Here is a 70,211-nt window from a genome sequence, read left to right as displayed (position 1 = left end):
AGGAGCACTGGCTTAGCAATGGAGGTTATTTCGATTAAGATTTCAGCCAGTCTTTTCAAAGCTGGGTGCCTAAATATAGGCACTTAAATAAGGGTCCCGATATGCAAAGGTGCAGACCACAGCCACAACTTCTATCGACTTCAGGAGCATGTATGGGTGACCAGCACCTCCTGAAAATCAGGGGACTTTTATTTAGGTGCCTAACTTTGGAACTTTGTGTTTGAACATTTTACCTGAATTCTCTACTGCCTGATAAAGGAGAAAAATTTGTTAAATTGCATGTAGGTAATACACAGCATGTCTCCTGGGGATTAATTCTTTAACTGCAGATCAGGCTATCTCTTGATCTCTTTATCTATCTTCAGGGTTTATACTGCCACCTAGCCCTGTAATATCTGAGCATCTTTCATGTAAAATCAAGAGCAAAAGCAGTCTCTAGTGCAGTCTCTAATGGCTCTTCTCTATACCACAATGAAAGTCTGAATGGGAAATTTTTATTGCTGCTTGGGTTTATCATTTTTTGCTTTACCTCTTCCCCGATGTGTAGTGGGATTAGTTAGGTCTGTAGTTTTTTTTCCTTGTCTAAATATTTTGCTCTGGTGAGAACTGATTCTATTCTTGTCATGTCTTTCTGTTTAAATGACAAACACAAAGCTTAAAAAAACCCCAAACAGACAAAAAAAATCCCCTCACCCGCCCTCTGAGTAAGGTGATATGTCCACAAAGTGCTGGAGAAGCGGAAAGGGAGAAGGCAAAGAGACAATGGAGAGCCTGAGGGTTGTCTACACCGCATTTTGGAGCCTGCGGAAGCAAGTGTCCCAGCCTGGGCTGAGAGATTCAGGCTAGCAGGGCTCATGCAAGTGCTCTAGAATTAGCTGTGTAGACAGCGCTTTGAAATCATGACTTAGGCACTGAAGTCCATCCCCATCCCTAGGCTTCAGAGCCTGAGCCGCAACTTCAAAGCACTATCTACACCAGAGGCGGTGTTACGAATTACACCTGGTAGGACACGCACACCAATGCTGCGAATTACACCTGATAGGACACGCACACCAATGCTGCGAATTACACCTGATAGGACACGCACAGTTTGAATCTAGGCTGAGGCACAGAAACAAAGTCCACAACTGCAGAGTTCCCAAAAGACACTAAGTTTATTACGCTCAAGCGTGGTGCCCCCCTGCTAGCCAGGGCGGGACCCTGAATACAGATTATACAAAGATTATATACTTTTTAGCAAAGCATGTTGCCCTTGTGCATCGGAAACTTTAGCCAATAAACAAACCCTTGTCTTATCTACCACCTATCCCTGCTTGGTGCATTCCTCGTGCTATACCAGTATGTTAATTACACAGCATGGTCCTAAAGCCATGCATCAGTAACTTTTATTATCAGAATGGGAGGCCTCACATCAAGGCCAAAAGACAGGAAGTTAAAGACTGACAAAAACCAGATACTGGGAGTCAAGGCAGGCTGGAGACAAAGAGGAGGATTTTCATAGGGATTCAGTATCTAAGGATCACTCCTCTTGGTGTACGACGTGCTGGCATTTAAACAATGGTGGGCCCCAAACCAAAATGGAATCACATGTGCTAACTTTTCCTTAACAGTGGGCAGACTATGGCCCGCAGGCCATGTCCAGCCTGCGGGACCATCCTGCCTGGCCCTTGAGCTCCCAGCTGGGGAGGCTAGCCTCTGGCCCCTCCCCCGCTGTTTCCCCTCCCCTGCATCCTCAGCTCGCTGCGCTGCCCATGCTCTGGCCTGCTGCTCCTGCTCTGAGCAGCATGGTAAGGGGGTGGGGAGCGGGGGGGTTGGATAAGGGTCAGGGGGTCCCCGGGGGCCTGTCAGGGGGCAGGGGGGTGGATAGGGTTCGGGGCAGTCGGGACAGGGAGCGGGGGCGGGGGTTGGATAGGGGGTGGGGTCCCGGGGGGGTGGTTAGCGGTGGGGGGTCCTGGGAGGGGGTGGTCAAGGGACAAGGAGCAGCGGGGGTTGGATGGGTCAGAGGTTCTGGGGTGATGGTGGTCAGGGGACGGGGAACAGGGAGGGTTGGATAGGCGTGGGAGTCCCAGGGGGCAGGGGGGTGGATAGGGGACAGGGAATGGGGGTGTGTGGATGGGGGTGGGGTCCTGGGGGGGCAGTTAGGGGTGGGGAGTCCCGTGAGGGGGCGGTCAGGGGACAAGGAACAGGGGTGGGGTTGGATGTGTTGCGGGTTCTGAGGGGGGCAGTCAGGGGGCGGGAAGTGGGAGGGGGTGGATAGGGGGCGGGGGCCAGGCTGTTTGGGGAGGCACAGCCATCCCTACCTGGCCCTCCATACAATTTCGCAACCCTGATGTGGCCCTCGGGCCAAAATGTTTGGCCACCCCTGGTCTACACAGCTATTTTTATTTGCTGCAGGCTCCAAAATGCTGTGTACACGTACCCTGGGCTTGTCTACACTTGAAACACTACAGCGGCACAGCTGCTCTGCTGTAGCACTTCAGCATAGATATCACCTGTGCCGATGGGAGAGGTTCTCCTGTCGCTGTAGCTAATCCACCTCCCTGAGAGATGGTAGCTAGGTTCACAGAAGAATTCTTCCCAATCTAGTGCTGTCTACATGGGGCCCTAAGTCAGCTTCACTATGCCAGTCAGGGATGTGGATTTTTCATACCCCTGAGCAACATAGCAGGGTTGATCTAATTTTCTGCTGTAAGCCAGCCCCCAGTGTTTGCAGGGCTGACACCCTCTTTTGTAAACAAAGCCCATTTGCTGGGGGCTCCTTGTGGGACAATTAACGTGGTCATTGACAGTCAATTTTCAGCCGAGCCACACCCTAATAATCCTTTTCTTTCCTGTCAGATAAAAGGAAACTGAAGATGAAGCCCGCTGCCACCTATGAGCTGCTGGTGGATGGAGTTGGGCAGTGGGATTTTACTGGAGATTTTGTTCCTTGTGAGCTGTTGCTCACAGGAGATACTGCATTCCCGGTGTTGGTAAGCCCTGAGAAGCAGGTTCTGATCGCTGTTTCTCACTATGGGAAGGGCCGGATGGTGGTCGTTTCTCACGAAGAAATCCTGAAGAATCCCAACTTTTCCCGGTTCCTTAGGAACGCTGTGGACTGGCTCCGACCCTCCCCAGAGGTGCAGGTTGGAGTCCAAAGGAGCCTGGATCCCCTCTCTCAGCTGCTCCTAAGGTCCAGCACTAAAGTGCAGCCTGGCGTGGCGCTCAGTGCCTCTCTCAGGGTGTACTGTACAGATGCCTATGACGATGCTCGGGCAGAGGAGCTGGTCCAGTTTGTAAAGGGAGGTGGGGGCCTGCTCATCGGAGGTCAGGCCTGGTACTGGGCTAGTCAACACGGTGTGGAGAAGGTGCTGTTCGAATTCCCTGGGAACCGAGTGACTAGTGTGGCCGGTGTGTACTTCACTGGCAATACAGTGCAGCCAGGGATCTTCAAAGTCTCGGGAAAGATCCCAAAGATCCCCTTGATCGTCCCGTGAGTAACTTTCCCATTATTGGCTTTGCCCCAATAAAGTACAGCTGAGAGAGATTTACATAAATTCCCGGGAAAGGGGAGAAACACCCCATTTTCAGATATCCGACGGAGGGGGGGGTTTCAGATCATTATCCCAGCAGGGAATGGGGGGGGTCCTTTAGTTAATCAAACCCTAAATTAAAAAGAGGTGTCCTGGCTAGTCATTTGGCACTGGCTTAAGCTATGGAATCCGAAATGTCTGCTTCCCACCCAAGAGAGAATATCAGCAGGGCCATGAGGGTGTGAGCGGGTCATGTCTGTGGGCACTGAGCACTGACTGCCTGGTAGGCTCCAGGGAGCCTATTGCACACAGGATGTGGAGAGCAGTAATAGCCAGTCTTGGACCTTGCTCTTTTCTCAGCTGTGTACTCCAGGGTTGTGTGACATTGCAGGCACCTCAGGCAGAACAGAGAGTGGGGCCCGTAGGGTGTCCAGATAGCAAGTATGTAAAATGGGACATGGGTTGGGGGTAATAGGCACCTATATAAGACAAAGCCCCAAATGTCAGGATTGTCCCTATAAAATGGGGACATCTGGTTACCCTAGGGCTGAGCCATTCATCATGCCCTAAGCTGTTTGAGGAGGAACACAGTGCATCCCTCAGCTTCGGGATGCCCCTGCTGCTGCCACAGCTCTCTTGCCAACAACAGGCAACTAGCTGTTCCCCTGCCCAGCTCTCAGGGGCAGCTTGTCCCCCTGGATCCCACCTGAGCCAGGCCTTCTCAGCCCTCAGGACATTTCTTCCTTTCTTCAGTCCCCTAGGGATTATGGAGCTCTCTACTGGCTGAGTACTGAACTGAGTAACCCAGCGTCCTTCGCTGGTTAGCCTCTTTCCCTGCTGCTCAGCCAAGGTGAGGGGAGGGTACTGAGTAGCAAGCCAGCAGGTTCATTGAAATACTGTATTATTTAAAAAAGAGTTGCAAGAATTAATGGATTTAATCTGCAGCAAGGGGATTTCAGTTAGATAGTAGGAAACAACTTTCCAACTCTAAGGATAGTTAAGCTCTGGAATAGGCTTCCAAGGGAGGTTGTGGAATCCCCATCACTGGAAGTTTTTAAGAACAGGCTGGACAAACGCCTGTCAGGGATGGTCTAGGTCAGTGACACTCAGACTGCAGCTGGCGAGCCTCAAGTGGCTCTTTAATGTGTCTCCTGAGGTTCTTTGCAGCACATGATATTACAACTCTGTGATTTAATTATTAACTAGTCTAAGTTATTAACCAGTCAGGATGCTTTTACAATGTTTTCAACCAATTAAGTTATAAACTTGTATGAAGTTATTAACGTCTTTGCTTGAGAATAATATTCATATACAAATATTTCCCCATCATACTGTTTACATATGAATAGTCCTATAATAAGTGATACAATGAATTCACGCTACTGTGGCTGTTTTGGGTAATGTTGATCACTAATTTGGCTCCTGAACCACTGAGGTCTAAGTATCACTGGTCTAGATGGTCCTGCCTTTAGATGACCCCTGGAGGTCCCTTCCAGCCCTTCATTTCTATGCTTCTATATTTAAAAAAGTCTAATTAATGAATGTGCTTTAGAAAACACACCGAGTATTCCTTATGTTACTTGGATAACGCACCATGCTTTCAGAGTCTCAATCGCCTCTCACTGAAGTCAGCGGGAAGTCTCCTATTGGCTCTGGCAGGAGTTGGATGGAGCCTTTATGTGTTGTGATGATACATGAAATGCAGCCGTCTTGTGGGTGGAGCCCGGCAGACTGCATCAGGCCAAGAACAATCGGTGTAAAACTTTGGGCTCACACCAGAAACCAGACAAGCTCGCAGCTGGCCCCAGAATCCAGGCCATGCCCAGCCATCTTCTTCCTGCCCCCACTCCCAAGCTGTGCCTGGCCCAGTTCAGAATCTGGGCTTCTGACTTGCACAAAGTGCAATGGGGTCTTTAATGACCACAACTGTTGCTTTGCTTTCACTATGTGGCCACTTCATTTCATGTAGTTAAATCCACAGCTGTTGTAAGAAAATTTTCCCCACAGATTTTTGTCGCCCCAGTCCCTTCCCCTTCCCTAGCACTGTTAATGAAACTCCATTTCTCTCTTCCAGCTGCATGGCTGGTTTTGTTGCTCTTTAGATGCTGGGTTTGTTTTCCTACAAAGGTAAAGAGAATCTTTGCTGTAGGATGCAGAAAGGTACTCAGGACACAACTACAAATTAATGTAATTAAGTTACTTATTACAAGTTGCTGATTGATTGTCATGTTCTCACCTGCAGGGCACTGGAGGTGAGATTTTCCTCTCAGGAAAGTTATATGGAGATGATTGTGCTTTGGGAATTTTTACTTAGGGGGGAATTCACCCTATTTTGAGAGTTTAAGTGGGGCTTAAAAGGTGCATTCACCTTGTTCTGGCCCTCGGCATAGGAATAAATTTCACCCATAGCAAATAAAACTGAGCTTTAAGGCCACCAACATGCCACAGGGATTGGTGTCCTGTGTGGCAAAGAAGCTGGGAGAAGAAATCAAATGAGGAGCCCAGGGTTTTTAATTCCTGCCCTATGGACACATGGGTGTTATTTATTCTCACACTCTATCAAGTGGTTGGTTTTTTCGTTTGGGTGGAAAATCCAGACGTTCCAAATAGCAGCAGATTCATCACAAGTGACAAAGGGAAAATGAAGTTTGGTAAAATGATACAGCAAAGGGGGAAATAAAACGAAAGCACTCGACACGGCTTTAACAGCAAGAGCCATGCAGGGGCAGCAGAGGGTAAAATGAGAAGTATGAGTGAAGCGAAATAGGAGCATTGGGAAGCAGAGGTTAATGGATAGGAAAAGGGTGGCTACGCTTTACAGAGATCAGAGACTTGTTTCAGATTGAGTCACTGAGATTCTATATATACACACACAGACAGAGGCAGTCCTCTCTTCTGAGCAGTAGCAGTGGGATAGTTAAGGAAAAGGCACTGGCAAATCTTTCAGGCTTGACTAGAGAATGCATTTCTGAGGTGGCTTAGGCATGCTAGGCCTCATGGTTTTGCCAATGCCAGGGGTTCAAAAATCATGAATCAGGCCAGTGGAGATTGGCTTAGAAATCAGAGTTAAAACAACCCAAAACACAGACTAAAGGTTGGGTTCTTTTTCTTTGGTCTCCTGGGTTCGGAGCCTCTAGATCACAGCTGGGACACATTTTCAAGCTCAACTCTGCAGGCTACAAATGGACTCTTTAAAAATGAAGGCTGAGACTGCAGCAACTGGGGAGTTCAGAAAAACTCCACCTGGCACCAGAATCCCTATAACATTGTGAGGGGCAGCACCATAGAGCGTGGGCAGGGGAGGAGATGGGCTAGGGGTGGCCTGTTGGGTGCCCCTAGCATCCCTCATGATTCTGTGATTGTATAAAGGATGTCGGGATTGGGCCTAAACAGGGGTGCCTCTTGATTTTGCAGGCACGGGGCTAATCTCAGCCAGGATGTAGAGCTTCTCCTCAATGGTGTGTCGGAACTGGATATAGTGACGGGTGGGGTGCCCTCCCCCCTGCTGGTGCATGGGGTGCTGGCCTTCCCACTCGGCCTGGACAGCTCCCACTGCTGCTTCCTTGCTGCAGCGCGCTATGGCCGGGGCCGGGTGGTGGTGGCATCTCATGAGGGCCAGCTGTGTGCCCCGAAGCTGGTAGGGTTCCTGCTCAATGCTGTACGCTGGCTGGATGCTGGGAGGCAGGGGCTGGTTGGGGTTGCTGCCCACCTGAAGGGGCTGTGTTCCTTGCTGGCCCTGGAGGGCCGGAAGTATCGGGTATCATCGCTGGCGAGCGACATGAGCGTCTACTGCTGCCCTTCTCACAGCGACCAAGAGGCGGAGAAGATCCAGGCCTTTGTGGCGGAGGGGGGAGGGCTGCTGATTGGGGGGCAGGCCTGGTACTGGGCCTCCCAGAATCAAGGCCAAGCTGCCGTTGCCGGATACCCTGGCAACAAAATCCTCAACCGCTTTGGGATCAGCATCCTGGGCATGAACCTCAAAGCAGATACATACCCAGCGCTGCTCCCGGGGGAGCTTCTCCATCACTACCACTTCCGTCAGGCACTCTCCCTCTTCCAGAGGCACGTGGAAAAGAAGGAGGCACTCGGAGCCCCCCTGGCAGACTGGCTGCATAGGCTAGGGCAGGACTGTTCTGCCTTCCTGAGGATCCCAGCTGAAGACTGTCCGGCGTTCTCCTCACTCCACCGCATCCTGCTCAAAGTGCTGCGCAGAGGCGGGATCCCGCAGGTCAGCAAGAAGAACCCAATCAAGAGCAACTCCAAGGAGGCAGCCCTGCTGTGCCTGGCAACACAGCTGTCCCAGACCATGATGGACTGTGGTGTCCTGGTTCAGAAACCCACCGATGGGGTCTGCCTGCTCCCATCCAGCTGCCCTATCACCCTGGAAATCGATGGCACTAATACAGGTGAGAGGAGCAGTCTTTCCACCTGCCCCGTGTAGAATTACATGGAAAACGTGTCACACACACACACTCCTGTTGAGATTGCACTGTCACACCAAAACTCATACTTCCCCATGTGCCAATAACACATATAACACAGGCTGTTTCCGCCAATCAGATGGGTTGGTGTCAAGCTTGTACATTTGCTTGTGATTATGGGGCACTGTGTGTGTGCGCTGGGAGTGGTTCCATGTTAGAAGTGACAGTGTTGTGGAGTTGCAGTCTGTGAGTGTATGATGTAAGGGGTGTGAGTGGTGGCTTAGTTGGTGATAGACTTTTTTTGGGCTGGATGTGGAGTCTTTATTCACACTGTTGCACACTTACTCACACACGTAGTCCAATGACCTTCAGTCGAGGAGGGGCTCGACAACCTGGCACTAAGTAATTGTGCTGAAGTACACTTGATCAACCTTAACTCCAAGTTAAGGGAGGGTTTCTGCGTGGGCAGTATAAAGAGCTCTGAACTCAGCTGCTTATCACAGCTTTACAGTCTCTGCTGGGCAGCTGATGTTTGCGACTCCCTAGGGTGGCTGTCTAGAAACAAGTCTTACTATAGTGAAATGTCAGGGTACTCATGCTTTAGTTAGGGCTAGGGGGAAAAAGCCCCTTATGCTAAAATTTCTCACGCTTTCAGTCAAGCAGCACACTGTCAGCAAGTCTGGTAACACACAGGCCAATTCTGAGAGTTCTGAGCAAGAAAAACATCAGATTATTTCTTCGCACTCTGGCAACTCAAAACTGCATTACTTTAAGCATGGAAATGGGCAGGGGCCAGGAGTGCTGAGTAAGGCCTCAGTCCTCAAGGTATTTAGGTGCCTAACTCCCATTATTTTCACTGGGAATTAGGTGCCTGCATGCCTTTGAAGACCTGAGCCTAAGTGCTGTGTATTCAGACCTATCTTCTGTGGTTCCCTACAGGTGGAACAGCATGGATGAGTACAGGACTTTACCTACCTGATGGGAACACAGCAGTGTTAACGTTTCCTTGCATGGCGACCAGTGCTGGTCTGCAGGTAATTTCTGTTAACCCGGCTGGCTTTTATACATGGATACATTTGTGAGGTACCCATATCAGCGAGATGAGTTGAAACTGTTCTCAAGGATCAGTCTGTATTATGCCTAGGCCTGCTCCTTTCTCATTCCTTATCCTCTGCTGTCACCTTGTGGCTGTTTCCTGCCATTAAGTTTTTAAAAATTCCTCACAATTTCCTCTGCCCTCTCTTGACTGTTCTTTGCCTCCCCATTTTGCTTTGTTGGTTGGATTATTTCACAGCTCTCACTGCTCCCCAAGGTGATGTGCTCGCCAAGCTATCTCTGCTTCATTGTAGTAGTGGAGGGAAGCAAGCGAAGGTGGGGAGGGGACCAGGCAGCCACTGACACTGCAGCAGGACCTTGTGCAATAATAAGCTGCAGACACCCCTGTGTTACCTTACAGGACTCAGATGCTGGTGCAATGAGCCCTGGAGACTGGATTTCTCCCTAACTAGGGATGCCAGAGACAACAGCTGAGTCAGCATCTCACCCACATGTATTTTCTCCAGTTTGCTTCCTCTTTGCTCTCAAGGGACACCTCTAAGGGTACGGGGGAGTTCAGCCACTGTGGCCCTGTCAATCCATGGCCCCTGTGCTGAGACTGCTAATGAGGGAGGCATTCCAGCCCAGGTCCTCAAAGGTGCCAAACTCCCAGTGAAATAAGTCAAGCCACCTAAATACCTTTGAGGACCTTAATGCTAGGGCTGTAGATGGCTTTGTGAGGGGTACAGCTTCCCTGTTATGAGCTACACTGAGCTTTATGAACTCTTGTTTCACATGCAGCAGTCAGACAGCAATTGCGACAGGGCTGGATTGCAATCAGTGCCCCGCAGCTGTGTGTGCTCTACTGCAGACAGGCCCTAAGGCAGAGGGGGTGGGGTTGCAATCTGGAGCCTGGAGCGCTTGACCCTGCTCTTCCCCGCCCTTATGTTCCCCAGGTGCAGATCGGGTGTCACTCTGATGACCTCACCGCTGCAAAGGAGCTGAAACGGGCCCCCATGGTGATACGCAAGTGCCAGGTCAGCTGCCAGAGGCAGTCAGTCTCCTGCCTTTGGGGCGGCCTCATTTACATCCTTGTGCCAAGGGGAAGCCAGCTGGGCAAAGTGCCCATCACTGTCGAAGGGACAGTCAAGGTTCCCTACTTCAGACTGGGTAGGTGTTCATCCCTTGGGGCCTTTCCCCTCTCAATGTGGTGCGTGTGGGCATCCAAACCAAAATGTGCAGCATTAAATATAACCAGAGTCCAAATGGTTAAAATCAGAATTGGCAGAAAAATGACAAACTGGGACTGTTTTCTTTCTTTGTTGTTTTTTAAACCATCTTTTTTGCTGAAAACTGTTAACTTTTTATTGCCCTTTTGAAAGATTTCCACCAGCCCTTTTCTCAATCTTCCCCTTTTCCTCTGCTGCCCGTGTGTGGCCATTTCCTGTCACTACGATAGAAATTGACAACCGCCCCTTTGATGTGCTTGCTGCATTTCCCATCAGTCTTCTCTTTATTGGTTTATGAAATTTCTTTTTCCTTCATCAGTCCAAACAAAACCAGTGTGTTGCTATTTGATGCCTGCTGATCTCATTCGGTGGAGGAGAAGTCACTTAGAGAAATGTGGACAGCAACTCAGGTGTCCCCTGTGAACCATCCTGTATTGATTTGGTTTTGCTTTGTTTTTTTGGGGGGAGGAATGAAGTGGATTTGGGGCCCACTTTTCACAAGCCATGGACTTGATTTTCCCATAACGTACTTAAATAGCATAACTAAGTTTGGATGTATGGGGGGGACTCATCTCGTATCTTTACATAATAACTAGACAGGAGGCTCAGCAGTGAAATGAGGAAGGATCTAGTGCTTAAGGCAATGGGCTGAGAAATTGGCGAATTGAGTACTGTCCTTGGCTCTGCCATAGCCTTACTGTGTGGCCATGGGCAAGTCACTTAATCTCTGTGCCTCAGTTCCCCAGGTGGACACTACTGGGGACAGTGAGAGTTCCTAGGAATGCTGTGAGGATTAACTTATTAATGCCCATCCAGCACTTAAAAAATATGAAGTGCTCTATAAATGCCAAGTACTATTATTCCTGAGAGGAATTCATGATGAAGTCACATATTTTCAGCCAACACTCAGAGAGTGTAACTGAGAGACTGGGGTACATTTAATGTGTTTTCCATGTTGCTACAGGAGAGACCTGTAAATGCCAGTGGCTGGCCAGCATCCGGCACTACCCTGCTCCCTGGGCCGAACTAGCTACTGAGAACATTATCCTGACTGTGCCTGCTGATAGCATCCGCCATATAGAGAACCCAGAGCCTCTTCTGACCCTCTGGGACCAGATCATGCTGGCTATAGCTGAGTTGGCAGCGGCACCAGCGAAGTTCCCAAGGCCAGAGAGGATTGTAACAGACGTCCAGATCTCAGCTGGTGGGTGTATGGCCGCATGGTCCTAGCAGGGTTTCCAAAAGAAGGGCTTTAGGCAGCAACTTTAATTCATTCAAGGCGTTTTTGTTAAACTGAAACTTCAGACAAATGCAATGAGTCAAATAAACATGCAACCCGCATAGAGCTGAATGTTTTTAGTCCCTCATGGTGCTTCTCTGTGTCCTTAAGGGTGTCCATAGAATCATAGAAGATTAGGGTTGGAAGAGACCTCAGGAGGTCATCTAGTCCCACCCCCTGCTCAAAGCAGGACCAACCCCAACTAAATCATCCCAGCCAGGGCTTTGTCAAGCTGGGCCTTAAAAACCTCTAAGGATGGAGATTCCACCACCTCCCTAGGTAACCCATTCCAGTGCTTCACCACCCTCCTAGTGAAAAAGTTTTTCCTAATATCCAACCTAAACCTTCCCCACTGTAACTTGAGACCATTGCTCCTTCTTCTGTCATCTGCCACCACTGAGAACAGCCGAGTTCCATCCTCTTTGGAACCCCCCTTCAGGCAGTTGAAGGCTGCTATCAAATCCCCCCTCACTCTTCTCTTCTGCAGACTAAATAAGCCCAGTTCCCTCAGCCTCTCCTCATAAATCATGTACCCCAGCCCTCTAATCATTTTCATTGCCCTCTGCTGGACTCTTTCCAATTTGTCCACATCCTTTCTGTAGTGGGGGCCCCAAAACTGGATACAGTACTCCAGGTGTGGCCTCACCAGTGCTGAATAGAGGGGAATAATCACTTCCCTCAATCTGCTGGCAATGCTCCTACTAATGCAGCCCAATATGCCGTTAGCCTTCTTGGCAACAAGGGCACACTGCCGATGCCTGTCCAGCTTCTTGTCCACTGTAATCCCCAGGTCCTTTTCTGCAGAACTGCTGCTTAGCCAGTCGGTCCCCAGCCTGTAGCAGTGCATGGGATTCTTCCGTTTTCAGTGCAGGACTCTGCACTTGTCCTTGTTGAACCTCATCAGATTTCTTTTAGCCCAATCCTCCAATTTGTTTAGGTCACTCTGAATCCCATCCCTACCCTCCAGCGTATCTACCACTCCCCCCAGTTTAGTGTCATCCACGAACTTGCTGAGGGTGCAATCCATCCCATCGTACAGATAATTAATTAAGATGTTGAACAAAACTGGCCCTAGGACCGACCCCTGGGGCTCTCCGCTTGATACTGGCTGCCAACTAGACATAGAGCCATTGATCACTACCTGTTCAGCCCGACGATCTAGCCAGCTTTCTATCCACCTTATAGTCCTTTCATCCAATTCATACTTCTTTAACTTGCTGGCAAGAATACTCTGGGAGACTGTATCAAAAGCTTTGCTAAAGTCAAGATATATCACATCCACCACTTTCCCCATATCCACAGAGCCAGTTGTCTCATTATAGAAAGCAATTAGGTTGGTCAGGCATGACTTGCCCTTGTTGAATCCATGTTGACTATTCCTGATCACCTTCCTCTCCTCTAAGTGCTTCAAAATGGATTCCTTGAGGACATGCTCCATGATTTTTCCGGGGACTGAGGTGAGGCTGACCGGTCTGTAGTTCCCCAGATTCTCCTTCTTCTCTTTTTTAAAGATGGGCCCTACATTAGCCTTTTTCCAATCATCTGGGACCTCTCCCAATCGTCAGGAGTTTTCATAGATAATGGCCAATGGCTCTGCAATCACATCAGCCAACTCTCTCAGCACCCTTGGCCCCATGGACTTATGCATGTCTGGCTTTTCTAAATAGCCTTAACCTGTTCTTTCACCACTGAGGGCTGCTCACCTCCTCCCAATACTGTGCTGCCCAGTGCAGCAGTCTGGGAGCTGACCTTGTCTTTGAAGACCGAGGCAAAAAAAGCATTGAGTACATCAGCTTTTTCCACATCATCTGTCACTAGGTTGCCTCCCCCATTCAGTAAGGGTCCCACACTTTCTCTGACCTTCTTCTTGTTGCTAACATACCCATAGAAACCCTTCTTGTTACCCTTCACATCCCTTGCTATCTGCAACTCCAGTTGTGCTTTGGCCTTCCTGATTACAACCTCCATCTGTCTCAGCAACAGAATTGTTGATTAAATTTCAGCGATAGGGCTTTATAGTTACACCTATGCAAAGCTACTGAAAATAAGGTTCCGCAGGGTCACTGAGGGAAGAATTTAAACTGTAGAACCTTTATTGCTGGTGACAATGGAAAAGAAGGAACAAACCCAGCTTGACTCTGAGTCCAGGACGAGTTGCAATATTGGCATCTGGAAAAAAACAGAGCACATTTTTACTTCTAAACAGAGCACATCTGATCTAGAGTCACTTAGATTTGAAATATGGAGCCTCAGGAGGCTGTTTTTACTGTTACTTTTCAGAGCAGCACTTTGGGTGAAATTCTTCACCATGCAGAGAGTCAGCACAAGGTCTGTGCTCAAACGCTAAACTCCTGACCCCTGGTTAAGTGACATGGAAATATTTAGTGTGGAAATAAACTTAGTGTTAACTTCTGTTATCTTGGGCGGCTGCCAGTTAGGGTGATCACATTCTGCTGACTTAAAATTCCTCAGGGATTTCTAATGGACTAATGTTTTGCCTCTTTTTCTTGAGCTCTTGCAAAATGTTGTTGGGGGCTGTTGAACAGCTCCTGTGCTCCTCCCGAGAGGAGACACTGTGTGACAGACGAAGTGATTCTTGAAATGCAGATGTAGATAGTGTATGTGGTTTGTGAAGTGCTTCGGGACCCTTCAGGAAAATGCATTTTCCAGGGCACTCAGGAACTGAACGTGGGTCTCCCTACTCTGCCACAGCCTTCCTGTGTGACTTTAGGCAAGTCACTTAGACTGCATCCACCAGGTGTGATTGCAGCTCATGCAGACCTACCCAAGCTGTCGTTCATCTACCTAGCTCAGGTACTGGAGCAGTGTAGCTGCGGCAGCACAGACATTAGCGTGGGTTACCTGTGTGAGTAATAATCCAGGGCGAAGGGCTGGCTTGTGCAGCCCGCACTGAAGCCCAGGGTGGTGCAGCCTCACAGCACTGGTACCTGCACTAGGTAGATCACAGCTAGCTCGGGGGCACTTGCACGAGCTGCAGCGGTATTGCAGTGCAGACATACTCTTAGCCTTCTGTGCCTTGGTTCCCATCTGTACAATGGGGATAACAGCCCAGCCCTGCCTCACAGGGGTATGGTGCGGATAAAAACATTAGCGATGGTGAGGTGCTCAGATAACTAAGGCACTGAGGGCCTTATTCCTCAGCTAGAGGAAAGGCCCTATGGAAATGGGTAGGATTACTTAGTCATAATTTAGTAAAACAGCATCCATAGTGATCAAATGTGCCCTAAGCGTGTCTGAGAGTTTGGTGTTGGGGTGAGCACTCCCCATGTCTTCCCTCCAGGCTGGATGCACGCTGGCTACCCCATCATGGGCCACCTGGATTCGGTGAAGGAGATGGTGAATGTGGAACACATGCGAGCCACCGGCTTGTGGGGCCCAATCCACGAGCTAGGACACAACCAACAGCGAGCAGGCTGGGAATTCCCCCCTCACACTACTGAGGCCACCTGCAACCTGTGGTCTGTCTATGTGCATGAGAAGGTGCTGGGGATCCCCAGGGACAGAGCCCACCAGGCCCTCCAGCCGCAGTGTCGGAAGCAGAGGGTCACAGGTTATCTGGAGAAAGGGGCTCAGCTGAAGGACTGGAGCGTGTGGACTGCGCTGGAGACGTACTTGCAGGTAACTATGGGAGAGGCGGGGTTGGAGATGGAGTGTTTTCATTGCACTCAGTGATCTCTTTGAGAGATAAACATCCTCAGTCTGGAGTCTTCAGCCCACACAAACATCTGCTCAGGAGCTGGACTTGTCCTAGGTCTATAAAGCACCCAGCAGGCATATGGATGGCTCAGTCTGCCATAGTGTTTCTCCAGGCCCGCTCTCTGCTGCAGGACTTTGGCAGATGGCATTGGCTCCTTTGCCTTGGTGACGAAGCCCATCTCCCTTCTGGGCAGGAAAACAGGAGCTGTTGCTCTGCTTCTTTGCACATTAAACTCAATAGGTGGTTAGTGCCTAAATACCTTGGAGAATCTGGGCCCTAGTTTCTCTGTGGCATCCGTGAAACGGGGATAACACTGCTGCCCTCCCTCACAAGGTGCAGTGAGGAGAAATACAGAGATAACAATTGTGAGGTGCTCAGTTACTAGGGTATTGGGGGCCAGGTAAGTACTGCAGATGAGAGTGGGGGAGCTGTGGTTCAGCTGCCTTCCCCTTCTCCCCCACCGTCCCTCAAGTGGCCATTGGTTGGACTGAGAGGCAGCAGTGGTGGCAAGCCCTCCCGAGCTGGGCAGTGAAAACAAGCCAGTGTTGTTCCTGCCACCAGTCCACAGAGCCCCTGAGGCTCTTCTTGCCTCTCAGCAGAGGAGAAGAAGCCAGGGCCTATGCATAGCGCTCCCAGTCTGGAAACATAGGAATTGCTGTACTGATCAGAGCTGAGGGCCAACCAGTTGAGTGTCCTGTCTCTGACAGTGGCCTGACCAGATGCTGCAGAGGACGGTGTAAATCCCCCCTCTCTCCCTCCATCATTTAGTAGTGTTCGTATAGTACCCTGGAGATGCCTTACATACATATAAGACGCGTCTAGATTGTAAGGTCATTAGGGCCCAAATAGACCTCACACGGGCCAAGGAGAAGAGAAGAGGATATGACACGCTTTCTGTATGATCCCCCACTGTCACCTCTAATTTAACCTAACCTTGATCGTTAACCCTAATCCCCAGCCCATGCCCAGCCCCCTTTTGCTTTGAACTAATTCCTCAATTATTTTTATTTTTGAAAATAACCCCCCGAAATCCTGTTCCAGGCCAAAGTATGCCCCACCTACAATCTCCCCTCCCCCATCCTCCATTCCCCCTCCCCCCAGCCTTTATACCACCTTCCTCTCTTGACAGTCCTCTCCTTCCCTCGGTGCAAATTACCCTCCGCCGCATCTATTAGCCGCTGCCAGACTGCAGGAAGGTTCCTGGGGCTGTGACACCAGGCTGCTGCTGCTAGCAACTGCAGCTTGGGTCTCTAAGCTATTATGTAATTGTGTGCCTATGGGAGATGTTTCTTCCTGTCCTTAGGCAAGTTGTCTTATGCCCAGAACCATGAGGGTTTGTCACCTTCATAGGTTTTTCCCCTGTCTAATGTATCTGCAGGTAACATTTTAAAATGACAGGTTTCAGAGGAGCAGCCGTGTTAGTCTGTATTCGCAAAAAGAAAAGGAGGACTCGTGGCACCTTAGAGACTAACCAATTTATTTGAGCATGAGCTTTCGGGAGCTACAGCTCACTTCATCGGATGCAAGTGAGCTGTAGCTCACGAAAGCTCATGCTCAAATAAATTGGTTAGTCTCTAAGGTGCCACAAGTCCTCCTTTTCGTTTTAAAATGAGAATGTCTTCCACGAAGGAACAATGAATGCCTGTGAATTGAGAGGCACAAAGGTTAAATTTAGATCAGTGAAGGGTTCTGTCTCCATATTCATGACATGGTCATTACTATTCCTGATTGCATCGTGAGGCTTTGCCTGAGGTGGGATCAAGCACAGGCTCTCATGTTCTACTCGGGGACCAATATCGTGTTTTTAACACTTCTCTTCCTTGCCCCTCAGCTGCAGGAGGGCTTTGGCTGGGAACCCTTCATCCTCCTCTTCTCTGACTACCAGAAAATGCCCAATGTCCCCAAGGACAACCCCTCCAAGATGAACCTGTGGGCAGAGAAGTTCTCTCAGCAGGTGAACAAGAATCTGGCTCCTTTCTTTCTGGCCTGGGGCTGGCCCATCAAGGATGAAGTCTCCTTGAAACTGGCTTCTCTACCAAACTGGGAGGAGAACCCAATGAAGCTACATGAACCTGGGAAGAAATAAAATCTGAGCACTTCGTCTTCAAAACTAATCCAACAGTCACTTACCTTTCCTTTAAGCTGTACCAGAGTTTTCATTGGTCTAGCTGGTATACTTAATGGTGTCTCAGTGCAGGGGGCTGTTCTAGATGATATCTCGAGGTCCCTTCCAGGCTGACATTTCTATGATCATGCCAACACACTGATTCTGATTTTATATCCACAACCTCTGTTCTTCACTGGACAGTGGGATATGGACTTACTATTTCCCTATCTTTGCCCTGAATTCCATAGCTTGTTGCTCTCTGCGTGAAATCCCCTCCCTTCCTCCGTGCAGAGGGTCAGCAAAGGCCTATGTGATATCCAAATTTCATGTAAACCTTGAGAACTTACTTAGTGCGTAGGGCTTGTGCTGACCCTCTGCCTAGGGGGGGAATTTCATCCCTAGCCTGTCAGTTTGACCATGTCATCTTCTCTTTGCATCCCTCTTTTGGCTCCTATCACATCAAACAGAAGCCTCTGGTCTTTATTTTCAAGGCCCTTCCTGGCCTACCTCCACCCTACCTATCATCTCTCATTTGCTATCGAAATGTTTACTCCCATCTTTGATTGGCCCATGTTTCCAGCCTCCCTCATCCCCTTGTTAAATTTTCAAACAAGCACCCTTGTGCTTTTTCCCATGCTGCCCCTCATGCTTGGGAGGAACTCTCCATAAACATCCATAGAGCTACCTCCTCCTCCTCCTTCAAAACCCTCCTTAAACCTCTCTTTTGCCATGATACCTACACAAAACTTGCCAATGTAGTAGGCTGTTGTGGTGTGCTGAGATCACACACTATTATACTGACCAATGCTGTTTCACTGTTGCCTTGTACTCTCCCATCGGCTTGTCTGTGCCCATCTGTTGTCTCTTGTCTCATACTTGGGGCAGGTCTATACTACAGTGGAAATCGACGCTCTGAGATTGATCCACAGGCAGTCGATTTAGCGGGTCTAGTAAAGACCCGCCAAATTGACTGTAGACCTCTCTCCAGTTGACCCCTGTACTTTACTCCCGACAAGAAGAGTTAGGTAAGTCGACAGGAGATTTTCTCCCATCAACCACCCCCCCCCGCCGCCCATGGTGTAGACCCTGTGGTAACTTAACCTAAGGTACGTCGACTCCAGTTACGTCATTCACATAGCTGGAGTTGCGTAGCGTAGGTTGACTTACCACGGTAGCGTAGACATAGTCCCTGGCCCAAAGAGCTTACACTCTAAGGCTGTCTTTTTTTTTCTTCTGTGTTTGTATAGCTCCTAGCACAATGAGGTTTTGGTCCTTACCTAGAGCTATGGACTAGGGGGCCTACATGCTCTGGTAATATAAATAATGAGCAATAAATAATACACAATAGGGATGAAATGGCCACCCAGTGGCAGCAGAGCGTAAAGGAATGAAAGTGTTGTAATTAGATGACTGAACAGGTGCGTTGTGGAAGTGGCTGTGGCCGTAGTTAGGACATTTAATGAGAGTGAGCTATGGTCTGACCCTATCTGACAGGGAAATGGGATACTAGATGGTCCTGTGGTCCTTTCTGGAGTGCAGGAAATGGGATAACAAGCTAGATGAATCAGTGATTTAATCCTGTGTAGCAGACGGCTGGACTAGAGAGGACAGAGGCCTGATCTGGATAAGGAGGAGGTTAGGCACTGGACAGTGAAAGGGAACAATGCTGTTCTGGTACGCTAGAATCAAGCAGAGCAAGAGCTTGCACACCAGTGTGGATGGAATAATGATTGAATATAGTATTACTTAAATGAAACTCTCCTCTGCTAAAAGAAAAGGAGTACTTGTGGCACCTTAGAGACTAACCAATTTATTTGAGCATGAGCTTTCGTGAGCTACAGCTCACTTCATCGGATGCATGCCGTGGAAACTGCAGCAGACTCTCCTCTGCTAGAGAGTGAATAAATTATTTCCTTGAGGCAATGCAATTTCTTTGCATGGTATTTTGATAAACAAAGAATGCTACTGGATATTAATTTAGGGTCACAGTCAGTTTTTCTCCAGGGCAGAAGTCAGGAGAGATTCTCCTCCTCTTTGTAGTCTCTCTCTGGATGGAAACAGGCGTGGGTGAGAGGGAAGTGGTGTGATTTCCTAATAGGTGCGCCTCTTGTAAAATCTTATCACCAGCAACTTTAAATAAGGCCCTCCGGCATTTACTGTTCACAAGTTACAGCATCACTTTCAATGACCAGCCTTTTAATTAGACCCAAAGAGATTTTTTTCAAGGTTGCCCTCTGAGCCGTTCACTGCTGCGTGTTTGAACCAAGACATTGGTGTTTAGAACAGCAGTAACTCAGGGCCTACCAAAGTCAATGGAAAGATTCCAATAGAGACTTGAATGGGATCCGCAGAGCTGAAACAATTCAGAGGCAGCCAGTCATGAAGCATGGCACCTCTTTCTTATTCCCTTGCACTCTTCTCTCTCCTTGTCACAGTTTCATAGAATTAATTCTCATCCCCTTTCCTTCTGCTTACTGTAGTTAACATCAGCAATTTGTATTTAACTTTTCAGGAGTTTTCCCCTTTTATTTCCTCTTTGTTGTTTTATTAAACTCAGTCTCTCCCCATTCAATCAGATAGTCAGAGTCACTGCTCTCTGTGTATGTGTTACTTCTTTATATTGTTTTTATTGCATTCAAGGTAAACAGAAAGAAGATAGTTATATGGGAACTGGAGAGTATTAAGTGTTAGAGAACACAAGTAAAATAAAATCTGTATTATGGGTCTGGTTTGTTTGTTTTTTTTACTGATTTATCCACAGTGATAAAGGGACATTGTCAGGCATCATTTAGGTTCTAAATCTAGGATTTCTTAATCAAAGGTATATCATTTATTACAGAGAATGTCAACCTTAATTTCGGCCCTCTTGTTCACATTCATTTTGATACTGTCTTTAATTACATTATCACATACAGTTTTTTCCACAGGACTCTGACCTCATTCAGGACAGGACAGATGCACCAATAAATCTGGCTTTTCCTATCTTTGGAGTGCTTGACTTTGCCACCTCAGTAACGTTTTTTTAGCATTTTTGTATGTTTTTATGTACACATCTCCCCTGCACCACACGCACATATGACAACATAATATTGATGGCAAGAGTACATTTTCTGTAACTACTGTATTTTTAAAAATATGAATGACAAGCAATTAAAAACAAAACAATTAAAGGAAATTTGCAAGGGCACTCAGGGCTAGATCCACAAAGAGACTTGGGCACCTAAGTTCCCCGTTAAGTGAGATCCTCAAAGCCCCTGCTTAGTAGCCACCTAACTCTGTTGGTACCTATGTTTCTGACGGTACGTACAAAATTGATTCCTCCTGATGCTACTAAGTTGCTCAGTGCCCTTGTTCAAGCTTAAGCCTGGGTGGGCTTCACAAAGCAGGAGAGAGTGTGTCCCGGTGGTGGGCATTTGCCTGGGATATGCGATCCCCATGTTCAAATCCCCATGCTGCCTAGTTTGGTGCAAGGGCTTGTACCCAGCTCTCCAGCCTCCAAAAAGATTTGACCTGGGCTGTTTCTCTCTCTCTCTTTTTGGCAAGACTGGGTTGACCTGGTTTAGGCACTTAACTCCAGGAGAGGGTTCATGGCTGTGAATCTAACTACCTTTGAGAGGTGGAGCTTAGGCCTCAGCATTTCCTATTGGCTAATGTAGCTTGCTGGCTCTGTGAATCCCTTTCTTAGATGCCTCTCTCTCTCTCCATACAATGCATGGGGAGCCTCAAGAGCAGATTCACAAAGTTTCTTAGGTGCCTAACTCCACATTTGGGCTGTGAATTCCACTGGGTGACATGTTGCCTAGGAGTTAGGTGTTGCAGCACCTAAGTTCCCTTTGTGAATATAACCTTCAATGCCTTGTTATTAAGCCTCAGGAGGGAGCATGGATTTACAATGAACAGATCTTGCCCGAAAAACTAGTTTTTGCATTTTGTGACAGGATTACAAAGTGAGTGGAGGAAGGGAATGTGCTAGATGTCCTGAGTATGGATTTTAGGAAAGCTTTTGATGGTGTCTCATGAAATCTCATTCTCTAAAGGAATCCAAATTGTCTTGGATATAAATATTGGTGTGTGTTGATTTAAGCCCAGCTCAAGGATTGAACTCTAAACAAGGAAAGGGTAATGATAAATGACAAACTATTGTGGGCCTGACTGAATTCCTCCTGAAGTCAATAGAAGGACTCCCCTTGACTTCACTGGGCTTTGGATCAGGCCCTGAGTTTGGAAGAGTGTGTAGCAGAGAACCATAGGGTACATTATTAGGTCTAGCCTTCATTAGTTATCTGTAGTGGGGAGTAAACAGTGGGCTAATTGCAAACCCTAGTGAGGACAGGAAAATAACACAAAGAGACCTCAGTGGGATTTGAGGTCATGTGCTTGAAGTTAGGGTTGTGCTTTGCTGGACTGGGGCCATAATCTGTAGTTGCTGTTCTCTCCCCTCCAGTGTTTTAACGTGATATGCTTCAGTGAGCACCAGGAATCCCCACCCACACTTTTTGACCAGAGCCTACTTTGTCCCAATCTGAGAGGACATTTAAAAGTCCACAGTGTGAGTAGTCATATGAGAGCCCATTGATGTACACAGTTTTTTAATACCAGCCTCAGCAGCAAGTTAATTGCTTCCTTTTTCTGCCCTTGATTAGTACAGCTGGACTGGGATGGCTATGACCTGTGGCTCACAGCCTGGAGGTTAACAACCAGAAGACAAGCATGCAGAATCCTTTGTGTCTTTACGCTGTGCAGCCCTGTTTCAGTGTGCTGTTCCTACAACACAGCAGGCCCCACTCTGGTTTCCGCCAGCCTTGGTTACTCCATGCAGAGGTGACTCTCAGCACACTCCCAAATTTCCCCAAAGCCACCTGCCCTGAAGTGTCCAGCCCTCTCCTTCATTCGCTCCTTCTGCTGTTTACTCATCCGTACACTTTCCTTTACTCTATCTCCTTCTCAAAATAAACAAACAGAAAATAATAAAACCATAACCTTTCTTTGGACTGTTCCCAGCCTCCACACTTGTAAATCCCTGACAGGTGTTTTACCAGAGCTTGAGGTATAAACCTCAGTTAAAATAGCAGGCTGTGTGTCAGTCCTGGTTAGACTACGCCAATGTCACATTTTGAGGTGCAATCCAGACCAGCGAGGGGTTGTGGCACCTCTTGCTTTGTAACCCTGAGTACCTTAAATGCTCTGCTGCTGTGGCTCACCACCTGGACACTGACAGCCAGCAGACAAGTAGGCACTGAGTGTCTGTTTACTTTTGCAGCTCTGGTATGGCACTCTGACCCCAGCACTGTGCCTACATCCCCACCTGAAGAAGAGCTCTGTGTAAGCTCAAAAGCTTGTCTCTGTCACCAACAAAAGTTGGTCCAGTAAAAGATATTACCTCACCTACCTTGTCTCTCTCATCTCCTGAGATCAACACAGCTACAACAACTGTTAAAGTGCAGTCATTCAAAGGCTAATGCTGAGAACCGGCCCATGGAGAATTGCTGAATGATTAGATGGTGTCAAACAGAAGGTGTTGCCTTAGGGCCTTGGGGAAGCTGCCCCTTTTCTCCCCCCTCAGTGGCCCTGCCCTACCGGCTTAGTTTCACTTCTGGCTCAGAGCGTGCCTAATCCCCACCCTCAAAAGACTGCCAGCGGAAGAGGTGCCCCCCTGTACTCCCATAGCTTGATGGGTTAGCACACTCATTTAGTATTTTAGAGATCCATGTTCAAATCCTCACTCTTCCTGATTCCATCTTTAGCTGAGCCTGAGGACTAGCCAACCCAGCCTCTGGGCAGATTCATGAGCTCAGCTGGGTTGTGGTAGCCAGGAGGCCAGCTTTCAAGTTCAGCAACAGCAGGTTATTGGCTGCTCAGTGCTTTAGCCTGCAGCTGTGACTGTGCTTGTCCCTGCCCTGCTTCAGTTCTGGCTTTGTTCCTGTCCTGCTCCTGCCTTACTCCTGGTTTCTGACTCTGGGCCTCAGTGTTGGCTCTTGTTTCTGGCTACCTCAGCCTGGTTCTAACCATTGAGCTGGACTCCTGGCACCTGGGCATGACATTAATGCTCTGTAAGCATGATATAGTCTGCACAAAACTCATATGCCCTTGTAGAATGAAAAGTAACCAATGTCCTAGTACACCTGTTGCTGTTGGATGAGGAGGGTGGGAGGGGGAGGCCACTGAGACTGGGGCAGAGACAATATGGCCGTTGCCAGTGATTGGGTTCAGTGATGGTCTGGGCTTCAGGACATGTTGGGGTCCTAGGTTCAGGTATAGTTGCCTTAAGAGATAATCTGGCAGTGGGAGAATTCTAGCCTTTAATACTGTGATGGTAAATGCAATGTGCTCTCTAAATACTCAGGACTCTGAAAATAATTTTTTATCCCCCACACTTTTTCACAAAAATGTTGTGAACTTGTAGGTTTTTTTACTTGAAAGCATATGAAGTTTTTTAATTTTGTGATTTGATGTGAAAAGATAGGCCTTTGTCTAAATTAAGCTATGAATTTTAAATTTGTAAATCTAGACATTTCTGATCAAAACAAAGACCACTTTTAAGGGAAGATGGAACCATTTTCACTCCAGTCTGTCCTGTTTTGACCAAACCATTGCTTCCCCAAAAAACTCAGAAGGTTTCTTATTCAACTGAACCAGTTTCATTAAATTAAAATGCCATGTGAAATCTTAGATTTGGAGGTTTTGAGTTTCTTTGACTATTGCTCCACTTGTCATCCATATTTTTCCAATGAACATTCAGAAACATTCCGACTATTGAAGAAATTTATTATTCTGATTGCTGGGAGACACCACCTTTCTGATGAATATGAGAGCTTGCAGCATTTAATGGTCTGTCTGTATTTCAGGCCAAATTCCAACAGAGGCATGCACATACCGGTGTCCCTGTGCACATACAATTATCTTTTTGCGTACATGGCCTTTTCTGCACCCATTAACTTTAAGCACCTTTGGTTTTCTTATTGCTTGTTATACTGAGAGATTGCTCAGCTGCCATAACAAACACACTGTCTATCCCACATCTGGTTACATTACAGAATCAGAACTTGTGGTAGTGTTTAACAGTGCAGCGTGGGATGTTTATCTGCTCTGCCCTTCATGGTTTCATTTTCTGACTGTTCTACGTTTAGGGAAGCAAAGAGCAGCAGCTCCTGCAGTCTGACCCAAGCAAGCAAACACATGCAGATTTGTATGCAGCATTAATGAAGGATTTACTGGTCTTCTTTGTTATGGTTCATCTTTTCTTTGGTTTGCCCTTTTGCGCAGGGCATGCATTATGCAATGTAGTTGAGGTCATCTTGATCGTTTTATTAATAGTAATAAATAATTCAGTGCTCACCAACAGAGCCCACATCGCCTAAGGCCAGAGCCCGGTCCATTAGAGCAGCTACAATCTACCACCTGCTTTTAGTACTGAGCTTCAAGCCCATGTTCTTAAGGGACCAACTCTGGAGTGAGCTGGGAGGTCAGACTCCATGGCACATTCAGTCTCTGCTGAGACTGCCCACAAGAGGCCACCTGCGATGTCTATTTTGGTGATATGCACCCTTGTCCCACTATGAAATGGATTTAGATCAACTCTTCATTTCACAAAGGTCACAATGAACAAATATCAGATGGAAATACCTTTCCCTTGCTCCCAAGGTGAGCTGGATTTGAACTCATGGCCTAGAGAGGAAAAACTTCCTATCAAAATCTAGCTCTAGGTATTTATTTGTCTCCCTCACTGCAGCATCTTGCACCTTCTCACTATTTAAAAAGAGAAATAACCATCAGTGAGCACCCGTGTGTTTGTTTAAAACACATTAATTTCTCAGATACTAAAATGAGAGGTGACCTAATGCCCAATATGGAGTGCCAGTCTCCTCAGTCCTCTAGCCCTGCCTTTCAGATGCTTTGATTAAAAGTAATAGTGGGTTTTTTTCAGGTATTATCTACCTGCCTACATACTAAGGTACTACTCAACATAAGGGAGGCAGACTCTGACCCTAAATCATTCTGCTGATTATGCAAATTTATCTTTTGTTTTCAGACCCTGCCCTTTGGGCATCCAGCCCCCACAGGAGAAAAGGGAGATCCTGCCAACAGAGTTCCCTCCCCAAGCCAAGGGGAACAGAATGGTCCTATCTATTCCCTCCCCTTCCCGATGCTTTGTAACATGGAAGTTGGGGACAACCCTTGTGCTCCCTGACATCACAGATCCACTCTCTAGGCACACACATGAATGCACATGTGCACACACATGTAACTCTGACAGACCCCACTTGTCAGCAGGTGGGATTCACCCTGGGATCTCTGAAGTTTAGTGCATGAGCCTCAAGCCAACTGGCTGTTAGCTAAGGCTGTAGAGCAAACTCATTAATCTCTCTAAGTGGTCTCGGTGCCACTAGATGGGACAGAGCACCACACCCAGGAGGTGTGTGGGTTACCTACTTCCCCTAGCTGAGGAAGCGTGTCCTGAGCTTCAGAGACTTCCCAGTTGAAATCCCGGACGAGCCCCCACTTGTAACGCCAACAGATCCCGCTCGTCGGCAGGCAGGATTGAACCACACACACACACACGTTTGCATGGCTGGCTATGGGCCTGCTTGGGACATGGATTCCTTTCAGCTACATGCACTTCCTTGTCCCCCTTCTCTTCCTCATGCCGTGTCCCATCACATAAGGTAATAGGTGGAAACTCCACCACATAGAATATCAGGGTTGGAAGCAGTGATGAGCTGCCAAAATCTTAACAACTGGTTCCTTCCTCACCCTATGAGGGGGTTGTGGCCCCCCCCCAGAACCCCTGCCCCATCCACCCCCCTCCCCTGTCCCCTGGCTGCCCCCGGAACCGGGCAGGAGGGTCTCGTGGGCCACCGTAGTGGGTGCCCACTCCACCCCGCCCCTAAGAGCCAGAGGCACCTGCCGGGGAGTGAGGTGGGGAGTCCCCGAGGTGCTTACCTGGGGCGGCTCCCAGGAAGCATCCGGCAGGTCCCTCTGGCTCCTAGGGGCAGGGTAGCATAGCTGGGGGAGAGCAGGGGGAGCGGCCATTCCCCCCTGATCACATCAAAAGTGGTGCCTTAGGCACTGACTCCGTGGGTGCTCCAGGGCTGGAGCACCCATGGGGAAAATTTGGTGGGTGCAGAGCACCCACTATCAGCTCCCCGCCCCACACCCGGCCTCAGCTCACCTCCGCTCTGCCTCCGCCTCCTCCCCTGAACGCACCGCCCCGCTCTGCTTCTCCGCCCCCCGGCTCCCCCTGAATCAGCTGTTCGTGTGGGAAGCCAGGGCGGGCTGAGAAGCAAGCGGCGGCTTCCTGCTCAGGCCCAGGGAGGTGGAGGTGAGCTGGGGCGGGGAGCGGTTCCCCTGTGCCCCTCCCCCTGCCGGGTTACCTGCTGCGGCACGGGCGGCCCTTCTCGCGCCTCCCCGCCCCAGCTCACCTCCTCTCCACCTCCTTGGGCCTGCGCGCGAAGCTGCCGCTTGCTTCTCAGCCCTCCCAGGCTTCCTGCGCGAACGGCTGATTCGCGGGAAACTGGGGACGGAGAAGCAGAGCGGGGCGGAGCCTAACTCAAGGGCGGAGGCGGAGCGGAGGTGAGCTTGGGATGGGGACGAGGGGAGCTGCCAGTGGATGCTCTGCACCCACCAAATTTTCCCTGTGGGTGCTCCAGCCCCGGAGTACCCACGGAGTCGGCGCCTAAAGCGCCACTTTTGGCGGGTTGTTAAATTTAGAAGCCCTTTTAGAACCGGTTGTCCCACGAGGGACAACTGGATCTAAAAAGGCTTCTAAATTTAACAACCAGTTCCAGCTCACCACTGGTTGGAAGGGACCTCAGGAGGTCATCTAGTCCAACCCCCTGCTCAAAGCAGGACCAATCCCCCATTTTTGGCCCAGCTCCCTAAATGGCCCCCTTAAGGATTGAACTCACAACCCTGGGTTTAGGAGGCTAATGTGCAAACCACTGAGCCCCGTCTTTATTGACCCTTCGTGAATCCAGAGCAAAGGTGCTTGATCACTTTACAGGTAAAACAACTGCCTCACATACTCAGCCTGGGATCTGAGAGTCAAGCTGGGCTTTTTCCTTCTCAACCATCATTAGCAGTAATCAAGAGTCCACAGGTAAATTCTACCTTCAGTGACCCCATGGAGCCCAGCTGTAGTCAGTACGGAGGACACACGTGTACATGAGGGTGGAATTTGACCCTGCTGTCGGAGCTTACAGCAGCTAGTGACTCTGCTCATGAGTCACAAGGAAGAAGAGACTCCTGCTCCCTCTCGTGGAGCTGTGTTGGCTCAGCAGGGTGAACACGAGTTAAGAGCGGTGTCATTACAATAAGCAGATTTGCCTCTGGTTATGCTCCAGGAGCAGATTTGCTGTGTAAAAAGGTGCTATTTTTGCAGTCACTTTTCAGGGCAAAACCACGCTTCAAGTGAATGTACAGCTGAGGAGTGGTGCTTGTTGGGGAGCCCACACAGCAGCAGTACAAGGGTCTCTCAAACAGCACCTTTCACCAGCGTGCTCCACATCACAGCTGAAGGGATCATCTATGGAGTTAACAGGGTATCCATGCTCATTCGGAGCTTGGCCTCTAATGAGGCTGCCTTTTTATGGAAGCTATTCAGATACCATGGTGATGGGAGACTTTATAAAAATCTAGATGTATAAATAAGCTGGATAGCCAGACAGACTGTGGATTAAAGCACATGCTTCAGAGTATGATGGAATAGGAAATAGGTCACATAGTTGTGCAGTGATATCCTTGCCTGTGTATGTGAGAATTTCCTTCCTGATACCAGCTAGTGGTCAGTTTATGCTATGCACCATGGCAGTTGATAGCCCTCATCATTTTAACATTGCTAATATCACTGCAGATGCTGTTCCTAATATTAACGCTAGCTAGGGTAATATTCAAATGTTTTAAAAAGAGATCAAGGTATTTGTCTCAGTTATATCCTGAAACAGTGAATCATAGAAGTTAATTATACATCGGACAAAGAAATACACGACTGAGTATTACTTTCACCCTTTAGGAAGAGGCAGAGGAGAGGCAGTGTTGCCTAGTGGATAGATCCCTGGACTAAGGCTCAGAAGACCTTGATTCTATTCCCAGCTCTGCTGCTGGGTGACCTTCGGGAAGTCACTTCCCCTCTCTGCACCTCAGTTTCCCCATCTGTAAAATGGGGATAATGACATTGAGTTTCTTTGTGAAGTGCTTTAAGATCTACTGATGGAAAGGGCAAGATACTAGCTAGGTATTATTATTTGATTATAAATCACTCTCGATGACAAGGATGTCTCTGGTTTTTCCAGGCATGGATTAAATAGAAAAAATGATTTAGAGGGTCTTCTGAAAGGAATGACTGAATTAAAGGTGGAAGAAAGCAATGTCCCCTCTCACCTGCTGATCCATGGATCTTTAGCATTCCCTGTCGGATTAGATGACTCCCACCAGTCATTTCTTGCAGCTGCTCACTATGGAAGGGGTCGTGCTGTGGTAGCCAGTCACGAGAAACAGCTCTATGCACCAGCAATGAAAACTTTTATCCTCAACGCTATCCACTGGCTGGAAGCAGAAAAGGGAGGGAAAGTTGGCCTTGGAAACAACATGCAAAACCTTTGCCCTCTGCTAAGTCAGGAGAAGATCTTGTGTGAGCTAGCAGACCTGGAGGACAACCTGTGTGTGTATTGCTGCACAGCCAATAGTGACAGAGGGGCAGAAAAGATGCAGGAGTTTGTTGCAGAAGGAGGTAGACTGCTGATCAGGGGACAGGCCTGGTCATGGGCTACAGGCAATACTGGCCATCATGCCATTGCTGAGTATCCCAGCAACCAAATATTGAACAAGTTTGGAATTGCAATCCTGGAGAAAATCCTTGCGGTATTGAAATACCTGGCTGTATGCTTTGAAGATGTTTCCTCCCATTACCACTTTCGCTGGGTACTCTTTCAATTTCAGCAATACCTTAAGAAAAAAGAGGCTCTAAAACCCCATCTTCCTCATGGATCAAGAAGCTGGGGGAGGATTCGACAGCATTCATAAAGATCCCAGCTCAGGACTCTCCACCTTTATTCTCCATTCAGAAGGAGCCAGCTGAGCTGGTCCTGGCTGGTGGAGTCCCCCATGTCAGTGCAGAAAACCCCATCAAAGGGAAGTTTGAGGAAGCAGTTTTAATCCACTTAGCTGCAGAGCTGTACAATATCTTCCCTGAATTCCAAAAATAAGCACCTCCCCTGAGTCAAAATCCTTTAGAAACTCCCCTGGCCTATCCTGTGACTGTTCAGATAGATGGAAGAAATGAAGGTAGGACACATCTTTCTTTCTTTCTTTCTTTCTTTCTTTCTTTCTTTCTTTCTTTCTTTCTTTCTTTCTTTCTTTCTTTCTTTCTTTCTTTCTTTCTTTGTATTTCATCAGATTGTCTCTGCAGTGCCTCTGGATGGAGTTGGGTGCTTTGGCTGGCATGCTCAGCACCTGCTCTAGGGACATAAGGCCCAGTTGAGGTGTCTCAGGTTGGGCACTGAGGCATCCCAAATCACTAGTCACTTTTGAAGATTTAGGCCTGGGCTCTTTTCTGCCTTCTGTGTCACAGACAGATTTGTTATTTCAGTTCTAACTGCAGGGCCACCTGGTCTGTAAATTATGCCATTAGTTACACCTGTGCAAAGCAACAGGGTCGCACGGGTGTTGAGGGTGTAATTTGAAGAGCCCGTGTACAGTTTTCATTCTCTCATAACTCAAAAGACGCAAAAGGGATTTTGCTCAAACATATCAGAAACATTCAACTTCAGCCATAGACCACGCTTGGAAAGTTTCACCCACCCAAAGTAAAAGCTTCAGAAAAATAAGCGCATGCAAAATCCGTAAATCTGGATGGAAACTGTTATTCATCCTTAACTCTGAAGGTCATGACCCCTATCATATGATCTACCTGTGTTTCTGTCATGTCAGCTGCTGTGATTTCTTATAGGCATGACGGCGTGGAGAAGCACTGGACTCTATATTCCTCCAGGAAAAACAGCCACTCTGCTATTCCCCTCCACTGCCATCAGGGCTAATCTGATGGTGAGTACTTTCCATTGCTCTGAATTACAATCAGACAAACCATTCTCATTTCCTTGTGTAACCCACAGACCTCGTGGGTGTGGTGCTCTATCCCATCTAGTGGCACCGAGACCACTTAGAGAGAGAAAATGAGTCTGCTCCACAGCCTTAGCTACCACGCAGCTGGCTTTTAGCTCATGCGGTAGAGGCCCATGCACTAAACTCCAGAGATCCTAGGGTTGATCCTGCTCATTGACGACTGGGGTCTGTTGGCGTTACACTTGCACTTTGTCTTTTGCTGTGCTGACACCAGATACATGAGCAATTGCTTCTCATGTTTATGCCATCAAAATCCTGGAAGGCGGCTCTTTCCATTGCCTGAGGCCACGCTGCCGTGCTTCTTCCTCTCAAAAGTTACTCCACCAAAATATGCAAACCCAGCACATCATCTATGATCTCCTTCATCTGCTCTAGACTACTCCCACCAGGCCACATAGATCTGGCACTTCACTTCTTTGACCAAGTCTTTCCTCCTCTTCAGGCTGCTTTCTCTGCAGAAACTCTTGTGTCTCTATGAATGGAAGAGATGTAGCCACCACTGCCAGTCATAAATCTATAGCCTCCCCCTCACATTTGAAAATGTCTATCTCTGTCTTCTGCTTCCATCCTCCCTTATCTCCAGGCCTCCTAATTCTAATAACTTGTTTTCCTTCAGGATTTATTGGACTTTGTTATTAGGACATAAGAGTAACTGCACCAGACTCAATCCATGTTCCACCTAGTCCAACGCTCTCCAATAGTGGCCCATACCGAATGGTAAAGGGAAAGGTATAAAACCCACATAATGCTATACTGTGGCAGGCAATTCCATTCCTTTAAGGGGACAGCAATAGGATTAACTATGGAACAGATTCTGCCTGTCCCTGAGTGGATGTACAAGGAGCCTTCCCACTCCACTCTGACAATCACAATCACATTCCTTGCACACAGGTGACAGCATAGTCACAAGTTGGGAATACTGTGGTTCTGAAGACAAAAAGATCATGGATCGCATAATATTTGATCCCGTGTTCTCTTAGGCCTTGGGGATTTGCCCCAATTTCAGCCATCAATGGGCAGTCCTCGAGGTTGCATACTCCTAGTGCAGATAGGGTAATCTGCGGCAGATTTTGCAGTCATTTGCCCTGGTGCAGTTTACCCCTGTTTCCAGCAGGGGTAAGCTCCACTGGTCCAAATAGTGGCTTTGCCCATCCACATGAAGTGTTTGCATCAGTGCAGTGATGCCGGTGAGGGGGCACAGGTGGGGCAAATGACCACTGTAGACAAAAGCCTAGTCACATTGGAAGCACCCCCAAAGGGAAAAGCCTCCTGTAAATCAGCACAGGGAAGGAGGATTCTGCTTCCTCTGTGGCAACCTAGTTGGAATGTTCGGTTTAGACGCTTGGGGCTCAGTTCTGCCTTCAAACTCCTCCATGCTGCTCTCATGCTGCTGTCAACGTGAAGGGTCCTCGCCTATCCCAAGGCGTGACCGGGTCCTGTGCTGTGTAATATTGGCACTAGCCAATGGAAAGAAGAGTGCGTTGCTTATGGGAGTTGGGTAAATATATTAAATTCAGGGCAGTGGCATATCTAGGATAGGAAAACTGGGTGGGCCCCGGCTTTTGGGTGGGCGGGCAATGACGGGGGGCCGCTTCCCCACACAGAGGGGATTACAGTTTTGTGGGGTCCTGGGCCAGGACAAGTGGGGGTTCCTTCCCACTCCTTCTGCCTGCAGGACCCCCTCCTGCTGGAGAAATGCGGTCGGGGTGTGGAGATGCCCCGATCCCCCCCACCCCCACTCCTGCTGGAGAGCAGGATCCGTGGGCGGGGTCTTGCCCTGCTCTGCCCCACCGGTGCACCTGCTGGGGAGCGGGGTCAGGGCGTGATTTGAGTGGGCCTGGATGCTAAGTGGCATGGGCTGCGACCCACCCAGACCCACCCCTGTCTACACCCCTGGTTCAGGGATGAACCATTCCAATCTGTTGCCTCTCTGGTGCCTTTAGCTGAACCCTAACTCCTCCAGGTGCAGATTGGCTGTCACTCTGATGACCTCGGGGATGCAGAGGAGCTGAAGCGCCCTCCTGTGGTCATCAGAAGTTTAACATTGAAACTGCAAAGATGGAAGTCCCTAGTCTGTGGGGTGGCCTCATCTACGTCCTAGTGACAGAGAAATGAACACTGGGCCAAATATCTGTCACCACAGAACGGGCTATGCGGGCTTCTTTTTCAGGCTTAATAAGTGGACACTATTCCTAACTGAAGACAAAAGAATAAAGACATATTTCCATGCTGCTGACTTGGCCACATTTTCCTGCATTTTCCATGGTCGCATGTTATATCGTCTGCAGCTGGAGACAGCATAGTCCTAGGGATAAATGTTGCACCAGGGGAATTGCCCATAAACTCATTGCAGAAAGTGTTCTGTTCCTAGCCTGGAGTTCTATTTTATTGGTCTGTCTACCCCCCACCTCTGTGACATCATCACCATCTGCGTATCTGAGCTTCCTAGCCTCATTTGAAGTGGCTTGGTATTAAAAATGTTTCCACTCTTCAGCCAAACAGTGGGTGTCATACATGAGGGTGTCATTGGAGCTAATCAGTCCCCAGCACGTTTTATAATACATCTCCACGAAGTCTACCAGTTGGTGTGATAGAAACAACCCTATCCAGAGGGACTATGAAGTTAGGATGATTCTATTGGTTGGGTTTTGGTGGAGCCGTCCTTCTTTTATTTATGTATAAAAAATCTTTTCAGCCAATGACATTTGGCTTTAAATGCTGAATTAGGGGAAACCAGCATATCTGCCTGGCAGGACACCGCCCGTCACTACCCTGCTCCCTGGGCTGAACTGGCTAGTTGGAACATCATCCTGACAGTACCTGCTGATGACACCCGCAATATAGAGAACCAAGAGACTCTGCTTTTCCTCTGGGAGCAGATCTTGACAGCCATAGCCAAACTGGCAGTCAAACCAGCAACTTTTCCAAGGCCAGAGAGGATTGTGGCAGATGTTCAAATAGCTACTGGCAAGAATAATAATCATAACATTTTACCTTTCTCTAGGATCAATATTTCTAAAGGGACCCTAGTGCATTAAAGTTACAACCCGATCTTGAAGATCCTTATTTATATGCATCATTCCATTGACTTCAGAGGACTAGCCATGTGAGTAAGGATTACTTGTGTGACTCAGATTTTCCTCTATACATGTCACATCACCTGATACTGAAATGCAGCCAGCTCAGGGGAAGAATACAGTAGTTTTTTAGAGAGAGAGACTGGCAGGCAGATGTAGGATAACAGTTAACCTATGCATCATTGCACCTACTGCTGTGGGAGTGAACCATGGTGAATGGGGATGGAAAGAATCGAGCTGGTCCATTGGGACCTTCTGTTAAATTAGGGCACTCAATCAAGCTTTCGGTAGTTTGGTAGATAATGTGGCTCTGGAGATATGCATGCACAAAAGCTCTTAAAGCAGGATGGAAAGTGGTGTGTTGTGTATCAGCAAAATGCTGCTTTCAGTTGTTTAGAAAGCAAATGCAGCTTTATGACAGTTCACTAATGAAACACCTGTTAGAAAGTAGGTCCTAATGGCTCTGTGCTCTAACTGAAGCGTTGGTAATAGGTAGTAGAAGCCCTCTGAGAGCAAAACTTGCCAATTTTCATAGTTGTACCTGTTTTAGGGGATCTGTTTTAATCTGATCACAAAAGCAGCTGCTACAATCTCACAGTTTGTTTCTTTATGAAAGATGGCAGTCATCTCTAACTTTATGAAAGATGGCAGTTTCAGTGGATTTGAAGCTAAGCTACTCTCAACTAGGCTGATCTCCGTATCTCCACAATCTCCGCAGGCGGAAGAGATGTTGCCCAAGGAAAGATGACCACTGTCTCTTATTATTTGCAGCGCTGTGCTCAAACAAGCTACTTGATCCCTGTTCTCCCGTATGAACAAAACCTGAAAAGATGTTCTTGTTTGGAAAGCAAACAGCTTTAACTCAAAGGTAGACAGGGGTCAGATATGCTGAGGGCTTGTCTTCACTGCAGAATTGTCTCGAGTGATAACCCAAGTGTTGTCCCTAACTTGCATCCCTTCCATGCAGCCACACACACAACCCCTTTCCTCGAGTGTGGTGGTGCTTTTCGCTTGATTTGGCTGGCCTGTCAGGAGGTATAGGGCATGTTTACAGAACAGCTAGATGGCTGTGGCTCCAGCCCGGAGCTTTGGCACCTTCCCACCCTGCAGGGTCCTAGAATCCAAGCGCCAACTCAAGCCCAGACATCTACACAGCAGTGAAACAGCCCTGCAGCCCTAATCCCGTGAGCCCAGGTCGGCTGGCATGGGTCAGCCATGATGGTCTAGTTGCTGGGTAGACATACCCATACAGCCTGAGTCAGCACAGCTTGTCAGCTAATACAATGTGCATGTCTACATTGCATCAGGTTGTGTGATTGCAGCACACAAAGACATACCTGAGCTAGCTTTAATTTATTTAGCGTGGGTACCGGTAGCAGTGAAGCCACAGCAGCATAGTCTTCAGTGCAGGCAATACAAGCCTGGGACCCTGGGTAGTTAATTAAACCTGACCTCCAATTTTACTGCTGCAATATTACATACATTTGTGCCCATTCTTTCTTGTGAGTGCGAAGTATCAAATTTACATGCAAAACTAGTCGGTGTTGTGACTACCCAACAGATGTGTAAACATTAACAGTAACCCACAAAGTCAGAAGGTTTTAAAATCATGCCCTAAGCCTACCATGGCTGTCTTTGCAGGAGTATGTTAGCTCTGATTATCCTTGCCAACCTCCTGTTCTGCTGTCATTCACCCTGCAGTGTAAACATCTTCTGCATCTTTTTCTGGCCTAAAGTATGAACTGGAGTGATGCTGTACAAACAGATGTGTTCCAGATGCCTGCATTTCAGTGACAGGAGAAGGGATTCCTCCATGACTCTGTGTGTGTGTGCATAGAGGGATGGATGTGTGTGCAAAGAGGGACGGGTAGGTATTTTGTAAAGTGCTGTGAGATCCTTCCAGATGAAAGATGTTATATAAACAAGCTGTCTATGTGTGTGTTTTCATATGAATATATAGAATTAAAACAGCAAATAGAAAGCTCTTTAGAGAAGTGTTTGCGAACTAGTTTAATAGTGCTAAAGAGTTATTTTTATTTTTGTACATGTACTTAGACTTTTTCAGACAGTCACATTTGTAGAAAAGAAAAGAAAAATATTCCAAGTGAAGATCAGGGCCTGCTCCACCCAGCAGCGAAAGACTTACTCATTGTTCAGGAAATTTTTTCTAAAATACTAGGGAAGGGAATTGTATTTTAAATTATGTTTTTGTTTTGTTTCTTTTCTGACCTTCAGCTGGAAAAGGCCTTTGGATGGGAATCCTTCATTCAAATCTTTTCTGAGTACCAAACATTGTGCCACGTCCCAGCAGACAATGACTCAAAGTGAATCTGTGGGCAGCAAAGTTTTCTCAGCAGGTGCAGAAAAAATTGGCTCCTTTTTTTTAAGGCCTGGGGGTGGCCTATTAAGGAAGAGCTTTCCCAGCAGCTGGCCATATCATTCCCAAAATGGCCAGAGAATCCAATGGAGCAGTATCTTTCCCAGTAAGCGACCAGTTACAAACGTAAAGGAAAAGAAGATAAGCACAGCGCAGGGGGATGTAATAGTTGACCTCTCAAGGTTCCTTCCAGCCCAACATTGCTACAAGTCTATGATTCTATAATTCCACTTTATGACTGATCCAAGATTCTGCAATTGTTTTAATTGGCATCTGAATGGTAGAGAATGAATCTGAGTGATGGCTCTGCATCACACAGGGGATATAGGCACCCTCTGCTTAGCTTGTCCTCCCCCACCACCTTGAACTGTAGCCCTGCATCAATTCCCTCTCTTTAGCCATGGAAGAGGGAAAGACATTCCCCCTTTTAAAGCTTAGGGAACCAAACACCACAATAATTTCCCCTCTTCTCTTCCTCTCTGGTCTTTACTCTAAAGGACTATGGGGTCTGCATTTAATTTGTGGTTGGAAAAAGTAGAGTTTGTTACTGAAAATGATCGGATGAAGAATGGAGACAGGGAGGAAAATGATGATAAATACAAAACCAGGAGGACGTCAGGAATAATACAAATAGGCATCAATATAACTGTAAGGGTGAAATTATGGCTAAAATAGTCCTAAGAATAAGGATTGGTGGCCAACACATTTATGTTATGTTAGAAAATACCACATTCTACAAATGCCTGCAAGTTCTAAGAGCTGAATTGCCTGTTTTTCCCAGAGTTCTGTTCACTCATGCTGAGCTACATCCCACAATTCCCTGCAATAGCACAACTCAGCATTTGGCATACGCTGCTAGGAAACTTGTCAAAATCAAGATACATTTGTTCTCTGTCTCGGTACAAGCTGCTGGGGACGGTATCTTCACGGACTGGTACCTGCAGCGCTAGTACCCAAAAGAAAGATGAGAAAAGGAACAGAACAAGCGAAGGAAGTGGGACAAACTGATGGGCTGGATTTTAGTGACAGGCAAAAAGTTCTGTAACTTGTAAAATCATCATATAAGTACCCCTAGCTGAAATGTGCAACTTGGGGAGCAGGCTGTGAGTGTAACAATGCCGCACAAGACAGCTTCCTGGAGCCTGCTTTCTTATTGAACCTTTTCCCTGCACTATATTATTTTTGGCTTAGAGCAATAAACCTGACTGACATTGGTCATTAGGGGACTTGAATATATTTCATAATGAATCAAAGTGTGATCAAGCAATTGACTATACAATTTATCACCAGGATGGAAATTCAAAGATGAAATTGAGACTTTCCTGGTAAAATGGGTAGGCCAAACATGCTTGCTTTTTGTTATTTTGAAACAGGTTTCTCTCCTCTTATAGAAATGACAGTTTGTTAAACTAAAAAAATCTGTTTGATTTAAAAAATGGTGCTGGGTAGATGTCACAGGCAGTGAGAGGAAAGAGGGTGACCAGATGCCAGCATTGCCAACCCCACAAGGTGAAAAATCATGCCTGGCCCCCAAAACGATGGGATTTTTGAAAAAAAAAAGGATATTATAATTGTTGGTCTTTTGATTTTTGCATTCGCCTCCTCCGTGTGTGTGACAGGTGTGGTGCTGCCAACTCCCCCAGATTCATACAGGAAGGTGATTCTGGCCTTGCTGCAGGAGCTCTCTGGCTGCCTGATGGTTCAGAGCTTCCAGCTTCCCAAAAAAGCCAACATTCTAATCAATTAATTCTGTGCTCCCCCAGCCCAGCGGTGAATCGAGCTGATCAGCTAGTTCTGCCCCCACCTCCCCTCCTGTGAGGAAGGTGACAGCTGCTCCCTCCCATCCTGAAAACTCCTCTGGCTCCTGAGTGGTGAGGGGGAGAGCTCTGCTTGCCTTCTTCAGCAGCTTTGACTGGCTGTTCTTCTCCAGGAGTCAGGGTTGTGGGGAAGAGAGCCCATCGGAAAGGGTTGTTCATACACACTCTCCCATGAGTGCTTGGAATGCAGAACTTGCAGTGTCAGGTGCCCTAGTCTGTCTGTCTAGCTGCTGAACATTTGCAGCAAGGAATGCAGCCACCTCAACCCATATATGGTCAATTGTATTGCCCCACCTTCACAGATATTGTAGAGACTGCAGCATGCAGTTATTGTAACACCAATATCAACATGTGTAGGTGGGCATAAGGAGGTCCCACTAGGGGATGGAATGGTCCCTTCTGGCCTTTAAATCTCTGACTCTCCAGTTCATTTTAAGCTGGTCAAAGCTACGCTCCATCACTATCCAGCATGTGTTAACGCTGTGGTGAAACCTTTGTTCATCTGGCTTTGTTGAGTCTATGTATGGCTTTGTTACCAAGAAAGCAGAGAGTATGCAGGGTCCCCAAAATACCGGTAGGGGTGGGTACACTGTGGATGTCAATGTTGTGAGGAGAGAAGAATGTGCCATTATGTCCATGCCTAAAAAAAAATCAGACTTAAAAAGTTCTGACATCATACCTTTTTCCGGCTCAATCCTTACAGACATCCAAGAACTGTCTGCAATGGTCCACCACAGCTTGCACCACAATGAAGCAGCAGAATTTCTCTTAACTAACTCATTGTGCTGGTGGCATGAGTACAGAATGAGCCTGTTCATACTATTTAAGTGTCCAGCACGGTTTGGGAATCATTGCTTTTCAAATCCCTCAGTGAGCTTGAGTACACTCGACACCTTGATCACAGAGCCCTGCAGCATATTATGTGTTGCCATACACCATGGTACCCACTGCAGATATCCCGACCTCAAACTGGTGCCTGCCTAACCGGTAATTGGCATCTACAGACTCAGTTTTCACAGAGCGCTCTCCATGCCTCCTTGGATGAACCCCTCTTTTAAATGCACTGATTTGAAAGTACAAAACGCTCAATAAACTCAGAGCAACTTTGATTTGTTTCTTCACATTTCCATGATAAAAATGATAATTGCAGCAAAATTTTCTGGAAACTCCAAGCACTGGGGAAACTGTGAGTAAGAATTTGAGTTGCCTTATAGCACCAATGCCATCACAAATTCCACATGAGGTCACTACCCTGAATTGTAACATCACTGTTATCAGAATCCTCTGGTTTGAAGAAAAGAACCAGTTAAACAACTTCTCCCCATTTTGCTGGTCCATCAAGGTGACAGAGAGACACAAATTAGCAAAGGGTTACAGAATATTTTATTAGAACTTTACACAACAAACAGAGCTGAGGCCTAAAAAAGAAAACAGGAAGCAGTTAAATAAGGCTCTAACAGTAAATGCATTGTTTAAAGGGATGGTATCAGGATAAAAATAATGTGTTCCTTATGTTATAACTACCCCCTTAGGCTATTAACTCTGAAAGAAATGTAAGAAAAATTAATGTATTTCTCTCGTCCCTCTTTATGCTGTTCATTTACCCTTTGCCCCTCACTCATCTTGGAGAATGACCTTACATGAGGTCAATTTCATTTCTGCTCTGGGTCAGTTTCACTCTCTGGTCACCTGGCGTTAACCACACATTTAAAGTATAAGAAAGTATTCTCTCTTCTCATTACTTGTGTTTTAATTTTGTTCATATTGGTTTTTGTAAAACTCTTCTCCTTCCTCCCTTTTACAATTCCCTACATCCATTTTTATATCGAAATACAATCTAGCTCTACAAAAACCTACCTTTTAGGGCTGAAACTACTGACTGTTTCATCCTCAAATCCCATTTCCACCCCGGGTCTCTTCCCTTTTGCGTTCTAGCATTACCCATCCTAGTTATTCTTCAGGGGTCTGGAGTACTATACAATCCCCAGACAATATGTCCCAATGGGAAAAAGTATTTTACCAGACTCCTTAATATTTGGTGGCGATGGCAGTAGTTGGGACGTGTAGATTATACTAGCCCACTGAATACTCAGCAGAAGGGAAGAGAGATGCTTGCTCATGCTCCTCCCTTCATTAATATACACATGGGACTGTATTATACCTTTTGATATGTAACAGAGAGAGGCATGTAATGCCTCTTTAGACTCTACACTTCATTTTAATATATCTAAGGTAGAGCTGGACTTTACCCTACTGCCCAGTCACAAGAAAAGTGGGATCAAGTTTTTCTCCTATCCTTTTTTACACCTATTAAACACTAATCGTAAACCACCAATCAGAGCAGAGGACCCCCCCCCATTCCCACCAATCAGAGCAGAACATGTTCCAATGTTCTAAACCCCTTGTTCCTGCACAGTGCGGAATCCCCATATTCAAAGAGACGCAGCAAGACGCAGGCCAGGCGTTTGGGAGGGGTGGCTACAGCCTGAGCCACAGGGAGAGGGATGGGGCAGAATAATTCCACAGGGCTACCAGGCCAACTGAGGACAAGAAGTGCCTCCCCCAGTCAGCCCCAGCAGGTGTTTGCCAATGGGAATCTCTGTGGGGAACAGGGGCTGGCAGAGGCTGTGCCATGCTGGGAATCGGTTCCCCCAGGAGAGGAAAAGATCTCTGGGGGGCAGGGTTGGGGTCCCACGGGAGGGAGCTACATTTGTGCTGAAAGGGAGGTTAAAGTCCCAGATAGGGGTGACCCATCCTGTGGATTTAGGGCCAAGTTACCTTTATGTATATCGGGATAGGGTTCCACTGTAGAGCACTGTGTGTGTGAGTTAGAGGTGTGAACAGGAGTTGGGGTCCCTGGGGAGGACTGTGTGTGTGTGGTTTATTGCGATATATCAGAGGAGAGGCCCCATTGTGGCATGGGTGCATGCAGAGTAGGAGTGGGGGGTTCAAGCTAGAGGCCCTGCATTGAGCTACTCTGTGCCTCAGGGTTACATTTCAAAATTACTCTTTCTCCCAGGAGTTGGATTCCTTCCATGAAGAGCGCTCTGGCTCCCCTCAGACATCTGCTTCTTCAGCCAGTGAAAGTACCATTCCCAACAGCCCACCCCAAAAACGCATGCGCACGGCCAAGGGAGAGAGCTCCCAGAGCCCCGAGGAGGCCTCCGAGTATCTGGGTGGTGACAATGGGGTCAGATTTCACATTCATCCAAGAGATGAAATTAAGATTTGTGACCGCTTCCTGCTGGGGGGCTGCACCCAGGGGGACAGCTGCCCCCTCCACCACACCCACTATCCCTACCATTGGCAGATTAGGCGGAGGGACAGCAATGCCTGGCAGAGTGTTAGCGAGTCAGCTCAGCGGCACCTAGAGAAACTTTACTGCGACACTGGAAAAGAGCAGATTAAGTTTGTGGACAAGTAAGTGATGGGAAGCCAAACTCCAGTCCTGGAATCGACCAGCAGGAAGAGCTGTAGGAAACAGTGGGAGAGGTGCTGAGTATAGGGAGCTCATGGTGTCTCAAGTCCCTGCCCCAATCTGGGATGTAGCATAGGGAATACCTTGCACGTTTCCCCACTTTCATTCATTCCACTCCCCAGGTCCCTTATGTCCCACATGTGTGGGACTCCCCTCACTTTTCTTGTTGAAAATTATTTTACATCAGAAATAGACTCAAGGAACTAAGGTTACAGAAGGGGTAATTTGCACTAGAAGCGTGGATCCCAAATTGAGAGCTACGGTGTAGGCCACAGTGCTGGCTGCCAGGAGCTCCCACTCTACTGCTGTCCTGGCCTCACCCAGCAGGAGGTGCTGTAGAGAACTGGGCAGGAGCACTGGGTGCAGGGGAAGCTGCTAGCTCCTCCAGTCCTGGCCTCTCCTAGTAGGAGGTAATGGAGGAATTATTGTTTACTGTATCCTTTTCCCGCTCACAGAGGCGGTGCTGTTGGGAGCATTTTTCTGCACTCCATGAAGCTGGTTTGCTTCATCGGACCCTATGACAAAGTGCGGCGACTTTCCAACACCTCTGATCCAAAGGAGAATCCCCACTTCCCCACAGAGTGGGCAGCCTATTGGAAGAGCAATGACAATTGGAAGAAGTATGAGGAGGTGAGGAAAAGGGAACGGCAATCCAACCTGCGTCATGTATATCATACAATGCGTTTCCCCAACAATGCCTCACTGAGGTATGCAAGGGAATTACATACTGTAGTTAAAGCAGAAACAACAGCAAAGGGGGAGACACACTGAGGGGCACAGACAGAGGAGAGAAGGTTTGTGGAGGGGAGATACTGAGGATGGGGAAGGAGCTTTCGTTGGCAGGAAGAGAAAGGAGTTTCTCTGCTATGGCCTGAGGGAAAACCAGGCTGAAAAGGCTAAAGGATGCTGTAGGGAAAGGAAAGGTTTAAAACCAGGTCATAGTTAGTCAAGATGAAGACAGGCTGGATACTGGCAGATCTTTGCCTCTGGCTTCCCCAGATAGCTAAAGAATTATTGATGAAGGTGGCAGCCTAAGGAGCAGTGTGTGTGGGTCCTTGGCTTTCCTTTTTGGAGCACTCTCCCTGTACACCTTCTCTTCCTTTCCCCCTCAGCCCATCTCCCAAGGTCTCCTTGCTGCCTATGAGCAAGACAAGGACAGCTACACCTTTGAACGCCAGGGCCACTTCTTCATTGTGGATCTGAAGCGCCATGTGCAATGGAACCGGGATAAGGGATACGTCCGCCTGGTCCAGCGCCGACCTTCCTACCGTCCCCTCCTCAGTATGGTGCCACAGCTGATGTAAGTGACTCCCCTGGCAACCATGGTCCTAAAGGAATATAACAGCATTCAGAGGAGATTAATTCTTGTCTCACTGTCTCCCTAGGACACTCCCAAGAAGACCCTGGGGAACAGTTCCTTCCACTTCTGACGTCCTCGGGGAGAATCCAAAGGATGGCTACTGTGGATCCTATCCTGTTGCCTGGGTCCCGAAGCCACCAGATGGCCAGGCTTTCCTGCAGATGGAGGTGCTACCAACAGAGGTTGCATACCACAGAGTTTGTGCTCTCTTCCATCAGTCTGTCTCAGAGGAAAAGGCACTGGTGCTGGGGATTTACCGAATCCGGAACGATGATCTCTGGGAAAAATATACCAGGTATAAAGAGAAATGTTGTGGGGAGATTGTGCTTGTACGTGTACATATGTGAGCGTGAGAACCCTAGCCCGAGTGCCAGAGGGGGGATGCTGGAGCTAGTGCCTATACGTGTGGAGCTCACCATGCTCGCGGCAGGAAGTGTAAAACCTAATGTCAGTGCTTTAGGGTGCAGAACCCATGGCGCTGGAAGCCTAGGAGCATGAGCCCTGGAGCTAGTGCGCTAAGGTGTGCACTCACAGGAGTCTGACTGAAGGAGCTAGTGTGCGAGGGTGTGAATATTAGTGCTTGTTTCCTCAGGTGGGATTTTAGCACACCAGCGTGAGCATGATTGCTTCTCATTTGGCAATTCCTTGTGCTGGAGTGTAGGTAGATTCAGCTGCACTGGAGTTTGCATATTTGGATGCATCCTCGGGAATGGGTGCATGGATCCTAGTGCACTGGGTTGTTTGCAGGGTCCATGCATGTGCACTGGTGCAGATAGTGCACTTGAATGTGAATATTTGTGCAGTGGTGGGCAGATCCTAATCTGCTCAAGTGACATTGGATGCACTTGTGTCATTGTTGGATGGATCCTTGAGGGCTGGGGAAGACTGACCCCCTAAGTCTTTCCCATTCAAGCTTTTGGCCTTTATCTATTGAGTAAGTGGAGATGGAGGGAGTTGGGGGGAGTTAGGCCTCTAAGTTTCCCCAAACATCCCCTCTGGGCAGGATCTAAGCCTGCTTTTTTTCCCTTTGTGTCTCCTTCAGGAAGAAGGCCATCATGTCCCATGCATGTTCACTGCAGGAGAAACACCAGCTGGAGAAGCACCTCTTCTATGGGAGTGCTGCTGACTTCCTGGAGCCCATCTGCCAGAACAACTTTGACCCCAGCTTCTCAAGGCTGCATGCCCCAATCTACGGCAGGGGCTGCTATTTCTCCAAGAGTGCCATCTATTCACACCGCCACGGCCAGGCGAGCAAGGCCGGGCTACGCTACATGTTCCTGGCCAAGGTGCTGGTGGGCAAGACTGCTGTTGGGCATAAACTTTTCCGCCACCCCCTGCCCAGGGTGCCTGGTGGGCAGCTCTTCAACTCCTGGGTCAACAGCAAAAGCAATACCCAAGTGTATGTGATCTCTGACAACTGCCAGTGCTACCCCTACTTCCTGATCAGCTACAAGATGCTCTCTGACCCCATAGCAGTGGATGGTTGATAGTGCAAGGGGGAGGAACGGCTCATTAGGAAAGATTGCTGACGCAGCTTTTCTGATCAGGCTCCACTTCCCCCTGTGGGGACAGGGGTCACTTTTTGTTGTCACCTACAGCCTTCCTATGCAACCTGCTCTGTAAAACCCACTCTACATCCACTCTGAGCAGCAGCTGTGACCCTCCCAGGGTATGTGGAAAACAAGGCCATCTAGTTTCAAAAGAGCTCTGTCCCATCCCATCCTATTCAATCTCCAGCAGATTTACCCACCCTGTGTTCAACTTCACCCCTGTCACCTTCACTATCTGTCCAAATGCAAACATCCCGGGAGGCTGTGCCATCAGACACTGCTCCAAGCTCTGGCCTGGAAGCTGCTCTATTACACCATACGAGCCATCACTCTCCGTGACCTCTCACTGCTTTTGTAGACTGCAGTATGTGATTCACAAAAAGTCACCACTTTGTTCATGACTCACCTTCTCTTCCACCTTCTAAAGGGGCCTTCAGCCTGCGGGTAATTGGTTTGTCAACAGTTGTTTGCACAGTGGCTTGCTGTAGTGTTTGCTAAGTTTTCTGGTGTAAGACTAATTTAGAAGTATTGTTAGAATATTCACCATGGGTCAGAGTGCTCTCATGTGTTTGTAATTATTTAACATATAGGTTCGTTATACAAAGGCAGAGTGGCTGTAAGCATCTGCTGTGTTTAGTCTGTTGCATGAAACCCCCCAATGTCAAGGATCAGGGAAAGTTTCTGGCTGCTCAGGCCTTGCTCCCAATGATAACATGTCACCTGCCCCTGCAGGAAACCTCCTGTGATCCTCAGTTTTTGGGACCTAGGAATTGGCCAGTCGTTAGTGAGTTAATATGTCCTAATGCCTGAGAACCTGTGGATTGCTCATTTATTCATGTAAGCAATAACTCTTTAATTCACACTGTACTATTAACATAATTACTTTCTTTGCCAAGTTTCCTTGCCTTCATAATTTGCGATCACTTGCCTTATACTTTACATTATTTTCTTGTCTTTAAAATTAAAGAGCTAAGAATGTTGTTTACTGCACGATATCAGTGTGAGCTACATTATCTAACACTTGGTTCATTAAACCTGTTACTTAATTTGATTTAATACCCCAGCAATCACAATTAATGTAGTCTCGGAAGTTACGCTATGTAGAATTATAGAAATATATGGCTGGAAGGAACCTCCAGAAGTCATCTAGTCCAGCCCAGTGTCCCCCACCTCCACCTCAACACACGCTGAGCAGGACCAAGTGACTGGGAGTTCAAGGTAAGTTGTGGGTACTCGGTACCTCTAAAAATTCTCCTATCACGATTAAGTGCCAAAACATGGATTTGGGGCCTACATTTTCAAAAGGGACTGACCTGAGGTGCTCTGCAGGTGACACGTTTTTTCAAAAAGGCCTGATTTTCACAGAGCAGTGGCTCAGCACTTTTGGAAAGTCAGCATCCTCTTACAGTGTCAAGTCAGGTACCTCAAAGCTAACACACTTAGGATACTATACACTTTTGTCGAGAAAAGTCAGCTTTCGTCAACAAAACAGTGGAGGTACACGCTGAAATGCTTCTCCCGCTGATCTAGCTCTCCTGCTCCGCCGATATCATAAAACCACCTCGACGAGCGGCATAGAGCTTTTTGTGATGTAGTTAGAGCAACGGACCCTGTGTTTCTTACGTCGCCACAAGAGGGCGCTAGGAGGTGTCTCAGAATGCCCATCTTGACCACTTTGGTCACCATTTTGAACTCCGCTGCCCTGCAGCCAGTTACACAGGCATATGCCTCTCCCTACTTTAAAGGCTTGAGAATTTTTGAAATTCCACTTCCTGTTTGCTCCTCCTGAACAGCTCACATCGCAGCTGTCTTCCCAGCTGACAGTGCCGGCTCCCTACAGCAAACACTCTTGTGCTTGGTGTACACCGGAGTTGTTGGATCTGCTGGCTCTGTGGGGAGAGAAGGTTGTGCAGTCGCAGCTCCGCTCCAGCTGTAGGAACTTTGATTCCTCTGGGCAGATTTCTCATGGCCTGGAGGAGAAGGGGCAAGAAAGGAACACAGAGCGGTGCCGTTCTAAGATCAAGGAGCTGAGGCAGGCGTACCTGAAGGCAAGGCAGGCCAATTGTCAGTCTGATGTGTCACCAAAGACATGCTGCTTCTACAAGACACTGACGCCACCTGACACCCCACCTTTCTTGGGGCCTGACCAGGTACAACTGAGACTAATATTGGAGTGGGAGACTTTTCCTGTTGGGTTATTTCCTTACCGTCACAATGGGGATTTTCTGTCTAGATCTCGATCTTTTTTGAATATTTTTTCCTACAAATCCCAGTGGATCTAAAAGTTGGATTGGCCAATGAGCCATGTGTTCCCTCATGGAGTTTTAACTCCATGCTGAGTGCAGCAGCCATCCCTGTTGATGCAGGATCTCCTTGGGATTGGCTCTCAGCCCAGTCCTCTGGAGTGACACTCACTGAGCACTGCCACAGTTAGGGGTGCAGCTCAGACACTGAATGTGCTGGGTGTGTAGAGATTTCCTATAGTGATTGTAGTTCATGTTAACTTAATAACCAGGGAAACTGTCTTTGATTCTAAGGATCTGTCTACACAGCACCTAGATACTCGTGGCTGGCCCATGCTACCTGACTCGGGCTCATGGGGCTTGGGCTGTGGGGCTGTTTCATGATGTGTACACTTCCAGGCTTGGATGGAAGCCTGGGCTCTAGGGCCCTATTATCTTTTGAAACTCAAGATTAGAATGAATTTGTGTTTCTTTGTTTACCTGCTTTAACCTTGGAAATAACTCTCTTATTTCCTGTTCCTATTTAATGAATCTTGAGACAGTTTATTATCAGATTGGTTACAAGTGCTGTCTTCAGTGTGAGATCTAATTGACCTGGGGTAAATGACTAGTCCTTTGGGACTGGGAGTGGCCTGAATATTGCTGTGGTTCTTGGTGTAAGGGACGATCTACCACAAAAGTACGCTTACAAGGGTGCCAAAATACATTGGAGTACTGAAGGGGACTGTCTGTGACTCCATGATTAGGCTGTTACAGTGCCTGAGGAGTTTACACTTAATAATTGGTTGGGGTAATCTAAGTATAAACTCACAACCAGTTTGGGGTTTGTGCCCTGCTTCCTAACAGTCTGCCCTGACATTGGTACTCATGCTTTTGAGCCACTGCAGGCAGCTTGACACCCAGTGCAACTGGTCTCACTGATATAGACAGGGAATGCCTTCCCTCTGGGACTCTAATATGGTTCTTCCACTACATAGGCCCCACAAAGTTCAGCCCACAGCACAATTCATGCTCTCCTGTTGGCATAGTAGTGACTTCACTAAAGCAGTAACTCTGATAGAACCAGGCTGCCAGCTGCTGTGTGTTGCAGTTCAAACTGTTTGCTGATTATTAAACAGTCATATTATGGTGGATGCCTAAGGCCGTATGGTGCTGATCTCTGAACAAGCACTGAAAAGGAGACAGTCCCAGCCTCAGAGAGTTTATAGTCTTATGCCATAGGGGTACAGCATAAGACCCCCTCTCAAATATGGTAACCCAGTGGAAGCTGCCTTGGGTCTGTGTTATTTTTTCTCTGGCCAAGGCAGGATTTTTTTAAAATGTCTGTGTCTTTTTTGTGTCTACCTCACTGACAGGGGCTGTGACCCCAAACCTCGAGAGAACCTATGGCCCTTAGGCAGGGCTGTGGAGAAAAAGAGAGTAACAGGAGGGTAAAAGTCATGAGATCGAATAGTCACAGTAGCAGTTTTAGAGCTCAGTTGTGATCAGACCAGGATCCAGTGGCAGTGACAGCTCCCCCGCATCTCATTCTGGCAATAGCTCATAGGTTGCTGAGAGCCCTCTGAGTGTTATCGCAGGGGCTGCCCGTGGGGATGGTCAGTGTAGGAAGCTGGTTGCTGAACCTCTGGATGAGGATGGTCATTGCCCACCACCCAGGTATTCCTGGTGCTTGCTGCTCTCTGGGGAGGCTGTTGCATCTCTTGATCATGCCTGGAAGTGCAGGGCTGGTGGGGCAGGGGATGAGATCATAGAATCTCAGGGTTGGAAGGGACCTCAGGCGGTCATCTAGTCCAACCCCCTGCTTAAAGCAGGACCAATCCCCAACTAAATCAAAAGTGAAACTTCCCATACTGGGAGTTGAACCCAGGCCGCCTGGGTGAAAACCAGGAATCCTAACCGCTAGACCATATGGGAGGTATTTAAAAAAATAAACCCAGATCATGCTTTGCATTTAGAACTTCATCACACCTGGTGAGACAAGAAGAGACTGAATCAGAAGCTGGGCAGATCTGAGCCTCATCCCACAAGGAAGAGGCTGCAGTGATGAATGTGGCACCTGCGGAAATGCAGCCACTTCTGCGGCAGGACATGGCAGCCACTCTGCCCCCGTTTCACTCTGGTGAAGGGCCATAGGAAGGGAGGAATGGAACTGCAGGGGGACAAAATGGAAATACCTGTGAGGAGGCATTTGGGCAAAACATTGGGTTTATTCTTGTACAAAGTACCCTGGAACTGACCTGCGGGTGATCAGTGCAGTGTCCAGCAGCCCAGCACCACCTTGCCGGATGCTGAAGCAATGCCTGATCTCTAACAATCTCAGACACACATGCCCATATCTAACTAATAGATATTTAGTGAATGCCAGGCATTGTCCCAGGTTCATTCAGCTCATTTCAAAACCCAGCATTAACATGGAATAGATTGGCCACAGCTTTCTAAGAGCACCAACAACTGCCTGGGGACAGCTGTATTAAATGTTCCCTTTCACCCCTTGTACCCTTTCACCATTTGTCCCTCTGCCAATATCCACTAATAGGCTAACACAAAGTCAGATCCCCCTATTTGCTGTCTCACTGCCCAGCTCCCTTGCTCCAGAGATCTCCCTCCATAGGGGTTATGGGCAGAGGCTAGACTGTCCATCAGACACTTGTGAATATTGGCATTCAGGCCCTAGTGACAAGCAGAAATGTGTCACTCTCACAGCTCGGTACTGTGAAGTGATCAGGCCCTTGTGCTTTCAGGTGTGGGCATGCGAGCCTGTGCTGGGGAGTTTGTAGGTCTAGAGCCCTCAGACTCAGCTGCCCCATAGAGAAGCACCCCCCAGAGGCTCCGTCTCCATCAGCACTTCCTGTGCTGCTCTGGCTGACTGTGGAACCACATGGTCACCTGGAAGGGCAGAAGGAAAGGGATGAAGGAGATGCTGATGGAAGTGGGAGCCAATCCCCTCTGCCCACTGCACTCCCTCCTCTTCCCCACAGGGACAGTGTCATATTGTATAGTGTGTTTTAGACTAGGAGGCAAGTACGCAAAAGAGTAAAATACAAGACGAAGAGAATGATGGAGAGGTTCCCCACACCCCCGCTGGCCAGAAATCTCCCTAAGCCAAGTCCCTTTCTGGGTTGAGAGAATGTTACCTGACACCTACCACATTTGCAAGCCTGGGTAATGACCCCTCTGGTCCCCATTTCCCTCCCCCTGATCTTCCTCAAAGGAACTGCTACGGCATCAGTTTGTCCTGACTTTGGGAGGCAGAGACAGAGGAGGGAGACGCCCCAGCAGGAGAGGCTGATTTCACCCGCTTCTCAGTGAGGGCCAGGGGCCGGGCCAGCACAGCGATCGCACTGTAGTCGGGGTCTGCCTTGTTGCCAGCACCCAGCGCCAGAGGCAAACAACTGCAGGGGTTCGTTGCCCGGTGTGTGTCACCCAATAATCACAACGGGGTGGAGAAGCAAAAAAGTTTATTTGCAGCTGCAACTAAGGTACAGGGAGAAGAGAATCTCAAATCCTGCACATCAGAGCAGGTCATTACACACACTTTTATATTCCTTAATGCTGCTGCACTACACATCAGCCAATCGAAGCTTTGCACAAATGCTCTGCCTTCCTTATATGGGTTACAACAATGTTTATTTCCCGCAACCTCTAACAAGCATTCCTAGCAACTTAAACAACCAGCACATCCTGCCTGGCCTTGTAGCTGTCTCTCCTGTTATCTTTAACTTGGCATCAGCAAACCTTACACTATGAGGCATGCTTTGCCGCTGCAACATTGTTTTAAGAGCAAAAGAGCTTATTCAAACCAGCCAGGCCTGAGTTCTGTTAAGGGGGGGGGTTAAAAGAAGCCCTAAGGCCTACAGCAGGCAGACCTCCTCCACCCTTATGGCCTTCCATCCCCTGGACTTAACTGTGGCCATGCCCTGGGGTCTCCGACAGCCGGCCTCCCAAAGGCCAAGGTCAAAATGCTCAGCTGCAACTGGTGGTCCTGGCGCCATCTCCCCAGGAACGCCAGACACAATGTGGCCTGGCGCAAGAATGGAGCCTGCCGCGGCTGCTGCACCGACCCTGCGCTGAGAAAGCCCCACGTGCTGGGGTGGGGACAGCCGCCCCCCGGGGAGGATGAGGCCGGGGACCCCCTCCCCAGGGCACCCGGCAGAGACCCGGGTCCCCCAGGTTACGGGAGCCCGCGCTGGTGACCCGAGCACACGCGGCGGGGCCGGTCTCCCCCGGGCGCGCACGGAGCCGGCGGGCGGGCGACGAGCTACGTCGCCCTCTGCTGGGATGCGCCCGAGCCTGCCGGCGCCCCTCAGCACCGCAGCCGGGGCTGCACGCAGGAGGGTCCCTGGGCCAGGCCACGGGGAGGTCCCCAGAGCGCGGCTCGGCTTGGCCTGCGTCGCCCGGGCACCGGGGCTCCGGGCCGGGACCTGGTGGGTCTCGCCAGGCGGCGGAGCCCCTGCGCCTCCGCGCTGCGCACCGGCCCCCCCGGCCTGGCAGGGCCCCCGCCCCGGTGTCCCTGCGGGCCAGGCTGCGGTCTGAGCCCTCTCCCGTGCTGTCACCCTGCGCTCGGCCCCTGAGGAGGCTGGCTGCCAGGGCTCGGAAACACGGCGGGACAGGCGAAGAGGAATGACGTAGCGCCTGGAAAATGGGCCCGGTCCCAAAGGCTGCACATGCCGTGAAGGGCCAGGCCCAGGGAGGGCAGCTCCCGCCTGAGAGCCCCCAGGCCACGCGGCACTAAGGCTGCTTCCCATTCTTGTGCCGCCGGCTTTTACCTCCGCACATCCCACCACGTTTGTGCGTCACACGTGCAATCAATGCATTGACCTCCTCCTTTATTTTCCCCTTCTCCCCGCAGCCGGCCTTCCCTTCCACTGGCCCTTAGTCCTGGGGGGAAGGACAATCACATCAGCCGCAAAATGAATCACCCGTTCAACTTCTGTGACAGGCTTTGCTGAACTCAGCCGGGGCATCAGATGAGCACGGAGCTAATCGCATCACACCTGAGACCTTTCCAAGGGAAGCTGTTAGTACATCAAAAAACCTGCCTTACCAGTCAGATATTCAGGTTGCCAGATCAAGCGCTGCAAAGATTAAAAATGCCAGAAAATCTGGTCTGTGAATACCTGGGATTCATCACAGCCACCTTTGAACTACCCCCTTCTTGACAGGACTGCGCTGCGGAGGGGGCGCGGCTGGAATTCTCACCTCATCGAAATGAATTAGGAGGCAGAGTTAACAGTGCATTGGGTGGAAGATGAGACAAACTGTCACCTTTCCGGCTGCTGTTTGCAATTTCTGCAAGGCTGAATAAACCATGCAACACACAGCTGCTTTCAAAGTGGTGGCCGAAACTCTACATTTCCTTTGGTAATGAAAGTTCAGGCTTGGCAGAATCACAAGGAATCCAACATTGCAGAAACACTAAGCAGAAAGGATCAACAACGTTTGACATTCGCTGGAATCAGCTGCGCATCCATGGAAAGAAATATCTCAGCCTGCCTGAGGCTGAAAGGCTGTTGGGGATGATGGGACTCACCTGCCACCAGGTACATCCAACCCCTCTCTCTGGGGCTCTGGATTCTCCTCTCTCTGCTTAAGAGACATTTTGCATTTCTAGAAAATGGTTTCTACAGCCAGGGCACCATAGGGAGCCATAGCAGAGGGTTGGGGGAGCAGAATGGTGCTGGGGTCTCTGTCACTCAGAAAGGTGCTGACAGTGGGTCTGGAGGTACTGGGGCTGGGAGGACAGTTTCTGTGACCTGGACGGAGCAGGGGAAAGGGTCTGTTCGGGGGGGGGGCGCATGTGAGAATCTTTCATCCAACTGGAAAGCAGTGAAGGATCCTCCCCTCTGTCCCTGCCTCCCATTCTTCATTCAGGGCCACAGAGATCTGCTGTTGGACACAGAACTCCTCCCTTCTTCTCAAGGCCTGGGGAGGGGAACAGGCTTTTTCAAAGCCTCTCAGGAGGGAGGGTAAAAGGAACAGGAATCGAGGGGTCCCTGAGGTTCCTTCTCTGCCAGCAACTCCTACAGCCCCTCTTCTCTCCAATTCCAGATATGGATTTGGTTCCAGAATAGAAGGGGGAAGCACCGGAGACTTTACACTGGAGACGGGACACCTGGGAGCAGCCTCTGTACCCTGCAGGTGAGAACTTGAGAGCTACACACACACACAAACACACTCCCAATCACCCCCTCAGACACACGCTGAGTGTCCCCCACCCACACCTCCACTCATCCACAGAGACACTCAGACAGCGAGACACCCCAAAGAGCAGACACCCGCTCACACCTGCCAACAGACACACGGGCACTCTGGGCCTTTTCCACAAGGGTTATTCACTGGTATCTGGCCAGCACTTCAGTGACACAGGGCCAGATCCCCAGCGTGTGTAAAGCCGGACAGCTCCAGTGAGTACAGTGCACCTACACTGAGCACCAGGAGTTGGAGCCTGGCCTGTGAAGTGCTGGGAACCTGCTGAGATCTTAGCATTACACTGATCTCCCTCTGGGCTGTTTCCTCCTGCCCTGTCAGGTTTGTTGGGGGCTGGTTTATGGGCCATTGGAACGCGTTGAAGAGTCAGATTTCTCCCCTCAAAGTATCCCAGGTGCAAGTAGATTCACCACCTGCAAGTCCCCTTGGGATCCTCTGGGACAGAAGAGCCTACAGAAATATCCAGGACAGGGCTATTAGTGCTGCTAGCAGTGAAGAGAGCTGAGCCCTGGGGATCAATGCAGGGCTCTGGGCTCTCTGGGTTGTGATTAAATGTTCTGCTTTCTCTTCCCTACAGACCCAGTGCTGTGCACACTCCTGCAATGATCCATTCTCCCTGTTTCATTGGCCAGCACTTCCTGGATCCCCAGGACCTGATCCAGGGATGCAATGGGCTCTGCAGGGACCAGCAAGCTCTGCATTGATTCCAGAATTGACCGGGCTCCCCTCCAGCCAGCTCCCAGCTGTAGTTCTAGGGCTACAACACACAGGCCCCAGAAACCAGCCTAGGAACCTCTCCCCCTGCTGTGCAACCAGTGGCTATTGACTCTACTTCCTCCTCTACCCCCAGGTTCAGTCTCTGGAGTCTCTGGAGCTGTCACTGTTAATCACTCTGCTCTCTTCATTGACACATGTTGACACCCAGGGAGTAACTTCAGCTTTCCTGTCTGGACTCCCCACTGGCTCTGTTTCCCAGCCTGAGTCGGGGAGTTCTCAGGCTCTTTCACTCCCGAGGAATCTCTGACACTCTTCACTCATGAAAACACCAAGATTCCTTCAGACTAAGCGAAAAGCTGGGCAGAGGGAGAGGGAAAGAGCTGTGGTTTAAGTGTTTGCAGAATGCTGGGAGGGTCTCTCTCATTTCAGTGGTGCTTTTCTGCTGTTAGAGTGAATCCATTGTCTTATTGTGATTTTGCTAATTTATAATAAACTAGTTTTAAATAATACTGGGAGTGTTTCTTGTACAGTTCCTGAGCTATAATTAGGTCCAACCCTCATAACCTCTCCTCATCACAAACAATTAAAATCCCCCTTCCCCCCCAAAACCCACAAATGGGCCAATATCAGTTATGTGGGTTTACCAGAAGTGCTGGTGTCACAATGCTAGCCCCTCTCCCAGCCCCTACCTATGGCAGGGTTCAGCCATAACTGGGGCAGGGGAGCGTCTTTCACAGTGACTCTTTTTTAATTCCCAAAGATTTGCTGATCATAATAATCCTGCCAAGGGCAGTGGGAGCAAACTTGCTTCACTGAGGCCCTGAACCACAAACTTCACAGGAGCAGCATCAGTTGGGCTGGTGGCAGAGGTTGTGAACCAAAGAGACTGCCCATGGAGGGGCTTTCTCTAATCAAGTCCTGCAGCTAGCATGGTGCTCATGCCCATGCAGGCAGGGTTTGGCCACGGCATGTCTGTAAAAAGAAAGGGGCTGTTGGACCTGAACTTCACACCAGTCAGTGATCTCATTATCTGCTAACGTGATCAGGCTTCCCCTCTCCCAGGAACAGAAATTCTGCTGAGTCACATGCAAGGGAAGCTGCCCTGGTACAGAAAGATATTTCTGATCATTACCTGTATCTTAAAAGAAACTAAACTTTGTTATTTACATTCAATGGCTATTGCCGTGGGAAAAAAATCAGCATTGATGAGGATTATACTAATCACATCACTTCCTCTACTAATGCGTATCCCTGGTTTTCTCATGGATTCTAATGGGAGCTGTGTTCCCTAATCCCCAACCTTCATCCTCACAACAGTGGGATGGCAAGCTCTGACCCAGGAGAGACTGTACAGCCATAGTGAATCTATTTTAATTGCCTGCCCTACCTGTGACCCAAAACTTGAAACATCCTCATTGATGTAATACACAGGTCTTTAAAACAAACACTTCAATATTTACAATATTCTGCCTCGTCAAAGCCAAGGGCAGCGATCTCACAAAATAATCACCACCGGGACCACTAAGGAAATAACCCAACAAGGGACGCCTTTGCGTGTAATAGCCACCCCAGATGCAGCTGGCCAAGCCTGAGAAATTCCTGAGGGGACTGGAGTGAGCAGTTTTGAACACATTAGACCAGGGTGCATAGTGCCACAGATATCTCGCTCAGTGATATGAAAAGATCATAGCCCTGAGAGATGTAGTTAAGCTAATCTAAACCCCAGGCCAGGTCTACAGTACAGACCTGTATTGGTATCACTACAAATAAACACCCCTGAGGGAAGAAGGTCTACTTACCTAACCCCCAGTGTGGACAGTGCTATGTCAAACAGGAGAGTTTCTCCTGCCGACACAGCTGCTGCCTCTCAGGGAGTTGGATTAACGATGCCGATGGGAGAAGCTTTCTGGTCGACATAGTAGTGTCTTCACTAAAGCGCTACAGCCATGCAGCTGCGCCTCTGTAGCACTGTACATGAAGACAAGCCCCCGGGGCCGACAGCGCTAGGTCAGTGGAAGAATTCCACCATTGACCTAGCTACTGCCTCGCGGAGAGGTGGATTTTCTATAGCAATGGAAGAACCCCTTCCATCACAGCAGTGTCCACGCTACAGCAGTGCAACTGTGCTGCTCTAGCGTTTCTAGTGTAGACATAGCCTCAGGCATTGACAGAGAGATATCTGAGCCAAATGAGAGTGAGTGCCCAGTGTTGTGACCCGGTGTGTGGAGTCGCAGGGCCACTCATGCTTGGAGCAGGGAGACAGGCCCAGCCCCATGGGATAGAAGTTGCTGCTGTGGGGTGAGTGTGCGTGGCTTGCTATCTGCCTCTGGCCTCCCTTCTGCACCAGGCTGTGAGAAGTGTGTGATTGCCTGGGTCCCTGCAACTATTCTAGAACCTTGTTGGGACTCACTATTTGGGAAGCACTGGCCTTGAGCCAGGCAGCAAAGTGCATTCTCAGAGGCAGAAACTTTGGTGCTGAGGGAACTTTTACCCTGAAAATGTATGTGCTGAATGAGTTCAGACACCTACAGTGGTTGGCAGATGTTTGCTGCATTACAGTGGAGCCTAAAGCTGGGTCTTAGATGGCTAAATACCTTTGTGAATCTAGCCCAAATACCCCATCACAAGCCCATGTCACTGGTCTTTCCAGCAGTGTCCCATGGATGGGGCCATCCTGCTCTCAGTGATTTCCCTTATTCCTGTTACACCTCCAGGAATGGAGCCTTGTAAACGGCACTAGAAAGCTTCTGGGCCAGATTGTGTCAATCTGATGTAAGTGCATTGGTTTCAAAGGTGCGGCTCCAGATTTATAGCACGAGAACACAGACCCGAACTTAGCCTGTGTCTCTCTATCGGCAGCTTCAGGCAGGTGGCTCAGCATCAGGCCAGCCAGCAGGTTTCCCTCATTCCCAGGGGAGCTAGAAATTCATGCTGTGAACTATGTAAACTTCCACTGTCCAAAGGCTGCCGGGCCTCCAGAGATGCTGCAGCAGGACAGTCCATCTCAGAGTGATCCTGTTAAACAGGGTTTACTTCCATCGACACTAGGTTACCCTCAACTGGATTCATTATAATTTGAGCAGCGTTTGCGACCTGTGGCCACTGCAGTCAGCAGGGGCTTTTCTTGCAGCCACAGGCTCCTGGGCAGTGATTGGTGGAGGAGGGGAGGGAAGCAGTGACCCTCCCCAAGGGCCACCAGCAGGGGTCAGGTCCTGCCCCGCTCTGGAGCCAGAAATGCTGGAGGAGCAGGCAGTCGGTGTGAGTTCCCCACCTTCCTGGGGCTGGTGGAGCGCGGGCTTCTGGCTTCAGTCCTGCGGTGGCAGGTTGTGGGCGGCAGGCTCCAGCCATGGGGCAGCAGGCTCTGGTCCCTAGTCAAAGGGCTTTAGTCCGGTCTGGCTGGGCCCCACTGCCTCCCCCAGCCCATTGCCCCTGGCCCTACTGCCTCCTCCAGCCCCTCCCCCCCAACCATCACCCTGGCCCCTGCTGCCTTGCTACCCACCTCCCCATCCAGAGCTTAATTTGTCCTACAACTTGCCAGAGCTTTGTAAATTTGCTGTGAAAAGTTATATTTGTATGCTTGTTAATATCACTTTTCATAGCAGCAGACTTGCTAGCAAGCTGGGAGGCAGTGAAAAGTGATATTAACAACATACAAACATCATTTTTCATAGCAGCAGACTTACTAGCTAGCAAGTCTACAAAAAGCAACCAAAAAAGCAAAAGCAAGAACAACAAAAGACAAGAATATGCAAAAACCCTTATTTTTGTGTCTATTCTTTTTGGGTCCAGTAAAGAATAGAGACAACTGTACATTATTTGTATTATTGAGTTTTCAACCCCCCCCCCAAAAAAGCTGTACATAAATAAATTAAAATGATTTGGAGGTGTATCTGTGCATTTTGATTTGTTTTTCCGAAAGTTAATTAAGTATTTTAGGAAGAATTGTCACAACAGCCACCCGCAAGAGTTGGTGGCTGCACTCTGAGGCCACCAAAAGAATTGTTGTGAGCACCCCTGAATTAGAATCCCATGTTAGAGGGTCTCATATTTTGTGTCCCTATGGAATCAGATTGTAAACTCTCTGGGGCTGGGACTGTCTCATTTTCTGTTTGATCAGATCCCAGCACTACAAAGCCTAAGCCCGTAGGCATCTACTGTAATATAAATGGTTCATAGTAAAGCAATGATTTAAGCAGCTAATTCCTTTCAGGTTTACACACAGCATCTGGCAGTCTGGTTCTGGCAGTGTAACCCTGAGCTGGGGGAAGAAGGTATTTTTCTCACTCCCGGGCAGCAGAAATCATGCTGTGGGCTGAAGCTGGGGCGCGGGGGGGATCTATGTCGAAGGAGGACCATATTAGAGTTCCCCTAGGTACAGTGCAGCGCTTGATTCCCGTTGCATGGGAAGAGATACTGACTGGACACAGGGAGGGGGAGAATGGCCAGTATGAAGGGTAGCACCAGAGTAGAACGGCTTTTCCAGATTCCTCTGCAGCACATAGCTACCCTGTGCCCTGTCCGAACTGAGATTCTACGATCCTTTCCACTTGTTGAACTTCTGCACCTAACTCCCTGTCTCCCACTGCACCTTCCTTCCTCGGGCAGTCTGTGGGTATTTCCCGTGCTTCTGGGGGCAGGGCAGGACGAGCATGGGCCCCGCTAATGCCTGAGACAGGTTGTGTGTCAGTTCTCCCCCAGACAGAGAAAGAAGCAGAGACCGGAGGTGTTTGGCAAAGCACGTTCCCCGAGGTCTCTCTGTGTCTGACCCACAGGAATGGGCCGCGCTGTCTGCGCCGCGTCAGGACCATGGAGAGAGGCTCAGGGGGATGTGTCTTTCTTTTATGTGGGATGCAAAGACCGCCCCTGGCTCCTAGCTCGCTGTTAGGGAAATACAGGGCAGAAGCTGGGAACCCACACGGGGACTAATTGGAGTGTATCATGGTGACGGCTTCCTTCTCTCACTAAGATCCACGCCCTCCTTTTTTGCTCTAACCACAATATCCCACTGCATCCAAATGACCAGAGCCAGGTATCCCACCAGGCCCCAGCCTCCCCGAACCTGACACGGAATTTGGAATGTGAAGCAGGCAGGAGGGAGGCAGGTGAGCATGGAGCACATGTCTGCAGGATCAGGGAGGGCTTGTGTTTGGGGTGGGGGACACATTTACAGAGTAGACAGTCCTCTACCTATGCCTATCCCGCCATAAGGACTTGGCCGCAACGTGGTTCTAGCTGAAGCCAAATTTCACACAGGCTGTGGCTGGTCTGGCTCTGATCCCAGTGCAGAAAGGACCTTAATCCCATCTTCCTTCTCACCCATGGGGGCTTCAGCTGCCATCCTTGAAAGTTTATCTCTGGGGGAGAAAGTCAAAGCCCCTCTCCCCCAGCCCAGAACAGGGAGACCCACCAGGAAACAAGAAGGCGGCAGCACTTAGATCATGGAAAAGACATTGGGAATGGGCAGGAAGAGATATTAGAGAGACCCTTCAATGGTTCAGAACTTCTGCTCCAAGCCCCAGTGATGCTGCCTCTGTGAAGTTTTTGATTCAGGGCCTTAGCAAAGGAGCCTAGCTCAGATGGCCCTCAGATGGCATTATTATGATCAGTAAATGTCTGGAGATTATACACCTAAGTCACTATGACAGACTCTCAAAAATACACCCACTCCCCCCATTCTCACAGAACCCAACCTTAGCCAGTGGCTAGAAGATTGGATAGGTTCATGGCACTGCAGTCTTCGGAAACCCACACAAATGATATTGTCCTTTCTGGGGGTAGCAGGAGTGTGAATTTTAATTTTTCATGGTGATTAGCAGTTCTGGAAGTTGGACCTGTTTACAGCTCAGGAATAGAACCAGAACCACTACCTGATTATTTAAAACTGTTTTACTGGAAAATAATAAAACCAAATTAACATAATGGGTTCATTGTCACACCAGGAAAATATCACTGAAGAAATGCACGTATGCACAGCATTGTACAAACTCTGAAACCACATCTCTGTCCCTCTCCCTCTGTCCAGATCTCATCTTCCAGTCTGAAGAAGTCTTGGTGGTCTCACTAGTGAAGAGTGTCAGATATTCCTCGGGAGTGGATGAGCCTGAGAACTCCATGACTCAGGCTGGGAAACAGCCAGTGGGGAGTCCAGACAAAGGGGCTGAAGTTATTCCCTCTGTGTCACCAGGGCTGGCTATCCCCATGGTTGGGCCCCCACTGCGAATTCCCTTGGGAATCCATACAGAATGAAGAGAGCAGAGAGTCACCAGCATTGATCAACTGTGACAGCTCCAGAGACTCCATGGACTGAATCTGAGAGAAGTGGAGGAAGCTGGAGTTGATGGTCACAGGGTGCACAGCAGTGGGAGAGGTTCCTAGGCTGGTTTCTGGGGCCCATGTGTTGTAGGCTTGGAAGTCCGTAGGCGTGGAAGGGGACTGGAGGGGAGGCAGGTTAATTCTGGAGTCAAAGGCAGAGCTTTCTGGTCCCTGCAGAGCCCATTGCATCCCTGGATCAGGTCCTGGGGATCCAGGAAGTGCTGGCCAATGAAACAGGGAGAATGGATCATTGCAGGAGCGTGCACAGCACTGGGTCTGTAGGGAAGAGAAAGCAGAACATTTAATCACAACCCAGAGAGCCCAGAGCCCTGCATTGATCCCCAGGGCTCAGCTCTCTTCACTGCTAGCAGCACTAATAGCCCTGTCCTGGATATTTCTGTAGGCTCTTCTGTCCCAGAGGATCCCAAGGGGACTTGCAGGTGGTGAATCTACTTGCACCTGGGATGCTTTGAGGGGAGAAATCTGACTCTTCAACGGGTTCCAATGGCCCATAAACCAGCCCCCAACAAACCTGACAGGGCAGGAAAGGAACAGCCCAGAGGGAGATCAGTGTAATGCTAAGATCTCAGCAGGTTCCCAGCACTTCACAGGCCAGGCCCCAACTCCTGGTGCTCACTGTAGCTGCACTGTACTCACTGGAGCTGCCCGGCTTTACACACGCTGGGGATCTGGCCCTGTGTCACTGAAGTGCTGGCCAGATACCAGTGAATAACCCTTGTGGAAAAGGCCCAGAGTGCCCGTGTGTCTGTTGGCAGGTGTGAGCGGGTGTCTGCTCCTTGGGGTGTCTCGCTGTCTGAGTGTCTCTGTGGATGAGTGGAGGTGTGGGTGGGGGACACTCAGCGTGTGTCTGAGGGGGTGATTGGGAGTGTGTTTGTGTGTGTGTGTAGCTCTCAAGCTCTCACCTGCAGGGTACAGAGGCTGCTCCCAGGTGTCCCGTCTCCAGTGTAAAGTCTCCGGTGCTTCCCCCTTCTATTCTGGAACCAAATCCGGATCTGGAATTGGAGAGAAGAGGGGCTGAAGGAGCTGCTGGCAGAGAAGGAACCTCAGGGACCCCTCAATGTCTGTCCCTTTTATCCTCCCTCCTGCCCTCCTCCTGAGAGGCTTTGAAATAACCTGTTCCCCTCCCTAGGCCTTGAGAAGAAGGGAGGAGTCCTGTGTCCAACAGCAGATCTCTGTGGCCCTGAATGAAGAATGGGAGGCAGGGACAGAGGGGAGGATCCTTCACTGCTTTCCGGTTGGATGAAAGATTCTCACATGCCCCCCCACCCCCCCGACCCTTTCCCCTGCTCCGTCCAGGTCACAGAAACTGTCCTCCCAGCCCCAGTACCTCCAGACCCACTGTGAGCACCTTTCTGAGTGACAGAGACCCCAGCACCACTCCACTCCCCCAACCCTCTGCTATGGCTCCCTATGGTGCCCTGGCTGTAGAAACCGCAGAACGCAAATTGTCCCTTAAGCAGAGAGAGGAGAAACCAGAGCCCCAGAGTGAGGGGCTGGACGTACCTGTTGGTAGGTGAGTCCCGTCATCCCCGCCAGCATTTCAGCCTCAGGCAGGTTGGGATATTTCTCTCGATGGAAGAAGGACTCCAGGATGTGCAGCTGATTCCTGCTGTACAAGTTCCTCTTCCTCTTCTTCCTCTCTTGCCCTCCCCACCGACTGTGGGGGGGATCCCTGCTGGGGGCAGCAGCTACCACATGGGGCCCAGCAGCAATGGACGGGACCCGGGGCAAAGCCATGCATCCCTCTCTGGAGTCGATCCCTGCTGTAAATCCAAAGGGAGAAGAGAGGAGAAGGGTCAGAGGAAGGCGCAAACCCCAGGAAGGTAGAGGCACTGCCTGGGGGCCTTGAAGAGGCTGCGAGAGCTGGGGGTGAAGGGGGATGGAGCTGAGCTCTCATTCCAGGCTGGGGGTCAGGAATCCTTCCCTCCCAGTGGGCATCTATGCGACTGAGGAACAGAGTCCCTGGGGGAAGTGGTGGCAGCCCCATTGTCCAGTCAGCTGGAGGGAGGACAGGGCAAAGCCCTGCAGAGCAGACTGAGCCTCAGCCCCGCAGAGCGATGCTGCCAGAACTGCCCTGAGCCAGGCCCGGTGCATTGGCCCCCAGCTCCCCTCCTGACAACCAGCCCCTGGAGGGCTCACCTGAACCATGCCGGCCTGGTCCCGCTCTCCCCACCAGTCCACCCGTGGAGCCAGCAGGCTCAGCGCAGAGGGGCTGGCCGCCCCCGCCGCTGCTGTCGAGCTGTGCTGGGTGGCGCGCGAGTGGGATGAGTTCCCACAGCTCTGGGGTCATGGCTGCAAAGGCTTCCTGCAGCTCCGGGGCAGAGTCCATGTTCCCTCTCGGGCTCCCTGCTGCTCTCTGCTTCCCCGCTTCGCGGGCCTCTTATACCCGGAGCTCAGGCCATTGTGCTCCTCGCCGGGGAGGGGCCAAGGGGCCCCATCAAAGCTCCCGTTCAAAGGGCTTCTCCGAGGGCCCCTGGCTGGGAAGGCTGAGTCACCCCAGCCCGGCGGGGAGCCACCCCAGGGAAGAGGTGGGGCAGCCGCTCGCCAAGCCCTGGCCCGGGTCCCTCCCGGGGGCTGGGGTTTCAGGGGCTTGGAGGCCGCAAAGGGGGGCCCCCGGCTCCAGTTCCCACCCCCCACTTCTCAGCCCTTCCTTCTTCATCCTTTCGGGGTGAGACGAGCCGTGGGCAGGGAGCCCCGGGTGCCCAGGGCCACCGCGCGCGGCGGCGGAGCCAGGGGGCTCCAATCGCAGGCCCCGGCCGCGCTGGTGACCCGAGCACACGCGGCGGGGCCGGTCTCCCCCGGGCGCGCACGGAGCCGGCGGGCGGGCGGGCGACGGGCTACGTCGCCCTCTGCTGGGATGCGCCCGAGCCTGCCGGCGCCCCTCAGCACCGCGGCCGGGGCTGCGCGCGGGAGGGTCCCTGGGCCAGGGTCCCCAGAGCGCGGCGCGGCGCGGCTCGGCTCGGCCCGCGTCGCCCGGGCACCGGGGCTCCGGGCCGGGACCTGGTGGGTCTCGCCAGGCGGCGGAGCCCCTGCGCCTCCGCGCTGCGCACCGGGCCCCCCGGCCCGGCAGGGCGCCCGCCCCGGTGTCCCTGCGGGCCACCCCCGTCCCTTCATCTCCCCGCCAGAGGCCACTGTCCCGTACTCAGGTCTGGGTCTGTTACCTACTGGCTGGCGGGGGGCAGGCGGAGAGCAGTGCATTCACATACCGACTGCCACGGATTTTGAAAATGTGTCCAGAGGGGGCTGTCCTGCCACGCTGGGGATGGTCAGAGCTCAGGGAATGCAGCTCCCATTTGGTTCCAGGAGAACACCAGGGCTATCGTGCAGGAAGGGAACTTAATGTAATCCTCATTTCAGCAACGGATAAACCTCTGCAATAGCCATTACATTTGACATTACCTAGGAAATAAATGCATTAAACGACGTCTTTATTTTTCTGTGCAGTTCAGTGTTATGAACCCAAGATCCCTTCTCTAGCAATGCAGCTTCCCTTTCATCCCACTGGCCGTTATTCCTGGACAGAAGGACAATCACATTAGCAGTTAAACGAATCACCCGCTCGATGTCCGTTACAGGTTTTGTTGAACTCGGCCTGGGCATGAACTGATCATTAATCCAATCACACACAGGCCTGAGCACATTCCAGTGGAAGCTATTTTTACACCTAAAGACCCCCCACCTTACTAGGAAGGTATTTAGGTTGCCGAATCAAGTACTGGAAATTTACTAAATGCAGGACTTGTGGTTGACTGTGCAACCTTAATTTAGTTCCTTTGGGCATATGCATTATGATACAGTCTTTGTTTGATCCCACCATTTTTCCCACACTGGGACCCACAAGTAAATTTATTAAACGTAGACCAGGCTTTCTGTTTGTTAAGATCACACAGTTCAACATTACTTACTAGATACCTCAGTGCACTGGATGGACGGTGCTCAGGCAATTAGACAACAGTACAATATTTCTTGTGAGCCACATAATCCAATGTGTGCCTGCAAATCTTATTCAGACTAACTGTTGGAATATCCGAGCCTTACAGATATTAAGGGTAGGTCTACCCTATGAAATTACTCCGATTTTACAGAAGTCAATTTTTGGGAACAGATTGTATAAAGTCGAGTGCATGCGTCCACACTAAGCACATTAACTCGGCGGTGTGTGTCCACAGTACCGTGGCAAGCGTCGACATTCCAAGCGGTGCACTGTGAGTAGCTATCCCACAGTTCCCACTGCCCATGGGAATTCTGGGCTGAGCTCACAATGCCTGATGGGGCCAAAAATTTGTCACAGGTGGTTATGGGTAAATGTCATCAGTCAACCCTCCCTCCGTGAAAGCAACGGCAGACAATCATTTCACACCCTTTTCCCTGGATTGCCTGAGCAGACGCCATAGCACGGTAAGCATGGAGCCCGTTCAGCTCACCACAGCAGTTATGACCATTGTAAACACCTCACACATTATCATGCAGTTTGTGCAGAACCAGAACCTGAAAAACCAGGCGAGGAGGTGACAGCAGCACGGTGACAAGAGTGATGAGGACATGGGCACAGATTACTCTAAAACAATTTGGAGAATTGTCCCCAGCAATTTGGAGATCATGGTGTTAATGGGTCAGACTCATACCGTGGCATGCCGATTCTGGGCCCGGGAAACAAGCACAGGCTGGTGGGACCACATAGTGTTGCAGGTTTGGGATGATTCCCAGTGGCTCCGAAACTTTTGCATGTGTAAGGGCACTTTCATGGAACTTTGTGACTTGCTTTCTTCTGCCCTGAGGCGCATGAATACCAAGATGAGAACAGCCCTCACAGTTGAGAAGCGAGTGGCAATAGCCCTGTGGAACCTTGCAATGCTAGACAGCTACTGGTCAGTCGGTAATCAATTTGGAGTGGGCAAATCTACTGTGGGAGTTGCTGTGATGCAAGTAGCCAATGCAATCATTGAGCTGCTGCTATCAAAGGTAGTGACTCAGGGAAATGTGAAGGTCATAGTAGATAGCTTTGCTGTAATGAGATTCCCTAACTGTGGTGAGGCTATAGAAGGAACGCATATTCCTATCCTGGGACCAGACCAACAGGGCAACCGGTACATAAACCGCAAGGGGCACTTGTCAATGGTGCTGCAAGCGCTGGTGGATCACAAGGGATGTTTCACCAACATCAACGTGGGATGGCCGGGAAAGGTTCATGGTCTTCAGGAACTCTGGTCTGTTTAAATGGCTGCAGGAAGGGATTTACTTCCCAGACCAGAAAATAACTGTTGGGGATGTTGAAATGCCTATAGTTATCCTTGGGGACCCAGCCTACCCCTTAATGCCATGGCTCATGAAGCCGTACGCAGGCACCCTGGACAGTAGTAAGGAGCTGTTCAATTATCGGCTGCGCAACTGCAGAATGGTGGTAGAATGTGCATTTGGACGTTTAAAGGCACGCTGGTGCAGTTTACTGACTTGCTCAGACCTCAGCGAAACCAATATTCCCATTGTTATTACTGCTTGCTGTGTGCTCCACAATCTCTGTGAGAGTAAGGGGGAGACGTTTATGGCGGGGTGGGAGGTTGAGGCAAATCGCCTGGCAGCTGAATATGCAAAGCCAGACACCAGGGCGATTAGAAGAGCACAGCAGGAAGCGCTGCGCATCAGAGAAGCTTTGAAAACCAGTTTCATGACTGGCCAGGGTACTGTATGACACTTCTGTTTGTTTCTCCTTGATGAAAACCCACCCACTTGGTTGACTCTAATTCCCTGTAAGCCACCCCCTGCCCCCCTTCAATCGCAGCTTGCTTGCAAAGGAAATAAATTCACTATCATTTAAAAAACATGTATTCTTTATTAATTGATAATAAAAATAGGGAGATAACTCACAATGTAGCCCAGGTGGGGTGTGGGAGGAGGGTAGGAGGGAAGGAAAAGGCCACTTCAAAACTTGTTGAATGCCAGCCTTCTGTTGCTTGGGCTGTCCACTGGGGTGGAGTGGTTGGATCTCCGAAACTCCCCCCCCCCCGCATTCTTGGGCATCTGGGTGAGGAGGCTATGGAACTTGGGGAGGAGGGAGAGTGGTTAAACAGGGGCTGCAGCAGCGGTCTGTGATCCTGCTCCTGTTCCTGAACCTCCATCAGACACCGGAGCATGTCCATTTGATCCCGCAGTAGCACCAGCGTTGCTTCATGCCTCCTCTGCCAACACCTCTCATCTCGATCGTCCCTCCTGTCCTCACGTTCATTGGCCACTTTCCTGTACTGTGCTACTGTGTCCCTCCACACATTCTGCTGAGCTCTGTCCGTGTCGGACGACTGCATGAGCTCAGAGAACATTTCATCACGTGTTCGTTTTTTTTGCTGCCTTATCTGAAATAGCCTTTGGGATGGAGGAGGGAGGCTTGAAACGTTTGCAGCTGCTGGAGGAAAAAAAGGGTGTGAAGTATTTAAAAAGATACATTTTACAGAACAATGGCTATACTCTTTCACGGTGAACAACACTATTCACATTACATAGCACGTGTGATTTTGGTACAAGGTCACATTTTGCATCTTATATTGAGTGCCTGCGGCTTTGGTGTTAGAGATCACACACGCAGGGCCGGGCAACAGAATTCGGCTTGCAGGCGGCCATGGTAAGCCATAGTCTTTCAGCTTCTGCAACCTTCATAACAGCAGCATCCTCCTTTCCCATATCAAGCAAAGCACGCTGACTTGGCCATTTAGTGCTGCGGTTTTCGTGTTAACATGCAGCAGTAGAAACCAAACTAACTCCCCCCCATCCAATTCTCTGGGATGATTGTTTTACCCCTTCCCCCACTGCATGGCTGGTATCAGGGAAGATCCCTGCTAGCTAAACGTGAACTGCTTAGTGCCAATGGCCCCCCCCCCACCGCTTGGCTGACTGTGGGGAGGATTTCTTTTCAGACACAGGCAAACAGCCCAGTAGGAACAGCCACCTCTGAATGTCCCCTTAATTAAACTCCTGTATTTCAACCAGGTTACTATGAACGACATAAGGATAACACAGAGAGATAAAGAATGGATGTTGCTTGAATGCCAGCAAACACTGGGACTATACGCTGCCAGGCTTTGTCATGCAATGATACCAGATTACTTGCTACTAGTATGGCGTGGTAAAGTGTCCTACCATGGAGAACGGGATAAGGCTGCTCTCCCCAGAAACCTTCTGCAAAGGCTTTTAGAGTACCTCCAGGAGAGCTTCATGGAGATGTCCCTGGAGGATTTCCGCTCCATCCCCAGACACGTTAACAGACTTTTCCAGTAGCTGTACTGGCCACGAATGCATCCCAAGTCCTCAGGGCAAATTAATCATTAAAAAATGTTTGCTTTTAAAACATGTATTATATTTAAAAAGGTACACTCACCAGAAGTCCCTTCTCTGGCTTGGTTGGGTTGGGACGGTATTTCAGTCAGGGTGATAAAAAGATCCTGGCTGTCGGGGAGAACGGTGTGCTGTGTGCTCTCCCCAAGCTCCTCCTCCTCCTCATCTTTCCCTCCGCAAAATCCTCAGGCATGGCGGAGGGTACCCCATCCTCGGAGTCCATGGACAGGGGTGGGGTAGTGGTGGTGGCCCCCCCTAGAATTGCATGCAGCCCAGTGTAGAAGCGGCATGCCTGGGGCTCTGTCCCAGAGCATCCGTTTGATTCTTTGGTTTTCTGGTATGCTTGTCTGAGCTCCTTAAGTTTCACACATCACTGTGTTGCGTCCCTGCTGTAGCTTCTGATCCTCATGGCCTCGGAGATTTTTTGAAATGTTTTGGCATTTTGTCTTTTGGAACATAATTCTGATAGCATGGATTCATCTCCCCATACAGCAATCAGATCCAGTACCTCCCGTTCAGTCCATGCTGGAGCTCTTTTTCAATTCTGGGACCGCATGGTTACCTGTGCTGATGAGCTCACCTGGCCAAACAGGAAATGAGATTCAAAAGTTCCCGGTGCTTTTCCTGTACACCTGGCCAGTGCATCTGAGTTCAGAGTGCTGTCCAGAGCGGTCACAATGGTGCACTGTGGGATAGCTCCCTGTCAGAAATATAAAGGGAAGGTTACACCCCTTTAAAATCCCTCCTGGCCAGAGGAAAAATCTTCTCACCTGTAAAGGGTTAAGAAGCTAAAGGTAAACTCGCTGGCACCTGACCAAAATGACCAATGAGGAGACAAGATACTTTCAAAAGCTGGGAGGAGGGAGAAAAACAAAGGGTCTGTGTCTGTCTGTGTGATGCTTTTGCCGGGGACAGAACAGGAATGGAGTCTTAGAACTTAGTAAGTAATCTAGCTAGGTATGTGTTAGATTATGATTTCTTTAAATGGCTGAGAAAATAGCTGTGCTGAATAGAATGAATATTTCTGTCTGTGCGTCTTTTTTGTAACTTAAGGTTTTGCCTAGAGGGATTCTCTATGTTTTGAATCTAATTACCCTGTAAGGTATTCACCATCCTGATTTTACAGAGGTGATTCTTTTTTTACTTCTATTAAAAGTCTTCTTGTAAGGAAACTGAATGCTTTTTCATTGTTCTAAGATCTAAGGGTTTGGGTCTGTGGTCACCGGTGCAAATTGGTGAGGATTTTTACCAAACCTTCCCCAGGAAGTGGGGTGCAAGGGTTAGGAGGATTTTGGGGGGAAAGACGTTTCCAAACTATGTTTTTTCAGGAACCCAGATAAAGTTTGGTGGTGGCAGTGGAAGTCCAAGGGCAAAGGGTAAAATAGTTTGTACCTTGGGGAAGTTTTAACCTAAGTAGGTAAAAGTAAGTTTAGGAGGTTTTCATGCAGGTTGCCACATCTGTACCCTAGAGTTCAGAGTGGGGAAGGAACCTTGACATGGTGGCAGAGTGGTGGGATTAACCTGAAATCCTTTTGAGATCAATTTGAGATTTTTTGAACCAGAAAAATAGATTTTTAAAAAGGAAATTTTTTTTTTCCTTTGGGGCTGCTGGAAAGGAGGTCCAACTGAAAGCAGCTAGTTTTTTCTCTGCTTTGGGGCCAGAGCAGAGACAAAAGGGGATTATCTTTGTGAATTGCAGGTTTTCTTTGCTTGGAGGCAGAGTAGTTAACCTCCTGCAGGGAAATTCACAGTCTTCACAAACCTGAGGTTTTTTTTCCCTTAAAAGTAAATACGGGAGTGTTCTACCCATTTGCCCGGAGACAAAAGTGGTAGGGTTATTTTTTTTTTTAGGATTTTGGTTTTTTTTTTTTTTTTACAAGGAGCACAGATTTGAAAAGGAAATTTTTTTCCTTTGGGCTGCTGGAAAGCAGGTTTCCAAGTAGCTGGAGGTTTTTTGCTTTGATTTGGGGCCAGAGCAGAGACAAAAGGGAATTGTCTTTTTCTGACAATCACTATCAGAGAATAGGTATCCTATTCCAGCACAACAAAATTTTACAAGCCAAGTTTTGTTTGTTTTATTTCTAAACCTCGGGTGTAAAGTTAGTTAAAAACAGAGAGGTTAGGATGACAGACTCCACGGCTCAACAAAAGCTGGAATTAGCCAGATTTCAGGCTGATGAAAAACAAAAGGAACATGAAAGACAGATAGAACTCATGCGGATGGAGAAGGATGTACAGGAGGCTGCCCACAGGAGGGAAATGGAGGCAAGGAAGCATGTGGAGGAGGAGAAGGAAAAAGAGAGGAAGCATGAACTGGAGATGGAGAAGGTAAAGGCTCAGCAGAATATACCAACAAACCCTAGCAATCCTTCTCCAGGTACCACTTCCCATCCCAGAAAGTTCCCCACATACAAGGCAGGCGATGATACTGAGGCCTTCTTAGAAAACTTCGAAAGGGCCTGCCTTGGGTACAGCATCTCTACTGACCAATACATGGTGGAGCTGAGGCCGCAGCTCAGTGGACCCTTAGCTGAGGTGGCGGCTGAAATGCCTAAAGAACACATGAACAAGTACGCACTGTTTAAATCCAAGGCGAGAGTCAGAATGGGGATAACACCCGAGCATTCTCGTTGGGGGTTCAGAGCCCTAAGGTGGAAACCAGATGTGTCATTTACCCGACATGCCTACCACATTGTGAAACATTGGGATGCCTGGATATCAGGAGCAAGTGTTGAATCTCCTGTAAATTTGCCCTTCCTAATGCAAATGGAACAATTCTTAGAGGGTGTTCCTGAGGAAATAGAAAGATACATCCTAGATGGGAAGCCCAAAACTGTAATCGAGGCAGGAGAGATTGGAGCCAGATGGGTGGAGGTGGCAGAGAAGAAGAAAACTGGTCGCAGTTGGAGCGGAGACCAGAAGGGACAACCCCAGACCACACCATATTACCGGGGCCCGCCCAAGGCCCCACCTACCTCCCAAAGAACCTTCCAGACACCTTATCGTCCCACCACCCCGTTCTCCAGCAACCTGCCTCACCCCAGTGACCCGTCAGCTGGACGATGTTTTAAATGTAATGAGCGGGGGCATGTAAAGGCCAACTGTCCCAAGAACCCCAACAGATTAGAGTTCATTGCACCGGAATCACACCAGAGATCCGCAGGCCCAGATACCTCCCAGATACCCTTGGAGTGGAGGGAAACTGTGAGTGTGGGCGGGAAGAAGGTCACCGCATGGAGGGACACCGGAGCACAAGTGTCAGCTATCCATGCTTCCTTAGTGGACCCCAATTTAATCAACCCAGAGATCCAA

At 49.2% G+C, this 70,211-nt stretch overlaps 2 protein-coding genes, 1 long non-coding RNA gene, 1 other non-coding gene and 1 pseudogene across 6 annotated transcripts in view; 4 read left to right on the top strand and 1 right to left on the bottom strand.

Moving 5' to 3' along the window:
* LOC140899097 (TRPM8 channel-associated factor 2-like) overlaps nt 1-20,160 on the top strand; it is a 27,693-nt gene extending 7,533 nt beyond the window's left edge. For both annotated transcript variants that reach the window (XM_073313957.1, XM_073313947.1), the window contains exons 2-8: nt 2,839-3,472; nt 6,927-7,918; nt 8,873-8,967; nt 9,925-10,138; nt 11,162-11,401; nt 14,778-15,115; nt 17,026-20,160. In XM_073313957.1, the coding sequence (XP_073170058.1) occupies nt 2,856-3,472; nt 6,927-7,918; nt 8,873-8,967; nt 9,925-10,138; nt 11,162-11,401; nt 14,778-15,115; nt 17,026-17,280 (2,751 nt within the window). In that variant the 5' untranslated portion in view covers nt 2,839-2,855 and the 3' untranslated portion in view covers nt 17,281-20,160. The remainder of the gene's footprint in view (nt 1-2,838; nt 3,473-6,926; nt 7,919-8,872; nt 8,968-9,924; nt 10,139-11,161; nt 11,402-14,777; nt 15,116-17,025) is intronic.
* Nucleotides 20,161-27,825: 7,665 nt separating this feature from the next.
* LOC140907651 (TRPM8 channel-associated factor homolog) lies at nt 27,826-37,618 on the top strand (annotated as a pseudogene).
* Nucleotides 37,619-40,806: 3,188 nt separating this feature from the next.
* On the top strand, nt 40,807-44,013 carry LOC140907613 (protein mono-ADP-ribosyltransferase TIPARP-like). Its single transcript, XM_073333972.1, has 5 exons — nt 40,807-41,108; nt 41,622-41,796; nt 42,279-42,466; nt 42,552-42,821; nt 43,569-44,013. Exons 1-5 carry the CDS (start codon nt 40,807-40,809, stop codon nt 44,011-44,013), a joined length of 1,380 nt encoding a protein of 459 aa, XP_073190073.1.
* Nucleotides 44,014-48,161: 4,148 nt separating this feature from the next.
* Nucleotides 48,162-48,233, bottom strand: TRNAE-UUC (transfer RNA glutamic acid (anticodon UUC)). Its single transcript has one exon. It is a non-coding gene; the product is annotated as a tRNA-Glu (tRNA).
* A 2,232-nt stretch (nt 48,234-50,465) lies between these two features.
* Nucleotides 50,466-53,712, top strand: LOC140905928 (uncharacterized). Of its 2 annotated transcripts, none has more exons than XR_012156987.1 (3): nt 50,466-50,743; nt 51,169-51,859; nt 52,368-53,712. It is a non-coding gene; the product is annotated as an uncharacterized lncRNA (long non-coding RNA). The 2 variants fall into 2 exon arrangements; XR_012156989.1 differs by lacking the exon at nt 50,466-50,743 and having other exon boundaries at nt 50,782-51,859; nt 52,368-52,457; nt 53,104-53,712.
* The last annotated feature ends 16,499 nt before the right edge of the window (nt 53,713-70,211 follow it).

The sequence above is a fragment of the Lepidochelys kempii genome, chromosome 1, assembly GCF_965140265.1.
Source record: "Lepidochelys kempii isolate rLepKem1 chromosome 1, rLepKem1.hap2, whole genome shotgun sequence".
NCBI classification, from domain to species: domain Eukaryota; kingdom Metazoa; phylum Chordata; order Testudines; family Cheloniidae; genus Lepidochelys; species Lepidochelys kempii.
Note: the sequence above shows the minus strand (reverse complement) of the source record. Positions and strands in the feature narration are given on the sequence as shown.

Excerpts from the sequence above, each read along its gene's own strand:
- LOC140907613 (XM_073333972.1), top strand. The coding sequence starts at position 40,807 with ATGCGCACGGCCAAGGGAGAGAGCTCCCAGAGCCCCGAGGAGGCCTCC. Across the intron at positions 42,467-42,551 it reads AGTATGGTGCCACAGCTGAT|GACACTCCCAAGAAGACCCT; the intron begins GTAAGTGACTCC and ends CTGTCTCCCTAG. Across the intron at positions 42,822-43,568 it reads CTCTGGGAAAAATATACCAG|GAAGAAGGCCATCATGTCCC; the intron begins GTATAAAGAGAA and ends TGTCTCCTTCAG.